Source organism: Vombatus ursinus, unplaced genomic scaffold (assembly GCF_900497805.2).
Source record: "Vombatus ursinus unplaced genomic scaffold, bare-nosed wombat genome assembly UNPS02014801.1, whole genome shotgun sequence".
Classification (NCBI taxonomy): Eukaryota; Metazoa; Chordata; class Mammalia; order Diprotodontia; family Vombatidae; genus Vombatus; species Vombatus ursinus.
The window spans coordinates 6,772,606-6,844,357 of NW_020954579.1; the positions used below are offsets into that span (position 1 = coordinate 6,772,606).

Consider the following 71,752-nt stretch of genomic DNA (forward strand, 5'->3'; position numbering starts at 1 on the left):
CTATGCAAGATGGGTCAGTTTTTTGTTGATTTTTTATTTTTGTTGTTTTCTAAAAGAAATTATAATAGAAGAAAAGAAATCTAAAAGAAGACAAAATTATATATGTATGTATATTATATATATCCATATATTAATATGAATATTTAATGTCTGAATAATAGCTTGGGAACTTATCGCATGAACTCAACATCCATTCCCTAGTATTTCTGATTCCTTAAGAACATATGCTTTTGTATTTGGACAGTCCACTCTCATCTAATTATATGAAGTCACAATTTACCTGAATTGATTGTTATTAAACTATAGCCAGTGGGCAGCTAGGTGGTGAAGTGGATATATGGACTGAAGATAGGAAGGATACCTTCCTGAATCAAATCTGGCCTCAAACACTTTCTCATTGTGTTTCCTCAACATGCACAGTGTCTGGCACAGAGTAGGTGCTTAATAAATTTTTACTGACATTATAAAAAATTTAACATTCTGGTGAAGAGAAAAAAGAAGTTGCATTTTATGGATTGTTGTTGTTGAGTCATTTTTTCAGTCATGTCTGACTCTTGGTGATTCCATTTGGGGTTTACTTGGCAAAGATACTGGAGTGGTTTGTCATTTCCTTCTCCAGCTCAATTTACAGATGAGGAAACTGAGGCAAGCAGAGTTAAGTGACTTACCCAGGGTCACTAGTGAGTATCTGAAGCCAGATTTGAACTCAGGAAGACGAGTCTTCCTGATTCCAAGTCCAGTGCTCTATCCAATGTACCACCTAGCTGCCCCCTCCTTGCTATTCCCTGAGCAAACTTCTCTAGCTCTAGACTCTGGGTATTTTCTTGGGCTGTGCCCAATGCCTGGAACTTTCTCCTCCTCATCTTTACCTCCTTGCTTCCCTGGCTTCCTTCAAGTCCCAGTTAAACTTCTACCTTCTACAATAAACCTTTCCCAGTCCTTAATGTTAGCGCCATCCTTCTGGGGTTATCAACATACACAGTACATCTAGTCTGCCTATTGCCCGTCCCAGTAGACTATGAGTCCCTTGGGAGTGGGAATTGTTCTTTGCCTTTCTTTGTATCCTTAGCCCTTAGCGAAGTTGTTAATGGCAAACCACTCCAGTATCTTTGCCAAGAAAACCCCAAACGAGGTCACCAAGAGTCAGAGGCGACCGAGATGACTGAACAGCACCAAGTGGCTGCCTTGGGGCGCCATAGGTATTCTCTGGTCCTTAAAGCTTGAGAAGACACCTCCTGGGCCTCAAGTGCTTGGCTCCAGCCTTGGAGACACAGTGGGATAGCCTTTCACCTCCAGAGATGGCAGCATCAAGGCCAGGCCTGGAATAGTGAGAGTGTCTAGAATCAGTCCTTAGAGAATGCCTGGAATTCAATACAGCAGAGAGGACATTATCTAATGGGTGACACGTGGTTTATGCTGTATGAAGCAGTTGTTTGTTTGTTTTGGTTTTTTTTTTTTTAAGAAAATTAACTCACCCTCTGGACTTAGCTGGGTAAAGTTGGGAAGGGGAAGTGAATAAGCATTTATTAAGACCCTACCATGTGTCAGGCTCTGTGCTAAGCACTTTATACATATTATTCCATTTGATCCACACAACAACCCTGAGAGGTAAGTGCATAACCAATTTTATAATTGAGGAAATTGAGACAAATAGAGGTTAGGTGACTTGTACAGAGTCACACAGCTAATAAGTGTCTGAGGCCAGATTTAACTTCAGATCTTCCTGACTAGACCCACAGCTCTATCCACTGCACTACTTAGCTGTCTCTGAAATAGGTAAATAAAACATTTACTCTTAAAGAACATATACAATAAAAATTTAAAGAACTTATGGAAATCAAATCAAAATTGCATGTAAAATGTATCACATTATTATAATTCACATTGCAGTAAAGACTGGCAAAATTCCACCCTGCAAATTGCAACTTTTTCCAAATAGAAAAACGAACTATCTAGGTGGCACACCACCAGGTCTGGAGTCAGGAAGACCTTAGTTCAAATCTGGCCTCAGACACTTACTAGCTGTGTGACTCTGGGCAAATCATTTCACCCCATTTGCCTCAGTTTCCTCATCTGCAATATAAGCTGGAGAAATGACAAACCACTTCAGTTTCTTTGCCACAAAAACCCCAAATAGGGTCATGATGAGTTGGAAATGACTGAAATGACTGAACAACAACAATCCATAAAATGCAATTTCTTTTTGCTTTTCACTAGAATGTTAAATTTTTTATAATTAGTCAATAAACATTTATTAAACACCTACTCTGTGCCAGGCACTATGCTAACAATACAAGACAAAAGATGGATGTTCAATAACTTTTTTAAAAGTTTGAAAGAAAAAAAAAGGAAATAGCTAGGAGGCCAGCACCACTGGATCATAGAATATATAGAGGGCAGTTGTTCATCCTTCATTTTTCAGAGAAGACTAATGCCATCACAGGATAATGTCTTGACTTATTCATGAATTGGATTTAAGTGAGGCAGAGTTGCACAAGGTCAACAGCCTTACTCTCTTTTCCTGAGTCATTGAAGTCCAGTGGCAGGACAGAAATCAAGATGATCAGTGATGGCCCAGGATGTAGTGGACAACCTTGGTATCTGTGGCGCCGAGCTCTGAGTCCTCCACAACACCCACTTCAGCCACCTTCATGGCCATTGGAGGAAACTGTCCTCATCCACCTATTCCACCTGAAGAAGTCTTCACTTGGTTGGGGTAGACACCCCTCTAATTCACTGACAGGTCTGAGGCTTATCATTTATCCTCAACCTGGGTTGGCCCATCTGCCGAGAGATGTGACTACTGAACACGTTACAGCTTCTTGGAACCACAGGTGAGAGTTGGGAGCAGGTGGACACCAAAGTTCAATGAGCAGCAATCCACAGATGGGTGTGCTAGTCCTCCTGAATGCTCCATACACCTCAAAGTATAAGAAGACTAGAAGGGTAGGAAGGAGCCAATTTATAAAGAGCTTTGAAAGCAAATGGAACTTTCTACTTGACCCTGGAGGCAACCAGGAGCCACTGGAGTTTATTGAATGGGGGAGGGAGAGCATGTGTTATGACTTGGTTGGGCTTTGGTTCAAACCTCAACTGCTAAGCCAATCAAAACATCTCTGCTGTCGAGGAGATGTTGCTAATCCCCCCCCAAGGTTGTCAGCGCGCATGTGCCACACTCTCAATAGAGAGGTACAATCAAATCCCCAAACAAAGACTCTAAAGGTCATTATGTTGATCAACCTTCTTTTGATCACACCCCCATTTCTTTTTTTTAGTGAAAATCCACACCCAATTGATAAATGGTCAAGGGATATAAACAGGCAGTTCTCAGATGAAGAAATTAAAGCCATCTATAGTCATATGAAAAAATGCTCTAAGTCACTATTGATTAGAAAAATGCAAATCAAAGTGACTCTGAGGTACCACATCACACCTATCAGACTGGCCAACATGACAAAACAGGAAAATGATAAATGTTGGAGAAGATGTGGGAAAATTGGAACACTAATGCATTGTCAGTGGAGTTGTGAAATGATCCAACCATTTTGGAGAGGAATTTGGAACTATGCCCAAAGGGCTACAAAAATGTGCATACCCTTTGACCCAGCAATAGCACTTCTAGGGCTATATCCCAAAGAGATCATACAAATGGGAAAAGGACCCACATGTACAAAAATATTTATAGCAGCTCTTTTTGTGGTGGCAAAAAAATGGAAATTGAGGAGATGCCCATCAATTGAGGAATGGCTGAACAAGTTGTGGTATATGAATGTAATGGAATACTATTGTGCTATAAGAAATGATGAACAATTGGAGCCAAGATGGCAGAGTGAAAGCAGTGACTTGCTTGGGCTCTCCCCCAAACCACTCCAAATACCTATAAAAATGGCTCTAAACACATTCTAAAGCAGCAGAACCCACAAAAAGACAGAGTGAAACAAATTTCCAGCGCAAGACAACCTGAATGGTTGATCAGAAAGGCATATCACACCGGGTGGGGAGAGGAGTGTAGTTTGGCTTGGGTGCGCAGGCTGCAGTGAAACTGGAACCAGTCTCAGAGGACTGAATCCCAGGCAGCTATGGCGCTTTCCTGACTTCTCAACCCAAGAGTGCTGGCAAGGAGGAACGCTGGCGTGGTGGAGTTTGTTGTGGCGGTGGAGAGGAAACACCTCGTCCCTTATCATAGCACCTTGGAAGAACTGACACTTTTCAGGTCCCTAGAAGTATCTCTGAAAACAGCTGCACAAACCCCTGAAGCTTGGGAGAGTACATTTTCTACATTGGAAACAGACTCTTACCTTAATAAAGAGTTTAAAACTCAAGTAATTGGCTGGGATCATGAGTAAGCAGCACAAAAAGAGTCAGACTATATTATCTTACTTTGGTGACAAAGAAGATCAAAACATACAACCAGAAGAAGACAACAATGTCAAAGCTCCTACATCCAAAGCCTCCAAGAAAAATATGAATCAGTCCCAGGCCTTGGAACAGCTCAAAAGGGATTTTGAGAAGCAAGTAAAAGAAGTAGAGGAAAAACTGGGAAGAGAAATGAGAATGATGCAAGAAAATCATGAAAAACAAGTCAACAGCTTGCTAAAGGAGACCCAAAAAAATACTAAAGAAAATAACACCTTAAAAAATAGCCTGACCCAAATGGCAAAAGAGGTCCAAAAAGTCAATGAGGAGAAGAATGCCCTAAAAAGCATAATTGGCCAAATGGAAAAGGAAGTCCAAAAGATTACTGAAGAAAATACTTCCTTAAAAATTAGACTAGAGCAATTGGAAGCTAGTGACTTTATGAGAAATCAAGACATTGTAAAACCAATCCAAAAGAATGAAAAATTAGAAAACAATGTGAAATATCTCATTGGAAAAACAACTGACCTGGAAAATAGATCCAGGAGAGAGAATTTAAAAATTATTGAACTATTTGAAAGCCATGATCAAAAAAAGAGCCTAGACATCATCTTTCAAGAAATTATCAAGGAAAACTGCCCTGATATTTTAGAACCAGAGGGTAAAATAGAAATTGAAAGAATCTGCCAATCTCCTCCTGAAAGAGATCCCCAAAGGAAAACTCCTAGGAATATTATAGCTAAATTCCAGAATTCCCAGGTCAAGGAAAAAATACTATAAGCAGCCAGAAAGAAACAATTCAAGTATTGTGGAAACACAATCAGGATAACAAGATTTAGCAGCTTCTACATTAAGGGACCGCAGGGCATGGAATATAATATTCCAGAGGGCAAAGGAGATGGGATTACAGCCAAGAATCACTTACTCAGCAAAACTGAGGATAATCCTTCAGGGGGAAAAATTGTCATTCAGTGAAATAGAGGATTTTCAAGCATTCTTGATGAAAAGACCAGAGCTGAATAGAGAATCTGACTTTCAAATACAAGACTCAAGTGGAACATGAAGAGGTAAACAGGAAAAAGAAATCATAAGGGACTTACTAAGGTTGAACTGTTTACATTCCTGCATGGAAAGACGATATTTATAACTCATGAGACCTTTGTCAGTATTAAGGTAGTTGGAGGGAAAAAATATATGTATGTATATATATATATAGAGAGAGAGAATTATACTTGAAGAAGGAGAAAGGAAGAGGTAGAATGGGGTAAATTACCTCACAAAAAAAAACAAAAAAGAAAAGGCTCTTACAGTGGAGGAGAAACAAAGGAAGGTGAGAGGGAATGAATGAATCTTATTCTCATAGGATTTGGCTTAAGGAGGGAATAACATACACACTCAATTGGGTATGGAAATCTGTCTTACCCTACAGGAAAATAAGAGAGCAGGGGAATGATTGATAGAGAGGAGGGCAGATTGGGAAAGGGGGTGATCAGAAGCAAACACTTCTGAGGAGGGACAGGGTGAAAAGAAAGAATAGAATAAATGGGGGGGCAGGATAGGATTAAGGGAAATAGAGTTAGTTTTTCACAACATGACTACTATGGAAGTGTTTAGCATAACTGCACATGTATAACCTATATTGAGTTGCTTGCCTTTTCAATGAGGGTGGGTGGGGAGGGAAGAAGGAAGAAAATTTGGAACTTAAAGTTTTAAAAACACATGTTTAAAAAAAATGTTTTTACATGCAACTGGGGAAATAAGAAATACAGGGAATGGGGTACAGAAATCTAACCTGCCCTACAGGAAAATAGAAGGGGAAGGGAATAAGAGAAGGGGGGGAGAGATAGAAGGGAGGGCAGACTAGGGGAAGGGATATTCAGAATGCATGCCATCTTGGGATGGGGGAGGGGTGAGATGGGGTGAAAATCTGGAACTCAAAATCCTGTGGAAGTAAATGTTGAAAACTAAAAATAAATAAATTAAAAAAAAAAAATACAGGAAGCAGCTCAGCCTGGTTCACAAAACATTTCCATCTAGGCAAGTAAGGACAGTCCAGTTAACAGTCGTATATGCCTGCTATTTTTTCAATAATGCCTAAGAATTAACAGCAAAAATACTGTGTCTTTCAATATCCACAGTCAGGATTACTTTAATAAGGAATATTAGTTGGGTGGAAATGGGATAAAACTGGCTGATTGTGCATGGCTCATACATACAAGAAAAGAAAGGCAGGAAAAGGGGGGAAAAAAAAGAAAGAAATGAAAATATCAAGGAGGGTTGCCCTGATATCCTAGAACCTGAGGGCGAAAGAACATTGAGAGAATCCACCGATCACTTCAGAGGGAGATCCCAGGATGAAAACTCCAGGACATGTTGTGGACAAATTCCGGAATTATCAGGTCGAGGAGGGAGTATTGCAGGCAGCCAGCGGGAGAGAATTTGGATAGCGTGGAACCATGGTCAGATTGCCCAGGACTAAGCAGCTTCTACATTAAAGAATCAGAGGGCTTCGAATATATTCCAGAAGACAGGGGAGCTTGGATTGCAGCCAAGGATCACCTACCAAACAAGATTGGGCGTGGTATTTCGGGGGAGGAGATGGACGTTCGGTGGGGTGGGGGACTTCCAGATTTTTCTGGTGAGGGGACCAGAGCTGAACGGGGGGGGGGGGGGGGGTGTTGGATCCTCAAGTACAGGACTTGTGATAGGCATAGGAGGGGAAACAGGAAAGAAAAAAAGTATGTTATGCAATGGGGTTAAATTGTTTGCATCCTTACATGGGGAGATGATATTTGTAACTTTGAGCACTGTATCTTTATTGTGGCATTTGAAAGGGATATACACGGAGAGAGGATGTGGGTATGGACTGACTTGGATGTGATGATAAAAAAATTAATTGAGGGGTGAAAAAAAGGATTGTACTGGAAGAAGAGGAAAGGAAGAGGCAGAGAAGGTCAGATTGCATCGCATGAAGAGGTGCAAAGAGGCAAGGAGGGGAGGGAGGCAAGCGCTGTTGCTCTCCTTGGATTTGGCTCGAGGAGGGAACAACCTACACACTTTGTTGAGTGTGGAGATCTGTCTTGCCCTGTAGGAAGTGGGAGACCAGGGGGGAGTGAGAAGGGAGGGGGCGGATACAGGGAAGAGCGGAATGTAGCACAGAGGTAGTGGGGGAAAGGGGAAGGAAGGGTGAGGGGGGTCGATGGGGGGTGCAGATTGAGGGAGGTGGTGGTCAGAAACAGAGCACTGATGGGGAGGGAGGGGGAGAGGGAGGAGACAACAGCATAGGTGGGGGGCGGAGAATAGGATGGAGAGAGGGACATGATTAGTGGTCATGGCTGTGGATGTGGGTGCGATGAACTCTCCCATGAAATGGAGGTGGATCTCAGAGTGGATTAAAAAAACCATAATCCTAAAAAAAAAAAAAAGAAAGAAATGATGAACAGGCTGACTTCAGAAAAACCTGGACAGACTTGTATGGTCTGATGCTGAGTGAAGTGAGCAGAACCAAGAGAACGTTGTACACAATAACAGTCAGGTTGTGCAGTGACTAATATTGATAGACTTAACCCTTCTCAGCAACACAAGGATCTAAGACATCTCCAAAGGTCTTATGATGGAAAATGCTATCCACATCCAAAGAAAAAATTATGGAGTTTGAATGCAGATCGAAGCACACTATTTGCTATTTTTTTCTTCTGTTATATTTTGTTTCCTCTTTCTGGTGGTTCCTCCTATTGGTTCTAATTCTCACTTACAACATCACTAACATGAAAATATGTTTAATAGGAACATATGTATATAGCCTATATCAGATTGCATGCTGTCTTGGGAAGGGATGTGGGAAAAGAGTGGAGAAAAATTTAAAACTCAAAAGCTTATGGAGGTTATTGTTGATAATTCAAAATAAATTAATTTTTAAAAAAGGAAAAAAAAGAAAAAAGGTGCACAAAAAAAAAAGAAAATGTAGGGTCTGCAGTAAATCATTTCATCTCTCTGCAAAAAAAAAGAAAAAGAAAATCCAAAAGTGCCAGCCCACTTAGGATGAATCCACAATCTCTTGTTATCTTGGTATGGGGTATATGAAAAGTCTTTTCAATCACTATCCTTACAAACTTAACACTGATTAGGGGATAGATGTTCAATCTGATGAGGCTGTGATTCAATCATTTTCAGTTGTGTCTGACTCTTTGTGACCCCATTTGGAATTTCCTTGTCAAAGATACTGGAGTAGTTTTGCCATTTTCTTATTATTTTACAGATGACGAAACTGAGGCAAACAGGATTAAGTGACTTCCAAGGTCACACAGCTAAGAAGTGTCTGAGGCTATCTTTGACCTCAGGTCTTCCATATTCCAAGGTCAGCACTCTATCCAATGAGACACCTAACTGCCCCTCAACTGGGGGGAGGGATGCATGGCAAAGTATTACTATTATGGAGGTAGAAAGTTTTAGGAGGGTTTTCCCAGAAGTTAGTATATTTCCAGATTGAAAACAGCTGAGTCCTTGTGGAACTGAAGCCTGGTACTCCTGATATTGGAGACCTTGTGGAAGGCTGCAGAAGGCCTCAGTCCATAACCCATAGTGTGACAGATTGGTCACGCTAAAACAGATGGGTTAGGTTCAGTTCATATAACCTTGTTCTAGTCCATGAGGCCACCTGACAGAAGAACTTTGGTTAGAATTCTGTATTTTACATTCTGTAACTTATTATTTCCAAAACTCTCAGTGACAATGTCCTAAAAGAATATTCAGGTGCCTTCAAGGAGTCCAAGCCAACTGGGTCCAAAAGAACTACATCCCAGCAAATGTTGAGTCATTGCTGATGATGTATGGAAATTTATGGAAAATGGGTACTACAGAGGAGCCACAGGACCGAAGAGGGGCAAATATTCTGATTTTCAAATAAAAAGGGAAGAGGGTAGTTTGAGTTGGCAAAATTCTAGAACATACTATTAAAAGGATGATTCATGAGGATATAGAAAAAGAAGTTGTTTATGCATTTTTCTGTCCTGTGTCAGACTCTTCCTGACACCATTTGGTGTTTTCTTAGCAAAGATTCTGGAGTAGTTTCCCATTTCCTTTTCCAACTCATTATAAAGATGAGGAAACTGAGGCAAATGAGGTTAAGTGACTTGCCCAGAGTCACACAGCTGCTAAGTGTCTGAGGCTGGATTTGAACTCAGGAAGATGAGTCTTCTGACTCCAGGTCTGGTGTTCTATCCACTGCACCACCACCTAGTGATCACTAAAGTTCAATGTGGCTTTATCAAGAATGGGTCAGACCAGATTAACTACATTTCCTATCTTTTATTTTTGCCAGGTTTACTAGACTTGTAGATCAAGAAAATGCCACCAATATACCTCTGTAAGGATAGCTAGAGTTGGATATATTTAGCTTAGCAAGAGAACTATCTACTCCCTCTCTCTGGAATCCCATTCTTGGGGGTGGGGAGACTCTTTCCCAAATCCTCCCTTCAAACACAACTCTCTTTCTCTAAAGCATACCCTGGACTCCATGGTAAAGGAGAGAGGGTTTTCTCAAAACTATTAAGGGAAATGGCACAATAAAGAGGAGAGAGGCACAGAAATGAACAGAAGACACTTCAGAAGAAAGAACAGATCCACAGGATAATTTTGAAGGTAAACATGTACAATTTATTATATACTCTCGTATTAAAAAAAAGTAAGTCATATGACATAGAGATACAGTTTCATATAGAATCTTCTTCTTATCTTCCGCTGTACGTATGAAAATGCTCCTTTTTTGGTGTTTAAGTTTGGTTAATTTGTTAGATAGGAAACACAATGGTGGAGGCTTGGGAGCTAAAGCTGTGAGTAGTAGGAGTGGATGCTCTCCACTAGGGTTATCCCTTAGACACTGACAGTGAGCTGCACCATGGCAACCCCTCTGGGAATCCCTGACCTGCCAACATGAGTGCAGGTTGGATGAATGAGTCACCCCAGAAAGAGAAGAGATGTTTAGCTCCATGACTCTTCCCATCCCTGTCCTCTAGCTTCTTGACCCTCTCTCCATAATGTGGGGGAGGGAGTCCCCCTTCTGTGCATATTGAGATAAGTGATAGATACAACAACAATCTTTTCCTAGTGTTTACAGTTAATGGGTAAGCAAGGAACTGGAGTAATCAGCCTGCAGGGCACCAGATGAAGGGAAATCTAGTGGTCTAAAGGGAAGCAGAGATGATTTAGATAAAGAAAGGAGTGAACTAATAGAGAGGGATCCTCTCTCTGAAGACCAGATCACTCAGGCAAGCAGGGAGGCCCCAAGGAGTGAGTCCTGGGACATCGGCTTATGCTGGGCCAAGACCCGGGGATAAGAAGGACCCCATTTCATCAGTGGCCAGAGAAGCTCAAGCTCTGCTGAGACTGGGATAGAAGCATGGTCACAGGAAGAAGAGAATCCAGACCTCCTGTTTGCAAATCAGTAACTGCCATCCTGCTTTTGGTCTATGCCCTCAAGCATCTGCCCATTGGTAGTTAAGTAGGTTTTATTGCCCAAAAGGAACCTGGCCCCAGAGTGCTGACTTATTGATCTGCTGCTGCTGAGGCGAAGAGATAAGATAATGAATCAGGCCTGAAACCACTCAAAAGAGGTAGGGGCCTTGAGTCACAGCAGCAATATGACAGGGGAGACAGAAAGATAGACATTTCCTCACAATCTCTCTCCTGATCTCCCTCCTCATCCTTCTCTTCCTCTCCCTTCCTGTCTCTGGTTCTTTACTCTCTCTCCCTGTCTGCACTTCTCTATTTTTCCATTTCTCTTCCTCTCTGCCCCTGTCTCTTCTCACTTTCCCCTTCATTTCCTTCCATCTCTTATCTCTCTCCTCCATGTATCTCTCCTCATCCTTCCCATCTCTCTCCTCCATGTATCTCTCTCCCTCATCTCTTATCTGTCTCCTCCATTTATCTCTCCCCATCTCTTCTCATCTCTCTCCTCCATTTTTCTTTCTCCCCATCTCTTCTTATCTCTCTCCTCCATCTCTTTTCCCCCATCTCTTCTTATTTCTCTCCTCCACCTCTCTTTCATCTCTTCTCATCTCTCCCCTCCATTTCTCTTTCTCCTCATCTCATATCTCTGTCTTCTCCATTTATCTCCTCCATCTCTTCTTATCTCTCTCCTTCATTTTTCTCTCTATCTCTTCTCATCTCTCTTTTCCAGCCCTAAATCCCTGATTCTAAGATCTCTCCTAATCACTGTCTCCTTGTCTTTTCTTTTCTCTCTCCCAATTTTGCTTCTCATCTCTCTCCCTTTCCTTCTTCTTCTTTTTCTCCTTTCCCTCTTCCATCTGGGACTCCTGAGTTGTTGAGAGTCAGCTGCCCCCTGAGAATATGCTCTGACCTTTCTTCTCCCACACCAGTGTTTTCCCCATCTATCTCCCTCCCTGCCCTCTACCTTTTTCATTACCCCTTTTCCCACTGAGGAAGGTGCTGGATAAAATATCCTGGGGCAGGATGTGAATATGTGTTGGGGGAGGGGGAGGAGGGGATTGAAACCACTTCATGTCATTTACTTTTTTCCTCTTTAGCATCTCCATTAGTTCTGAGTCCCATGGAAAAGTCATTAGTCCTGACTATATCAGATCAGAGCCATCCATCAACAACTGCAGAGCAGGAACGGGGGGAGGGGGGGGAGAAATAAGAGAATGATTGCCTCCCATCTGCATCATGGCTGGCTGCCCAGGACAAATGGTGGCAGGGACATCTGGGAAGGGAATGGAGGGGCCTCCAGGTTTGCCAGGTTGTAAATCATGACACCTGGAGCCCTCCCTAACGTCCCTTCATCCTCATTATGCTCACCTGTTTCCTGTGGGAGAAGAAAGGTCAGAGAATATTCTCAGGGGGCAGCTGACTCTCAACAACTCTGAGGCTTTGGCCCCCAGGTACTCAGAGTCTTTGGGGGAAAGATAATGGCCCTCATCCCTTCTCTCTTAGGCTTTCTGCGTATGCTTCTTGTCTGGGGCAGAAGCCAGGCAACCCCCATTTCCAGAAGCCTAGTCCCAGATCCCATCCCCCTGGAGCTTGGGGTCGGCCTCTCTGGTGGGTATAGCAGAGAGGGAAGTTGATGCCTCTTGGATCCAAGAGATTCTCTGCTGGATGTGCCCTAGGAGGACAGAAGATCAGATCCCAGTAATCCAAACAATAATTGGAGCATCCAGGCTTCAGGCACATACAGTCTTTTATACACACCATTTCCTGAGTAGTTTTAGATGATTAAGTAAACCCACACTAACACATAGGCACAATCGCACTCATACTCCCCCAAATACATATAACCACCTAAACTCATTCACACTCACACTCAGTTTCTCTTTCTCTCTCTCTCTGTATATATATATGCACATGTGTATTTGTGTATATATATATATATATACATATATAAAATCTCTGCATGTCCCTCTCTGTCTTTCTCTCCCCCCATCTCTCTCTGTATCTGTCTGTATGTCTCTCTGTTTCTGTCTGTGTTGTGTTTCTCTCTGTCTCTATGTGTCTCTTTGTCTTTCTGTCTCTGTCTATCTCTCATACACAGACACACATACACACAAAAAAGAGACTGACCTAAGTCCAGACTATAGACCCAAAAGTGACCATAATTCTCAATCCTCAAAGCCCTTGCCCTCATGTTCCAGGGAGTAGACACCGACTTTGGGGACTTCTTTGAAGTTATTTACCACTATTGGGAACCCATGGATCAAGGATATCCATCTCTGGCCAGGAAGGGGGATGGAGGGTGGCAGGAGAGGAAATAGGCACCTTCTATGCTAATCCCCTGGGGCCCCTGAGCTTCTTGAGGTGAGATGATTATGTTTGCCAAGGTAAGTGGCATCTGTGTACAGAGCTCAGCCAGAGATGGACCCATCCTGGCCTTATCTCCTTCAAACACCCGCTTACCTTCCGTCTTGCTGCTCCCCACACCTGGAATGGTTTTTTAGATGGCTCTCAAAGTGGTCATTAACCGCTTAGTCCGGAAAATCCCTATCTTATCCACCTCATCAAAGATAACAGACTAGCTGGCCAGGGTGGGTAGAATAGAGGAGCTGGGAGTGCCCTGGTGTACTGTGGGACCAGTATCACCACCACCCTCCTTATTTCAGCCAAATTCTCAGTACTTCAGTTTCTTAAGGAAAACTGGAACATGGGAGATTTGGACTAGCCAGTGTCTGAGTTGCTTTGCAGTTCTGGCAATCTGTGTTCTAGGATTCTCAAAAGTTGTACCCCACCAACCCCGCCCCCCACACACATTATACCCCACCAGCTCACCACCCCTTTCTCCAGCTCACTAATATGGAACTGAGTTCACAGAGTAGGGACAAGCATTAGGAAAATTTAAGACAGATGTGTCTAGTTATAACACTAGTTACTAATGCAGGTAGGTGATGGATACAGTGGGTAGAGTATCACACCTGGAGATCAGGAAGACTTGAATTCAAATCTGGCTTCACACACCAGCTAGCTGTGTGACTCTGTGCAAGTCACTTAACTTTTGTTTTACCCCTGTTTTTCCATCTGTAAAATGGGGATAATGATAACACCTATCTCCCAGGATTGTTGTGAGGAGCAAGTAAGATAATAATTATAAAGACACAGGCCTGGCACGTAGTAAGTGCCATATAAATGTTAATTATTATAGTTGGGGCAGCCAGGTGGCGCAGTGGATAGAGCACTGGCTCTGGAGTTAGGAGGACCTGAGTTCAAGTCTGGCCTCAGACATAACACTCACTAACTGTGTGATTCTGGGCAAGTCACTTAACCCCAATTGCCTCACCCTCCCAAAAAAATTATTATAGTTATTATTATTATTATTATTAAACAGGGACAGACATTAGGCAAGATTTAAGACAGATACGTACTTAATTGCAACACCAATACTGAAGCAATTAGGTGATGTTGAACTTGGAGTCAGGAAGACCTGAGTTCAAATCCTGTCTCAAATATTTACTAGCTGTGTGACCCTGGACAAGTCACTTAACCACTGTCTGTCTCAGTTTTCTCATGTGTAAAATAAAAATAGCAACTATCTCCCACACTATAATTGTTGTGAAGATAAAATGAGATTTAAACATTTAAAAATGTTTTTTAAAGTACTTTTCTAATCTTAAAGTGCTACATAAATACTAGGTATTATTACTGTTATTACTAACCAGAGTTGTAACCAAGACTATTTTCACCTGGTGCAAAAACAGGAGAGGTGGCATCTGACCCTAGTCTCACATAGGGTTGTCAGTGGTAGTGGCAATAGTCCTTTGTTCTTGAAGAAGACTGTTGAGATCAGATTCGAGAGAGCAGTTCTGGTGTGAAAGAATTCACTTAGACATTCTCTATAGCCATTGGGAGCTTTTTTTAATGTAAAAAGCAACACGGGTCTCATTAGCAAGAAAGCTAAATAAGACCCTGACATTTGGGGGAGTTATGCTTATTAGAGGTTTCAGAATGATGATGTAATTTTAGGGTTTAAGGAGATTAAAGATTAAGGACAGGACAAGAAAGGATTTTATGACATAGGATGAGGGAGACATAAGGAATTCTTTATGGTTTAAAGGTTTAAGGAAAGGGCAGGGGGACACAGGTTAAAGATTAAGGATAAGGACGGGGGACACAAGTTAAAGAGACAGGGGGAACACAGGATAAAGGAGACAAAAGCAATTATTTTGGTATAGGTTAAGGAGAAGTTTTATAATATTTCAAGATAAGGGGAAAAGGACTTTAGGACACCCTTAAGTTACAAGACGGGCTTCATAAAGTACTGGAAAAGCAACCCTTAATATTCTTTTTAACGCTTAGGGTACTTGTATCCACATGAAGACCATGACATCAGGAAGGTGAGACTGATGCGGTTTAGGGGTTCAGGGGTGCTGGGACCCCAAAATCACAACACATGGGTCCTGCCTGAAAGAATTCGACCCGAGCCTTCTTTCAGCCAAAGACAAGGTTTATTAGAACATCCATCATATTGGGCAGACTCTTAAGGAGTCTGAAAATGGGTAAGCAGTGGCTAGATTATAAAAATCTAAACTGTGGCTAGATTTTAAGAATCTCAGCATCTTAATGGAGACAAGATGGACCTTATATACAGAAAGACTGTGGCAGGGATCTAGGAGTGGCCAAGTAGTTTGGGGTGACTGGAGGAGGGGTCTAAGGAGATCTGGATGGGAGTGGCCAGTAAACTGGGGTGAACAGAACTCCTGGGACCTGGACAATGGAGCCTAGCTAGGATTAAGTGTGGGAAATGGCCAGGGGCCATAGGGAGGTAAAACAATGGAGGGGAGATTGGGTGTAGCCACAATGAAAGACCAGTTGATGGGATTACATCCTCAGGGGAACACCAGAGATTTGGCCATGTAGGAAAGTCCAGCATTTTTCCTTTCAGGGACCAGATTCCAACCCCATCAATAGATGGCTTGCAAGTGAATTGGATTTAAGTGAGGGAGAACGGTGCAAAGACACCAGTCTCACTTTCTCCTCTAGAGCCATCTGGGTCCATTGGCCAGATATAGATCAGAATAACTAGAGATGGTCCCCTATTTCAAGGTATTTGTCCATTGGCTTAGTCACTATGATGCGGTCTAGAGGTTAGGGGTCCTGGCACCCCAAAATCATGACACCCGAGTCCTGCCCAAAAGAATTTGACCCGAGCCTTTGCAGCCAAAAACAAGGTTTATTGAAGATTCGCCATATTAGCTAGACTCTTAAGGAATCTGAGCATCTATGGGCTATTGGCTCAATATATGGGCTATTAAGAGCATCTTAATGGAGACAGGATGGACCTTATATACAGAAAGACCTTGGGAGAGTGGCCAAGTAGTCCATGAGGTAATAGAATTCCCAAGGGTGGGAAATGGAGCCTAGGTGGGACCAAGGGTGGGAAATGGCCAGGGGCCATAAGGAGGCAAGACAATGGAGGGGAGATTGGATGTAGCCACAATGAAAGACCAGGTGATGGGCTATAGCCTCAGGGGAACACCAGAGATTTGGCCATGTGGGAAAGTACAGGGTTTTTCCTTTCTGGGGTCCAGATCCCAACCCCCATCAACTATGATTATTTTTGTATTAGTGGTCTCTTGCTGAAATCATGTGGGATTATAGGGTTTCAAAGAACCTCAGGATAAAGGGTGAGAAGGGCAGACACCTTGAGGAGAAACTGTGCCCTTGCAGGGAGGAATATGACCCATCATATCAGTCATGAATGAATGAATGAATGAATGAAAAAGCATTTATCAATCAGGCACTATGTGTCAAGCATTGTGCTAAACCCCGGGGATTCAAAGAGAAAATTAAATTAAAGACAGAGGATCTCATTCTCTAATGAGGAAGATCAAATATATTAGAAGTTTCAGCTGTAATTCATATGGAAAGGTCCCCTGGTTCTTAGAGTGTGGCAGCAAAGTAAGAGCATTAAGATATTTTAAAAGTTTGAGAGACATAGTTTCTAAGTGATTTAATCATGTTATTAATAAGGCTAGCATGTTTATTAATAAAAAAGATCAGTAGTATTCTTGGATGTCAAAGACTCCTCATGATGGGGGGCTCACAGTTTTTGTGCCCTTGGAAGAGTGAATGCTCCTGAAGGTGGCAATCCACTCTGATTGGTTAACAATGAGAGAATGAATATTACAAAGAGAGGTGGGTTATATTAAAATGAGGTCCTGAGGGCACAAGTCTTGGTCAAAGAGACTTATCAATATACATATCAAAGAGGAAATCCACTTCTACCCCAGACCTTTTGGAGTAAACACAATGAGCAGGAATCCTCTCATTAGCCTAAACTTAGAATTTCTTTAACTGTCTGATTAGATCTTAGCCTGGGTAAGTCTTTGACCAAGATTTCCCACACTGGTTGATTTCCAGATGAAGAAGTAGAAAAGGGGGAAAACCTTGGTCTTGATTCAGTAATTAGTTATGAATACAAGGAGAAATAATCATTTCTTTCCATAGTTGTTGATGTTAAACAATTTGACAGTGGCAAGAACTTTGTTTTTTAGCTCTTCAGCACCTGAAGAAACAGTTGCCAGGCTGTGATCTCCAAAGGGATTGCTTCCTTGGATAATCACTTTGGGGACTGGGCTACAAGAAATCAGAAGGAGAGGAAGAGTTACCACTGCCAAGGCTCTTGGGCTCAGGATTCTAGGCTATCTCCATCTAGGTCTGAGGGGAGGTGGGGATCAAGACGGTAGTGGTTTGAATCCCCTGGCACAGGTGGCTTCCCATCTCTCCCTTAGAGTGCTTCAGCCAGGCTGACTTGCATCCTCCATAGGTGGTAGGCACATGGTCAGCAATTGATGGGGATGGTTGGTCCCTTCCAGAAGCAGTTGTCTAGGTAACATTTCTATTCCAAAGGCTCTTGGCTCAGTGTGCTGGGCTATCTTCATCCAGGTATGAATGGAAGGAATAGTGGAGGTGGTAAGCAGTGGAGATTTGACTCACCTGGCAAACAAGTCCTCCTGTCTCTCCTTTAGGATGCTAAGTGCTTCAGCCAGGCTGCAAACTTGTCCCTTATGTGTGGGGTGTTTGTGACCCCCAAAATAATCAAATCAGAGACTTTTTCTTAAGAAAGGCAAAAAGGAGTTTTATTGCTTTCTCATGAGAAAGGACACACTCAGCATTCGCTCAAGATGGCTCCACCCAGGGTGTGCGCCTGAGTGTCTTGTAAATCAGAATATATAGACCCTATCCGCAATATCCCTGCCCTAACCCCCTTCCCCTCAACCCATTGGCTGGGTTTATTAGGGGCACAATCTATTCGCAGAATTCTAACTTCTACAGAAGTTCAAAACAAGTTAGAGGGGAGTGGTCTCTTTGCACAACCAGAACATCCGGTTTAGCCACATGTAACATCCTGTTTAGCCAGAATGTGCTGCAAGGCATCTGGGTGCAGTCTCACAACAGTCATAAGTATGAAAAGTAACTGAGGTCAAGGTTAGTTCATTCCCGTGAGGGGGCTTCACCCTATATTATCCCATTCACTCTCTTATCTTGCTTACGTATTTGTGTAAACCAATAAATCAAGAAATCAATTAATCAATAACCTAATCTCCCCCTGTCCTGTTTTCTTATCAATTCTGTGGGAACCAAACTGTTAGCATTCCTCACAATTAGTCATGGCTCTGCTATTGCCACCTGTGCTTAATGCTTTCCTCTGAACAGAGAAAGGAATATCATTATATACACAGTCATATTTTCCAAATCAAAATTTGGGACATGTGGCCCAACAGCTTGGTGGTACAGTAGCTAAAGCTCCAGAACTGGAGTCAAGAAGACCTGAGTTCAGATATTTATTAGATGTGTAACCCTGGGCAAGTCACTTCAACTATCTGAGCCTCAGTTTCCTCAACTGTAAAATGGATACAATAATAGTGAAGAGGTATAGAGGTTTTGGGGTGCTGGGACCCCCCAGATTGTGACACGGGCTTGCCTGAAAGAATTCAACCCAAATCTTCTTCCAGCCAGAGAAAAAGTTTATTAAAGATAAATCACACGTAGGCCAGGTGACACCGGGGAGGACCAGCGGGCATGAGAGGTTCTCAGCTTCTGAATGGGAGCTGGGGGCTAAAGTGATGTCTGTAAGGATGAGCAGGCATGAGAAAACCTCTGGGTCTCAAGCCTCTGGGCTTGAGAGATTCTCAGCATCAGAATGGGGGCTAAGGTGGATAGGCCATGCAGTGAGGACTAGTGGGCATGAGAGTCTCAGCCTCTAGGCGTGAGAACAGCTCAGCATCTGAATGGGGGCAAAGGTGGATCTTAAGTACAGAAAGACTGTGGGAGGGATCTAGGAGTGGCCAAGTAGTTTGGGGTGACAGGAGGAAGGGCCTAGGGAGATCTGGATGGGAGTGGCTAGTAAGCTGGGGTGAACAGAACTCCTGGGACCTGGACCTTGTGGAACCTAGCTAGGATTAAGGGTGGGAAATGGCCAAGGGCCATAGGAAGGTGAAACAATGGAAGGGAAGGCCAACTGAAGGGGGCAGGTGGTTGGAAAAAAAGGGTCCAGGTGAGAATTTCCCTTTGGAAGGTCTGAGAGATTTGAATAAACAATAACACAGATAATGAAGGGAACTGGAAGGTAGAAGTTTGCTTTCAAAGGGGGATAAAGAGAGCTTTCAAAAGGAAATAATGGCAGTTTCTAAGGACAAACAGGAGCCAGATTCTTTTCAGGGCCAGGGAGGAAGGCACATCTGAATAAGATCAAAAAGGCCAGGCTGAGGCTTTGGAAGGGAGGTAAGGGGAATCTAAAAATCTAAGGGTTTTCAAACTGAATGGTGGGCACATAACCTCATCAATAGCACCTACATCATATTAGGGCAGCTAGATGATACAATAGATAGAGCACTGGGCCTGTAGTCAAGAAGACTCATCTTCCTCGAGTTCAAATCCAGCCTTAGACACTTACTAGCTGTGTGACCCTGGGCAAGTTACTTAACCCCATTTGCCTCAGTTTCCTCATCTGTAAAATGAGCTGGAGAAGGAAATGGCAAACCACTCCAGTATCTTTGTCAAGAAAACCCCAAATGGGGTCACAGAGTCAGACACAACTGAACTAACTCTACAACAACAACAAAAATAAGAGGGTTGAACAAGACGATGCCTTAAGAGCCCTTTGGGCTCCCAGCCAGGTATGACTGCATTCCCCTCCAGATGTCTATCTGTGTCTTCCTGGGTTCTTCTATCTATATACCCATATGTCCATGACCATGAACATCTCCTAGTTATATTCAGACTTCCTTGGAACCAATTTCCCCAAGGAATGAGACAATCATTGCATCCTTTCTTCTCAACAGCTCCCTGGCTTAATTACTCATCATTGGTGCTATATAGAAAACTTCATTAGAAGCAGCCGTAGTCTGTGGAACTTACACAGCCAGTCCCCACTGTCCTAGTTCCCTTCTGTTGAGGCCACACCCTCCTGGCATTTCCCCATTTAGATATCCCAGTGTGGGCCCACAAGGAGGAAAAAGAATAAAGAATAAATGAAGAAGGCAGAACTCCCAGGGCCTCTTCATGGAAAGATGTGGCTTCTTTCCTTCTGGCTCTCCCTGCATCACTCACCCTACTCTGCCCCACCCTACCCCATTTCTGATATGAAGCTGCTTCACTTGGGGTGCTGCCTAGTGTATGACGCTTAAATTAACTTGGCCACAGGACACTCTGGAGCATTAAATCTGTTGACAAAACCTGTAAATGCTGGGCCTAGGGGAGGGAGATAATATGGAAGTGGAGAATGCTCTTGGGTTAAAGGTCCACTGAGAAAATTCTGCAGCAACATAAAGAAAATTAGGCCTATTATTTCATACTCAAAAACTGCCACACATTAAGTATTTTTTCTTTTTAAAGTTTTTAATTGATATTTTCTATTTCTTACACACCATAGTGTCCCATCTATCTTTTCCCCTTCCACTCACAGAGTCATCCCATGTGATAAATAGCATTTTTTAGAGAGGGAAAAAAATCAGCACAAATGACCAATTCATTGAAAAATTCCAAAACCATGTGTAGTGTGTAACTTCCCACCTCCATGAGGGGGTAGATTCAAGAAGTTTTCTGTCTTTTCATTCATGCCCTGCTTTGATCTTGATAATTTGTTACATTTACTCTATTTTTTTGGTGTGTCATTGATCTTTCCATCTACATAGCTGTGGTTACTGTGAATGTTGTTTTCTTGTCTCTGCTTACTTCAGCATGCATCAATTCATATAGCTCTTCACTGCTACTTTATACTATCTATGTCTCATCAAAGGGTGCTCGTAGAGTTCTTTCTCAATTTTTGAGAAAGAATTGTGAAGTGTGGGTACTCCATCTGGAGTAATTTCAGATGTTCCTTTAGTTGACTGGGAAATGAATTGTATGACTTCTTCACAGTATTTTTAATTCTTTTTATTTTTCATTTTTTAAAATCATCTAGTATATTTGTATTGAATTGTTTTCATTTTAGAAATGAAGAAAGATGACCTGAGACATGTAAAGTCTAAAATCACCCAGGAAGTAAGGACAGCTGGGATTGAAAGTCAAGTCCTCTGATTACCAGATCTATTCTTCTTTCCATAACATCATGCTGTCTCATTTGTTATTTTTTTTCCTCATGAATGAAGGTCTAAGTGGTAAAAGAAATATCTCTTTCTTCCCAGAAATGATTCATGTATAGGATAGGCTACCATCTGTACAACTTTGGTCTTGCTCATTAGGAGCATTAGGAGCTTTTGATGCCACCAGGAGGGTCACTGGTCCAAGGAGTGCCCCTCCAGGATGCCCCCTCAGAGGAAGCCCATCAACTCCAGCAGTGAGGACCACAAGGAGGCCCATGGCCCAAGGAATGCCCCTCCAGAGCCCCCCTCAGAGGAAGCCCCCAGGACTGCCTCATGGGGTACAGGCCCAAGTCGAGACCTCGTTCTTGAACTGAGAGTTCCCTGACCTTGGCATATGATGACATCTAGAGGTTTAGAGGTGCTGGGACCCCAAAATCACAACATTCAGGTCTTGCCTGAATTTGACCCAAGCCTTCTTTCAGCCAAAGACAAGGTTTATTAAAGATCTGCCACACTGGCCAGATTCTTAAGGAATCTGAACATTCGTGAGCTACTGGCTAGGTTCTTAAGGAATCTGAGCACCTTAATGGAGACAAAATGGACCTTATATACAGAAAGACTATGGGAGGGATCTAAGAGTGGCCAAGTAGTCTGAGGGGACTGTGAAATAAGGGATATGGACCACATGGCCAAGGGAAAATGGAGCCTAGATAGGATTAAGAGTGGGAAGTGGTAGGGAGGAGGCCATAGGGAGGTAAAACAATGGAGGGCTGGGCTAGGTTAAGGATAACAGAGAATTAGGAGATTGGGCATAGGCAATAATGAAAGGCCAGTTGATAGGATTGTAGCCTCAGGGGATGTCCAGAGACTTCCTTGATCAAGTGGGCAGTGTCTCAAATGCTTTCCCTTGTGGGGCCCCACTCTAGAGGGAGTGTGTCAGGGCCTTGAGTGGTATCATAAAGGAGCTTAGCAATAAGATCAAAATTAGGGATCCAGAGTCTATGAAATCCAACCATGCCTATAAAAGTTTGAAGTTGTTTCTTAGTGACTGGGACAGGGATAGATAGGACTGTCTTTTTCCTCTCTGAGGTTAAGGAGTGAAGGGGTGGATGTTAGTTCTGTGATCCAGATACTTTACAGTTTGACATGCTATCTGGACTTTGTTCAAAGGGACCCTATAGCCTCGCGTGCCCAATAAATTAAGTGCTCCTGTGGCATTAGCCAAAGAAGCCTTCCCGTGGGGCTACAGATACGGCAATGAGGCAATATTTTAGGGTCTTGGAGGTGAACAAGGGCTGGGGTGGCATGAGTAGCTCACTCAGGAATTCCCTGATCCCAAACAATTAGCTCAACTGTCTCCCACACTTCTGTGGGAACATGGCGAGATCTGGTGCAGAGGGAAAAGAGAGATGGGAGGCTTAGCTAGAAAAAATTGGCTTTCCAACTTCACCATCAGGTCCCTTCCCAACAAAGGGGCAGGACAAGAGGAGAGTATAAGGAAGGAGTATTCAAACAACACATCCTCAAATAGGCATGGGAGGGGGTATGTCTGGAGACATCCCTTAGTTTTCCCTTCACTGCCCATGACCCAACAGGTCAAGGGGTGGTTAGGGCCAGAGTAATGGTTAAAATAGAGAACATAGCCATGATAAAATGAATAACCTTACCTTCGGTCTCTATTTTTGCCCAGGGTTTGGCGAAAGAGATGGAGAAAATAGGAGCACTGCCAAGCCCCAGGCTCCCCTGTCATTCCCAGTCTTGAGAAGACTGGAGGACAGGGTACTGGGGAGCGACTCTACCACTTTTCCAACCTTGGGGACAATCTTTCCTCCAGTGTCCCTCCTGGTCACATCTTGGGCATGGTCCTAGAGGCATCAGTCCCAGGGGCTTCCTCTGAGTGGGTGCCTTGGAGGGGCAATCCTTAGACCAGTGGGCCTCCTTGTGGCCCCCACTGCCTGAGTGGATGGGCTTCCTCCCAGGAGACACCCTAGAGGGGCATTCCTTGGACCAGTGACCCTCCTGGTGGCATCGAAAGCAGGTTTCCCCACTGCCAGAGTTGCCAGAAGCACCCTTGGGTCTTTTCCGGGCCATGGCAGCAGCCAAGAATTGGGCATGTTCTCTATCTCTAGCCCTTTCCCTTCTTTTTCTTTTCTATGCTGCTACTAAGTCTCTGTTGTTAAAAACCAAAGGCCGTCTCCAGTAATGGGGCCTGAGGTGTTTGGGGTCCCACTGTCAATTTCTGCAGTTTCCTCCTAATCTGGGGCAGACTGATTAATGAAATACACGCTAAGGATTGTTGCCCCTTCTATAGAGTCGGGATCTAAATTCATATACTTTTTAATAACTCCTACTAGCCTGTCTTGGAAAAGGGCAGGGTTTTTCTTTTCTCCCTGAGTAATTTCCTTAATTTTTTGAAAATTTACTTGCTTTTGAAATTCAGTTCTTAGGACTTCTAACAGGCAAATTACCATATAGTCTCTCTTTCCCCTATCCTCACTCTTCTGATAATCCCATCCTGAGTCAGTAGCTGTTCCTGGGGGGTATTTTGTGGGGTCATTGCTAGCCAAATGGTCCCCAAATTTTTGGGCTTGTTCCAGATTCTCCTCTTTTCCTCAGTGGTACAACAGGTAGAGAAGAGGATATGCAAATCACCACAAGAAAGTTCAAATTGTAGGGACACATCCCTAAACTCTTCAGTAAACTTAGTGGGATCTTCTGAGTATTACCCCAATTTCTCTTTAACCTAAATGAGGTCTGAAATGGAGAATGGAACATGCACCCTAATTGTCCCATTAGGAGAAACAGGAACTTCCCTTAGGGGAAAAAGCTCTAAAGGTGCTGTAGGAATGGGGGTGGGATTTGGGGGAAGGGAGATAGAAAGTCCCACTTCTTGTGAGCAATGGACTGAGGAGTGCCAGATGAACTGGACTGGACTGCAAGCCCAGGAAATCTGACCAGCAAGGGGAAAGATTAGCTGACACCAAAGGAGGGGGAGGGAGAGAGGGAAGGAAGTGCTGAGGCAAGTCCCTTGTCTAAAGCCTGAGTAGGGGTCACCTCGGGGGTAGGGGCCTGGGGAGAAAATTCAGGGTGGGAGATATGGAAAGAGGCAGGAAATAAAGGGTGTGGACTGGAGGAAAAGGGAAGGAAAACCAAGGGAAGGAGGGAATGGGCAAGGAAGGAGGGGCATGGGAAACATGGGGTGGGGCAGGGGAAAATGGGAAGCTGCAGGAGGGGCCAAGAATAGGGAGGGGGTAGGAACTGGGGAGGTGGTGCTGATGGAGGCTGGAAAAAGGAGGTGCTATAGCCCTGGGGGGCAATGAAAATAGGGTCATCCAAAAAGTCTAGTTGATCCCCATTCCCCATTTGTAGGGCAGCTCTAGCTATAAGTATCCTACAATCTTTTCTGAGAATGGGGTCATGAGAAAGTTTGACAAAAGTCATTATGTAGGGAATCTCCACCCATTTTCCTTCTTGGCTTCAATATCATTCTAACTATGAGAAAGTGTTTTGCTGTAATGTCCCAAAAACAAGCTATGCCTCGTAATTTTCCAGGTGATACTGAGGCCAAACAGTGTTGCAAAAGAACACCAGCCTTTTCTTTTTAAGTTTTTTAGAGAAACTAAATTTTTCCCAATTTTGTAAAAGATAGCCCAAAGGCAATTCTTCGGGAGTTGAAGAGGATTGACCCTTTGTGAGTGTGGGGGCTGGAAGTCTCTCCCTCCTTAAAGGAGGATTTGGGAATAAACCTCGGGAAACAAACAAACAAAAAAAAAAACCAAAAGCCCAAAAAAAGTACCTGAAGTTTTTCCAATTCCCTAACACAAGAGAATTGAGAGAATTGGGCCTATGCTTCCAGATAGGGAGTCTGAAGGTGTGCCCAGGTTTATGGTCTTGGACAGAACCACTGGACCAAGAGCCTGAGAGCATCAGGCTGAGTTCGAGGCAACCTTATAGCTATCTGACCTAATGGGACCTGAGAGGTCAGGCCCGAAAAGCACTTCCAAGCCAAGCCTTCCTGGGTGCTTGGAAATCCACCAACTGCAGGGCAAGAAAGGAATTAGGGGGAGAGGGGAGGCTTACACACTTTCCAGTCTTAGCTGGAAAAGAGCTTGGGATTGGGCAGTTTTTCCTGGTCAGGGAACCATTTGATGAGGTCTAGAAATTTAGGGCTGCTGGGACCACAATATCACAACATGTGGGTCCTGCCTGAATGAATTCAACCCAAGTCTTCTTTCAGCCAAAGATAAAGGTTTATTAAAGATCTGCCATATTGGCCAAATTCTTAAGGAATCTGAACATTTGTGAGCTATTGGTTAGATTCTTAAGGAATCTGAGCCAGTATTTTTAATTCTTTATAAACACTTTGGAGCTTTGTTAAAAAAAAAAAAAGTTTTCTAGAATTATCCTGCAAATCAATCCATCAGGTCCAAGAATTTATTTCCCTACCAGTCCTTTTGTTTTTTCTTGATATTTTATTTTTTCACAATTGCATGCAAAAAACAATTTTTAACACCTTTTTTTTTTTAATTTTCAGTTCCAAATTCTCTCCATTTCTCCCCTCCTTCCCCCCTTCCTGAGAGGGGAAGCACATATTTTTGATAGGATCATAAGATCTAATGTCATCCTTTTGTGTAATTTGATGTATAATATTTTGTCTGGAAATGCTCTCATGGAATCTCTACTAACAATAATGCATCAAACAAAATTTGGGAAATATTATATAATAAAGAGTTGACTTACATAGTAGGAATATGCTAGGTTTAAATCTAGCATTGGTGTCAGAATGACTATGGACAAATAACTGAACAACAACAATGCTTTTATAATCTTCAAGTTCCAGACAGAACATTAATGGATACACAGCCACAAATGAATAGTGTCCACACTAACAGACAGCTAGGGGGCATAGGCTGTCTACCATGCCAGAAATCCATTTCCCTTGGCAAGTCAACCCTTTAGAATCCTTAGCTTATTCTAAGACCTTCTAAAGTCCAGCCTTTCTCATTTTCCCCAACATGAGTTATCAGTGTCCTTCCTTCAAATCGCCTCAGTTTACTTATGCGTATAGCCAGAATGCACCTTCCTCTAGGATATAGGCTCCCTGAGGGCAAAGACTGTCTTAAGGGTTGTTTTCTTTGTATCTCCAGCACCTACCTCAGTGTTTTGTACATCCTAGGCACCTAACATTTATTGATTTGAATTGGATGTAATTCATTTTGACTGAGAGGAAAGTTTCCTTTTCTAAACTTAATTCTTGATCTCTCTCTCTACCCAGGACCTAGGACCCAGGTCCTCTGAATCCCAATCCAACACTTTTTCCATTGTACCACATTGTCTCTCTCGCTACAGGGCTCAGTAAATTCAACCGATATTTAATGCACTCCTACTGTGCCTGTTTTGTGCATGTCTTGGCTTTTCTCTGGATTTACTAGAGAGTGTGTATGTATGTGCATGTATACACACAGGCACACAAATGTCCTCTTGGGTAGATGGACCACAGCCACCAAAACTATGCTCTGGGCAGCTAGGTGGCACAATAGATAGATCTCCAGCCTTGGCATCAGGAGGACCTGAGTTCAAATCTGGCCTCAGACACATAATACTCACTAGCTGTGTGACTCTGGGTAAGTCATTTAACCCAAGTTGCCTCATCAAAAAGCAAAAAAACAAAAACAAACAAAAAAAACCCCATATGTTCTTCTTCCTTAGAAAGAAGGAAACTCAGGCATCTATATTTTTCCCCTAATCCTCTACTGGTTTCTGGGCTTATTTGCCTTCAATCCCCATGCTCAGAATCTCTCTAATTCTATCACCTCTGGAGTTGGGTTGGGGAACAGATCTTGGTCCCAGATGGGAGAGAATGGAAGATACATGGGAATTGCGGGAAAAGAGTGACCCAGGCCGACTCCATCTTGTGACTCAGTTCTGGATTGAATTCAATTCCCTTTCTATTCAATTACAAGTCTAGTCCAATTTCTGTCTTTTGAGAAAACTTTATTCAATCATGGGAATTGTGAGAAAACTTTATTGCATTGTTTGAACCTAGCCCTTCATGCCTGGGAAGCTGGACCACTTTTACCTGTTGCTTAGAGACCCTTCACCTGGGTTATGCTGACCAGAAACTCAGCCAGATCCAAAGACTGATTGAAGGAGTTTTTTCACAATTATACATCTCAAGCAACCCATGTGTCTTATCTGAAAACTGGTCCCAGACTAGTCAGTCAGTTACTGTTTCCTTGTTTCTTTGATTGCATACAGACATTTGGGGGGGGGTAAGAGACCTTTTTTTCTCATTTCAGGGAATTTCACCTGTTCACTCTCCCCCTTCCCAACTTTTGAAATTCACTCATCCCCCCCCAATTGGAAAGCCCCCAATCTTTCCTCCAATTAGAAATCAGATTACCTAATCTTATATCCTGGTTTATATCCTGTTAATTGATTTCTTTTATTGCATTAAAAAAAAAACCTTGTATTTGGAGTCCAGCACCAAACTGAAGAGGCCTGGTCCTGATTTGTTATGCGATTAGCATGGATTGCTTAATAAATCAATATGCTCAGAAGCTCGAACCTTTGTTTCCTCAGTTATTTCAGATTTCACTCATCACAGCTAGTAGGCAATAAGATGGGAAATAAAGTGAGGAAGGCACAAATGCTTTGGAGAAAGTGAAGACCTGACTGGGATAGGGGATGGTAGGGGGGAATCCTAAGAATTGAGGGGGCCAGAGAATGAAGGACTAGGCTCCATAAGACAACCTTGGATCATTTTATCCCAGATTATCATTTTATCCATTATTTATAAGCTCAGAATTTGAAGGCATGTCTTGGGGACCAAATGCTGGAACAATATAAGAATAGAGTGACGAGAGAAATTTCACTCAACCAGGGCCTGGGGGTGGCAGCCTGTCTCGGGCAATGCTGGGCTAGCACTACCACCATGTGGCCACAGAGGGTAATAGCCCTTCAATCTGGACTATTCATTGCGACTAGCACCCATTGGTCCATTGGCAACAGAAAACCAATATCTCAATAAAAATTAAACATTTTCCTCAAAAAATGAGCTTCTTAAGAATAGGGACTGTTCGTTGTCTTTGTATCCCCAAAGCCTAGCATCATTCCTGGCCTTTAGTAAGGCTTGATAAATCCTTATTCATAAGAACTTCATACATACATTCTTCACCTCTTCTGTGGGATGGATACATATAACATCCCTCAAAATACAGATATAAATACAATACTTCAATACCAAACATACACAGAAAAACACCATTCCTCTCTACACACCTTCCTTTGATGGCCCTAGTCAGGAAGATTTGCATTCAAATGTCTGCTCAGACACTAGCTGTGTGGCCCTAGGCAAGTCATCTAAACCTCTCTCTGCCTCAGTTTCCTCACCTATAAAATAGGGATAAGGGCAGATAGGTGTCTCAGTGGATAGAGTGCCAGACATTTGCTAGCTGTGTGACCCTTCGCAAGTCATTTAACCCTGTTTGCCTCAGTTTTCTGAACTGTAAAATGAGCTGGAGAAGGAAATGGCAAACTGCTCCAGCATTCTGCCAAGAAAACCCCAAAAGGGGTCATGAAGAGTCAGACACGACTGAAAAATGACTAAACAACCACAAAAACAGAGGGTTCTTGTGAGGAATAAATGAGATAATATTTATAATATAAATTTATTTCTATTGTATATTTATATAATATAAAATTATAATATAAATTTATAATATTTATAAAGAAGATAGCACAGTGCCTGGCAAATGAAGCTCAGTGCTCATTTTTGAAATAACATCATTTAACTCTACAAGCATCTAGCAATCATCTTGTCTCCATCCTTAGACTACACACCAAATTCCTCCCATGTCCACTTCTTCCACCTCCTCTCCCTCCCACGGCTCTCTCTCCTTCCCCTCCTGCCATTTGGCTCTCATACCCACTCTTGGACTGGAGCTACACTGTGCTAAGGTCCTTGGAGAGCTTGTTCCCAGAGACAATGACTTTTTCCACTGTCCTCATGCTCCTTGACCTTTGCAGCATCTGGCCCTGGTAGCAACCTTCCTGATACTCTTTTCTCTTATTGTAGGATCATATATTGAGAGCAGGAACTTTAGAGGGCCATCTAGTTCAATGCCTTTACAGATAAGGAAACTGAGGCACAAAGAGATCAAGTGACTTGTCCAAGGTTACACAGGCAGGAAGTAGCAGAGTCAGGATTTGAACCCAGGTCTTCTGACTCACAATCTAACTTAGAACCAATCTAATCTTTCTATTGAACTGCATTGTCTCTCTCTTGCTGCAGGCTCGGTAAATTCAACCAATATTTAATGTACTCCTACTGTGCATGTCTGGCTTTCCTGGAGAGACAGACAGACAGATAGAGACAGAGAGAGAGACAGACAGACAGGGAGAGATGGAGAGAGAGACAGAGAGACAGACAGAGACAGAGGCAGAGAGACAGACAGAGATAGAGACAGGGAGAGACAGACAGAGAGAACCAGAGAGAGAGAGAAAGAGAGAGAGAGAAAGGTCAGTTCTCTTAGGTAAATGCACAAGAGCTATCAAGTCAAGCCAGTGTATCCACACCCACTCACCCTCTCCCCACTGTTCTCTGGCTCCTCCCTGCTGTCCCAACTCATTCTCCCTCCTTCCAGGATTGGTCAACAGCACCTTACTGTAACAACCCCCAGTCCTAATCTCTATATCAATGGCTGGTGGCTGGGGGGGAGAGGGATGTGAAGTTTAAGTGCCTCAATCCCACTAACTCTCAGGCTCTGAGGGGTAAGGACCCCTGCCCTGAGACCCTGTACACTTATGCCCCTAGACTCTGCTCTAAGGAAAACCAGGTTGTGGATTAAAAGAATTGAAAACCAGCTGCCCAACCGTGGGGAGCAATCTATCTTTCAGTGAGAGTCCTACTAAAGTTCACTGACCCTGCTCACATTTCCCTTGGCAACTAGAAACATTGTCTTTTTATTTATTTACCCCCCACACCCACAATTGAGTAAGAAGGACCCCCTTAGGCCAACCAGCTCTTCCCCACCCCCCACAGGAAAAAAAGAGTGAGGGGAAGCATGCATTAGGTCTGTGAGGTTAGAAAATTGCCCAGGTTTAATCATTGATTTGGGGACCATCCCTACCTCTTATTGGCTGCCCAAGGGCACAACCCTCTTGGCTGAGGTCCTGGCACTGTGCCTGGGGACACTAAGGGGTAGTTGGTCCATCCCACTGAGGGACATGAAAGGGATCAATACCAGGGGAACTTCAGGGTCATTTTTGGAGGATGGAGCTACAGAAGCAACATTTTCTCACTGGGGTTGGGGCATAGGAGAAAAAGGCCCCTACCAGAAGTCTTTCTTTGGCCCCTTAATGAGTATTTTCTCCCTTAGAGAATTCTTTGGCAGTCACTGGATACAGATTCAAAAGAAGGAATTAAATTAAACCCAAGAAAATAAGTTTATTATAGGATGAAAGAGCAAAGCATGCAGTGGAATTACCACTGATCTTGGAGCCAGATGATATAGGTTCAAGTGCCCACTTGGACACTTATTAGCTATGTGATGGTAAACAAGTCACTTGACCTAAGGATCATTTTCATCATCTGTATAATAATACTTACACTACCTACATTACGAAGCAGTTGTGAGGAAAGTGCCTAGCAAACATCAAAGCTCCTTGTAACTCCCAGTCTAACAGAGATGTAGCCTCTGCCCCCAAGAAGCTCTTATTCTGAAAGGGAAATAAGTTTCCAATCTGGTGGAGTTCCAATCTGATGGAGTTGCCATCTTAGAGACACTAGTCCAATAGAAAAGGTATAATCAGTCCCCTTAGCGAAGCTATTCCCTGCCTTCAGTAAACTCTGGGCTGAGAGGGAGAGGATAGCTCCTGGTCCCAAAGAGCTTGTATTCTGGTGGGGGAAAATAATGACCCCTTCCTTCATTTTGACAGTAGGGAAACAATTCCTGACCTCAGAGAACCTGTAATCTGATATGATGAAAGCACAATTCCTGACCTCGGGGTGTGTGATGAGGAAAACACAGTCTCTATCCTAGGGGTGCTCCTTGTCTGAAAGGTGAGACTGGATTCCCACTCAGGACAGACATGGACACAAAGACAAGGATGGACCCTCTAGATCCTTAAGTGAGGGTTGGTCCCTTCCCTTTGACTTTCAGACATGCCCAAGTTTCTCCCATACTTCACAAAAAGAACCATGACTGTACCCTATCATTCCCTTAAGTTATCTCTCCTCCCTTTCTCAGCCAAACTCTAGCAGAAGATGAAAAAATTGGTGGCTTCCATTCTGTCTCCTCCTTCACTCACTTCCCAACCCCTCAACACTCACCTGAAGCTGATCACTCCAAAGTTATCATTGCTGACTTAATTTCCAAACCTGGTGATCTTTCCTCAGTGGTCATCCTTCTTGCCTTTTCTGCTGCATTCTTGATACTACTGATCACTCTTTTCTAAATACTCTCTCTTCTTTGGGTTTTTGTGACACTACTCTCTTCTGGTTCTCTCCCTACCTCTCCAATTAATTCTCTTCAATCTCTTTTGCTGGATATTTATGCTTTAAGATCATTATGCTTTAAAGTTTGCCAAGCACTCCACATTTATGACCAATCATTTGCTCCTTATCCCAGCCCCTAACTATGAATATCCCCCAAGTCTCTACCTGGAGCCCTCTTCCCTCTCTACACTCAGTGACCTCATAAGGGTTTATCATCAGAATGCAAATGACTGTTCATATCCTCTGACCATTTATCAATTGGGGAATGACTCATATTCTTATAGATTTGACAAGGTTCTTGATGTATTTTAGATATGAGACCCTTATCTGAATAAAAATTTTAACCTCAATTTTCTGCTTTCCTTCTGATCTTGGCTATATTCTTTTAGTTACACACAAACTTTTTTTATTTAATGTAATTGGAATTATCCATTTTATACCTCATACTGCCCTCTATATCTTGTTTATTCATAAATTGTTCACCTATCCAGAAGTCTGACAGGTAATATGTTCCATGTTCTTCAAATTTTCTTGTAATATCTCTATATCTAGGAGGTCATGTACCCATTTTGACCTTATCTTGGTAAATGATATATTGGTCTATGCCAAATTTCTGCCATACTGCTTTCTAGTTTTCCCAACAATTTTTTACCAAATAATGAATTCTTATCCCAAAAACTTGTTTTTATACTTGTCAAACACAAAGTTAGTATAGTCATATACTGCTGTAAATTGTATGTTTATTATGTTCCACTGATCTGCTTTTCTATTTCTTAGCCAGTACCATATAGTTTTGATAATTACTGCCTTATAATATAGTTTAAGATCTGATACTGCTAAACCCTTTTCCTTTACATTTTTTCCATTAGTTCCTTTGATATTCTTGACCTTTTGTTCTTCCAAATGAATTTTGTTATTATTTTTTAGCTCAGTAAAATAATTTTTGGTAATTTAATTGTGATGGCATTGGATATATAAATTAGTTTAGGTAAAATTGTCATTTTTATTATATTGGCCCTGCCTACCCATGAACAATTAATATTTCTCCAATTACTTAAATCTGATTTTTTTTGTATAAAAATGTTTGTAATAATTAATTTTGTTCATATAATTCCTGGACTTGTTTTGGCAGGTATTTTGTGACACTACTTCCAGGTATTTTATACTGTTTAGAGCAAATGATGAACAACTCTGTATAACCGGTCCCATATACTCCCCAGAGCTTTAGTTTGGAATCACTAACTGCTTAGGGGACATTTCAAACTGTATATCCCAAAGACATCTCAAATGCAACATGTCCAAAATAGAATTTATTGCTTTCTCACTTCCAAACTTTCCTATTTCTGTTGAAGGAACCATCTTTCTTACAATCTTGCAGGTCCCTAATCTTAGTAGTATCAAACTCAAATAGAAACAGAGCCACCAATCCATCCATAAGGATCCCTGTCAGCCACATGTTGACTTAATTTTAAAATGTAATGTTATCTATTTTTGTCATATTTATACTTATTGTGTTAAATATTTCCCAATTACATTTTAATCTGGTTCCACAGTACTTGGGAATATTAGACTTCTCGTACTGGGCCTCGAGTCAGGAATTTCAAATCTGGCCTCAGACACTTATCAGCTGTGTGATCCTGAGCAAGTCACTTAACTTCTGTCTGCTTCCATTGGCTCAAATGTAAAATGGGGTTAACAGCCCCTGCCTCCCAGGGTTGTTGCGAAGATCAAATGAGATATTTGTAGAGCACTCAGCACAGTGCCTGGCACATTAGACACTTAATAAATGCTTGTTTTCCTTCCTTCCTTTCTCTTTCTGCAACAGCTCTCGCATCTAACCCCTTTTCTTTACTCACACAGTTACTAATTTAGCTCAAGCCCTTATCAACCTCTCACTTAAACTATCATAGTATTGTCCTCCTAATCAGTCTTCCTGCTTTCATTCCTCTAATTCTTCCTCTACCCAGCTGCAAAAGTGATTTTCTTTATGCACAGATTTGTATGTGTCACTCCCCTACTCAATAAACCCCAGTGGCTCCCCATTACCTCCAAGATCAACTATAAACTCTTTTGTTTACCTTCTGAAGTCTTTCACAACCTGGCCCCAAACTATTTTTCCAACCTCATTATACATTGCTTTCCTTGGTCTTCTCTCTGTTCCTCAAACATATTACTCCATCTCTCATCTGTAAGCCTTTGTATTTATCATCCCCCATAAACGTGGAATGTACTCCCTTCCTCACATCCCCCAGTGGAATTCCTCACTTCCTTTAAGAGGAAGCTCAACAGGCAGATTTCAGAAAAACCTGGAAAGATTTACATGAAATGATAAAAAAGTGAAGTAAACAGAACCAGGAGATGGTTGTATTCAGTAACAGCAACATTGTGTAATAATCAACTATGATTGACTTAGCTCTTCTCAGCAATATAATGATCCAAGACAATTCCAAAAGACTCATGATGAAAATGCTACCCACATCCAGAGAAAGAACTGATGGAGTCTGAATGCAGATCAAAGCATACATTTTCACTTTATTTTTTTCCTTTTGCAAACTGTTTCTTCTTTCACATGCCAATTCTCTGTGTAAAGTAATTTGGAAATGCATTCAACAAAATTGAAGTCACCTGATTGGTGATCTCTAATGATTGGCTTTTACACCAGGACAAATTTAAATTTGAGATGTAAGGGGCAGCTAGGTGGCACAATGGATAGAGCTCCAGCCTTGAAGTTAAGAGGACCTGAGTTCAAATCCACTCTCAGACACACAACACCTACTAGCTGTGTGACCTTGGGCAAGTCACTTAACCCCAATTGCCTAGCAAAAAGCCAAAAAAAAAAATTTGACATGTAAATCCTGAAAATTTTTCCCTAAGCTGTGATTAGTGAAACTTGCTATTTCAGGTAAAAGCTCATGGGCTATAATTGATTTTATTTTGAGTAGTCTGATGGATCATAATAATACATCCATAATCAATAATCCACCATCTGAGAGAAATGCCACAAGCTACTCAGAGAGAATGTGATACAGGTGGGAGGTCTGCCTCTGGGGGGAAAAACTGAGAGGACGGTTTTAGCCTCAGTCTAAGATGGGATCGTCCCGGCTCAGTTTCCCCATTACGTTCCTTTGAAAAGGAATGTTACCTACCTGGCTATTCCTGAGACTGGCTATGAGGTGGATTTGATACTGCATAGTTGGAAAACTGTGAATTATCTGAATTCAAACAGAGCTAAGGATGTTTTATCCTGTCATATTTGGGCCCTAAATCTTGTCCCTGCTTTATCCTTTTATAGCAAATTTCTATAGTGAGAGCAAATAGACAATAAAAGATACGTAAGATCTTGCTGTTTTGACCTGAATGCATAGTCATTCAATACTCCAAATAACTAAAATTAAATCAGAAACTTCTTCAGTTCGGTTTGGGGAAGAGAATTTCAGTGCAGTCAATTTTCTTAGAGGGAGATAACCTATTTGGCCTAATCATTACTTAAGTATTCTCCCAAGTCTTTTGTTATAATTGAAATAAAAGTCAGTCTCTGGCAAATTCATTTTCGTAACTATTGAAGAGTGGGAAGCAATGGAGGGGGATGGGGGCGGGGTGGAAAACTTCTACCAGCAAAAGTGTTGCTTAAACTTTTGAGAAAGTAAGGAGATCAGATAATCCTGCAGGTCAAATGTGAATGATTTTAATGGGGCTTTTGTACTTTCATTTCTCCCTATATTTGGACCCTGTACACTTGCTTGTCAGATTTGTGTCTTTCATTCTACAGGCCATTCACCTACAGTTGGTAGCAAACCATGGGTACCGGACAATGTTCCCCTATCATCCCCTGGATGCAGCCAGGCTCGGTTCCAGTCAACCTCCTCTTTGAGACCCCTCCAGGCAGGGACAGTTCTATACCCCTTGCCAGCAGGAAGCAGTTTCAGAATCAGAGATCTTCACTCTTACCCCAAAAGAATTTGGGTTCCATTTGTTTGAGGGGGGAATATGGGGCACTGACAATGGACCGCTAAAAGGCCCTAGACTTTTCCAGGTGACCCAGGTCCCCGGTTCCCAGATCCCTGGCGTTCACCTGGGGTACCCAGCCCTTCTGGGTGCTTCTCTGTTCACTCCTTGATCACTGTATACAAGTGTCCATCTTGCCCCCATCAAATGCTCAGATTCCTTAAGAGTCTGGCCTGTTGTCAATACAAGTGTCACAAATGAGCAGATTCTTAAAATCTTGCCCACCTCAATAATAAACCTTGTCTCTGACTGAAAGAAAGTTGGATTCATTTGAGGCAGGACTCACTTATTCTGCCCTTGAATTTTGGGGTTCCCAGCATCCCTAGACCTCAACAAATGACTTGCCCTGGGTCACACAGCTAGTAGGCATCTAAGGCCAAATTTGAACTCAGGAAGATGAGTCTTCCTGACTTCAGGCCCAGCACTCTATCCACTGTGCCACCTAGCTGCCCATAGATATAGACATATAAACATAAATACTAGTGTATCCTTGTCAGATTATAAGCTACTCAAGAGTAGAAATTGTTTCAGCCTTTGTATTTATATTCCCAAGGCTCAGCACAAGGCCTGGCACATAGTAGGCATTTAATAAGCACTTGCTGATTGATTGACATCAATGAGTCAATAAATATTTATTAAGCATCTCTACTTGCAGGCGCTATGCTAAATCCTAGGGATACAAATAAAGGCAAAAGACAGTCCTGCCCTCAAAAGAGCCCATTATCTAATGGGGTAGACAACAAAAAGGGAACAACTATTACATATAAACAAGTCATATATAGGATAAATAGAAAATAAACAGAGGGAAGATACTAGAAGGAAGGATTGGGAAAGGCTCTGTGTAGAGGGAAGGATTTTAGTTGGGACGTGAAGGAAGCCAGGGCACCCAGGAGGTGGAGATGAGGAGGGAGAGCTGTGAATGCACATCAAGGGTAGAAGGATGAGGAGAGGATGAAGGGTTAGGGATTCAAGACCAAGCTTCTTGAAGGTGATTGTTTCAGGGAAAGTCAAGACTGGGGAAAAGGGGGTAGAAGGGGATCCTGACCCAGGGGAATGCCTGATGCCAAAACTCAAAGACAGAGTAAGGCAAGGTATAGGTTTTCAGATTGTCTGGATGATGTCAGGTAAGATACTGGTACAAACCAGGTCTGCCTCAAAGATAAGGAGGAAATAGCCACTGAGGGTGGGCAGGGCTAAGGAAGGGGGGAAATTATCAATATTGCTGATCTCTGTGTCAGGAGCAAGCTGATTCTAAGCAGATCTGGACCCAGATGGGGTAGTGGAGAGAGAAGGGGAAAAGGAGGGTTAGGAGGGAAGATGAGTGAAATAGGGGGCAGACCACTAATAGGGAGGGAGATCCTTGATGACTTTGGTTCATTGACTTGCTCCCCTCCCTGAATCCCCAAGCAGGAAACAGGAAAAATCAATCCAGTTAGTTAGAAGTACCACATTGCTTTTCCCCCTCTCCCTCCCCTTCTCTAAACTCCAGCTGAGGACAGCAAGTGATAGAAAAACAAACTAGAGCCTATGTTTACATGGGGGAAGGCAGGGGAATGGAGGAGATGACCTGTGTCATTATCCCATGGGATACTTGACCTTTGAGTGTAGGAACTGAGAGTGGTCATTCCATAACTGGGCAATCCTGAGTTCCAGGGGAGAGTGGATGGAAGCCCACAGAACTTTGGAGGAGAGAGATTGACCTTCGAAACCCTCCCCCCCAATCTCCTCTAGTCCACTCCTCCTCAAACCATGCGTCCTCATCCCTGTCCCCTCTCCCGCTTCCTATCCTTCACTCCTGTCCCAATCCTTGTTCCAGCCCTCTGCCCTCTCTACTCTGATCCCCTCACTCTGGTCCAAAGGAGACCAGTGGAGAGGGTCTGGGAGCCCTTAATTCCCAGTCTTCCCTTAATTTTTTCTCTAATTCTGCAACTCTCCCTCAGCCCCTGGACCCCCAGCTCCTCTCCCACCCACCATCAATATGCTCTCCCTTGGCCCCACCCCTGCTACCACGCTCTTCTGGCCAAGTCTCCCTTCCTGTTCTGTTCCTGGAACCGACCCTGGCTGCAGATCAAAGGCTGCCTAGCTCCCACCGCCTTATCTCAGGGACCGCATGACTTAGGACTTACTTGGTTGTCTTTCCCGGGCGGGGGGAGGGATGGAACACCTGGGTGGCCCTTCTCTGGGCCCCGCCTCCTGACCTCGCCCCAAATAGGTCACGAAGCCGAGTTCTCCCCTCCTTCACCCCAACACCGCGGGGATCCCGCCCCCCAGCTACCTCGGGCCTGGACCCCGCCCCCCTGAGAGTTAAGAGTGTCCCCGGAGCCGGGTGCAAGGTCCATACTGTCGCAGGCTGAGGGGCCGGAGGGGTTACCATGGCGACAGCTCCGGTGATTCGCACCCTGGCCGGAGTGGCAGCCGCTGCAGGGACAGGAGCAAGTTCGCGGCTCCCAGCCCTGGAGAGTGCCCGCAGATTCAGCAGTAGTTCCAGGAGACGGGGATCTGGGGGTGCCAGCCCCGGTCGCCTCCTCAGTACTGCCCAAGTCCGGACCCAGCTGCCGAGACAGAAGGCCGAGCGGGATTCCGAAGAGACGGCCGGTGACAAGGGACCTCCTCCGGGAGTGGGACCGCCTGCCACCACCACGTTCCCGGGTCCAGCCGCCGCGCCGCCCCCGCCCCCGCCCGCCGTGGCCCCCGCGCCGCACTCCAGCCGCTCGCTGGTCCAGCGGGACATCCAGGCGTTCCTGACCGAGTGTGGGGCCAGCCCCGGGGAGGCGAGGCACTGGCTCACCCAGTTCCAGACCACTTATGAGTCGGCGGATAAACCTTTTGCCATCATCGAGGTGAGGCACGTCCTGGAAAGAAACCGACATTGGCATATCTCGATATGGGGCTTGGCAAATCGCGACAGGAAGCCTGCCATATCACTGGTTGGGGCCGATGGGCAAACCAAAATGGGGCTCCGTATATTAGAGGAGCTGGGAAGGAGGTTGTGGATGGCCCCTAGCAGGTTACATGGCGACAGAAATGGGGCATTAGTGCAATCAACTGAGCACAGGGCACCTTTGGCCCTGCAGATAGGCAGAGTGAGTGAGATTGGAAAGGAACTCTCCCAGCTTCGGACAAGCCCATCTTGGGAGGTCTTTCCTTTGGCCGGACTACTGACTATTAGGGTAATGGTGGGGGATGTTTCCCAGATTTGAGTAGGGGTGGGAGAAGTAGGGTAGGCAAGCGGAAACTGGGCAGCAAGTAGGATACCATGTGAGAAATACAGAAACCAGTAGAGTTGGGAAGGAGCTGGAAAGAGACATTGGATTCAGAGGCACTAGCAGTTAAGGAAGGAAAAACAGGGCAATAGCCTGCCCGTCCTTGGCCCACCCCCAACAACCAGTGCCCCACCTACCTTGCCCTATGTAAGCCCTGGGGTCCAAGGCCACCTCTAAAGAGGGGGAGGGGAATATTGAAGGAACAGGATGAGATTGAGGGGTGGGGAGAACAAAGGGTGGGGCACCAGTCCAGGAGTGAAGTGCAGCACTAATCAGGGCTCTGAGGACTGGGCATATGGTCTGGAAGGAAGAAAAGGGAAGGATCCTGGAAGATGCTGCTAAACCTCCAGAGGCTTAGGGCCATACTGAAGGCCTCCCATGGCTATACTACCGGGGGTGGGGGGGGGCCTGAGGGGGGGAGAAGCTAGAACCCTGAGGAGAGACACCAAGGACTGGGGCAAGGACAAAGGGGCATGGTCAGCAATGGACCCTGGACACCTTAGCAGATGGCAGCAGACGAGAATATGGGATCATTATGTAGGTACGAGGGCACTGGTGTAGACATCTGGGGCGGGGGGCTGACAGAGGACATTGGCATTACACAGTGAAAGGCTCAGATATCAAGGATACCAAAAGCAATAGCAACATTGAGTCACATAAGGGTGAGAACATTAAATGCACACAGGATGGTTGGGCTATTTCCAATGCTCTCATCACCTCCTCCTCTGAAGGTGGATGAAGCTGTGTTCAAGAACAAAGAGGCAGTCCTAAGTTTGGCCTTTGCTCTGGCCTTCTTGCAACGAATGGATATGAAGCCACTTGTGGTTCTTGGACTTCCAGAACCCACCGCACCCTCTGGCTGCCTTTCATTCTGGGAGGCCAAGGCCCAGATGGCTCAGAGCTGCAAGGTCCTTGTGGACTCTCTACGACACAATGCAGCCACTGCTGTGCCCTTTTTTGGGGGAGGGTCTGTGCTGAGCGCTGCTGAACCTGCCCCCCATGCCACGTAAGTGCCTTTCATTTCCCCATCTACTGTTCCCTAGGCACATTCAAGCTTCCTTGCTACTACCCATTACTAATCACTCTATGCCAAGTACGTAGCACCCACCCTCTGAGTTCCATGGCTAACTCGGTCTATCCCCTGACCCTAGCAGTACAATTCCCTAGCTCTTCTTTGCAAACCCATACCAGGTTAACAGTAACCTCCTTTCCTAAGCCCATATACTTCCAAACCTGCCACTTCCCCACACATCAGAGTAAGCTGGTACTTTGCCTATCTGTGCCTCCTGCTCCCTGAGTTATGGAACCCCAGACAGCTGAGCCCCTACTGCAACTCTTACCTGCAGCTATGGTGGCATTGTCTCTGTGGAGACAGACCTGCTAAAATGGTGCCTGGAGTCGGGTAGCATCCCCATCCTGTGTCCTATTGGCGAGACAGGTGTACGGCGCTCTGTGCTGCTCAATTCCTTGGAGGTCACTGCTGCTCTGGCAAAGGCTCTGCTGCCCACCAAGATCATCTTCCTCAACACTACCGGGGGCCTACGGGATGCCAATCAGAAGGTAGAGCACATCCACCTTGCCAATCCTCCATTTTCCTATCTCTTCATCCCACCTCGACCCCAGGAACTTGGGTCTTGATCCCTGTCTCAGTCTCACCCAAGTAAACAGCAAAATTTGATTGTCCCTTGCCTAGCCCCCTTTGTTTACCTCTGGTGTCTCACCTTGCATTTGTCCCTTCTGGGTTCAGGGATGCCCAGGACCCCACACTGAAAGGGTCAAGTTGATATGCAGGCAACCTGTTAAGATCAGACCAGCCTCTGAAATTTTTTTTTTTAAGTTTAATTATTGCTTTTTGCTTTTATGCTTGTCATTTCCTTTAACATCCCTTACTCTACCCCCACCAAACTCAGGGCAACCACGTCTGACAATGAAGGGAAATGATGTGCCCATGACTACAAAGTCCTCAACTCTCTCCTAAGAGGGAGGGCGCTTCCTTTATCAGTTCTCCAATATCCTTACATTAGTCCGTGCATGGTTCTTGTGATTCTGTTGTCTTCATTATGTCACTTCACGTGACCAGCCCTTGAATCTGGGGGGTACACTATGGAAAAGGGAATCAATAGGACGGCTGGGAAATCATTAGAAAGAAGGATCATGACAGGAAGCTCTTGATCAAGGTCTGGGCTCAGAGAAAGGGGCTAGTGATAGGTTCATTGTCATGCTCTCTCCCTGTCCCTAGGTTCTGAGTAATGTGAACCTGCCAGCTGACCTGGACCTAGTGACAAATGCCCAGTGGGTAAGCAGCAAGGAGAGGCAGCAAATGCGGCTCATTGTGGATGTACTAGGCAGACTATCCCATGACTCCTCAGCTGTCATAACATCTGCCAATACCTTGCTTACCGAACTCTTCAGCAACAAGGGTAAGCCTAGCCGGTGGGGAGATATCTACCAAATGAATGCTACCTGCAGGATGCTGGTGGACATGTTAAGACTGGCAACCAAAGATTTATAGCAATACACGAGGCAGGCTCGTTGCAATATCCCTTTGGTTACTTTTCCCCCCCTAGTTAGTTCCTATGGGTTCCAAGGGGAAGGTGGTGACACCAGCATGGGGAGATTTCCCAGTCGGGAGACTGGCTATACCAAAATGGAGATGGAGTTATTGGGAGATACTTTTTCAGACCAGGTCAGCACCACATTTTATTTGTTTCCTGGGGGAGTTTGGAAAAAAAGGGGTAGCCCACTGAGGAGCAGATAACCCTAGGCAGCCTGGGGAGTACCGGATGGGGGGGGGGGGTAATAATGCAATCCCTGTTAACTTTCCATGGCAAGGTAGAGGTGGTGAGGGGGAGTAGGCCATTTAGTTGCCCTGTTATCTCCCCGTTCTAGGGTCAGGGACACTCTTTAAGAACGTTGAGCGGATGCTTCGAGTAGACAGCCTAGAGAAGCTGGATCAGAAGCGGCTGGTAGAACTCATAAATGCGAGTTTTGGCAAGAAACTTCGGGATGACTATCTGGCCTCTCTTCGACCACGGCTGCAGTCCATTTACTATTCTGAAGGGTGAGCCAAGGCAGTGCTGACCCAGGAGTGGTGCCTATGCCATGGGTAGCATCTATGGCTCCTGAAGGTGTCAGAGAGGGGCTGAGGCAAGAGAGAACGAGGTGGGAGACAGAGGACAAATATACCCAACTATTGTAAGAATCTTACTAAAGGAACCCCTGGGAAATGTTGACAAGCCTCACAGGTCTCTGAGCCAGTGGAAGGAGAGGCCCAGAAAGCTGCCGGTGAGGTTAGGGGAAACCCTGACCCTGTCCCACTCGCCCTGGTTCCAGGTACAATGCTGCAGCCATCCTGACCACTGAACCTGTGCTGGGAGGCACCCCTTACCTAGACAAGTTTGTGGTGAACTCAAGCAGAAAGGGACAGGGCTCAGGCCAGATGCTATGGGAGTGCATGCGACAGGACTTGCATCGACTTTTCTGGAGATCCCGTGTCACCAATCCCATCAACCCCTGGTAGGCATAGGCATTGTCTATATTTTAACTTTTTTTTGGCGGGGCTAGACCATGGGGTTAAGTGACTTGCCCAGGGTCACACAGCTATTAAGTGTCAAGTGTCTGAAGCCAGATTTAAACTCGGGTCCTCCTTACTCCTGAGACCGTGCACCACCTAACTGCCCTCTATATTTTAACTCCTAAATGAAAGACACTAGATAGATCTAGATCATTTAGTCCAGATCCATTATTTGACCAATGAGAACCCCCCAAAACCTGAAGCCCATGGTCACAAAGCAAGTTAGTGACTGACCAGAATCAGGGTTTTCTGCCTCTGGACCCAATGCATTTACAATTATACCATAGCACAGATGTATGAGTGACACCCTGGGCTACTGTGCCCATAATATTCCCTCCAAGTCCAGGGTTCAAGCAGCAGATGCTATAGCTATCATAGAACTACCAAATCTGTCACCTGGACCCTGTGGCCTGGATTTTCTTCATCGCCTCCAGATACCCTGTCATTTCTGTGTGCCATGAGGCCCCCTCGCTGCAGATCCTCCAGGACTCAGGGGTTCTCCAGAGATCACAGCCATCTACCCATTCCCTTTCTTTTGTTATATCCCTGCTGGTGAGGAACAACACATTCACAGACCCATATAAGTGTAAGATTTCTGAAGGGACAGGCTCTATATTGATTGGAGCTCACCAGAAAGTAACAAAATTCAGTTTCATCTAGCAAAAGGGAAAATATGTGCAGTGATCCCTTAAGCCTAGGAAGGTACGTTCAGTCATTTCGGTTCAGTCTATACCCAGCTTGATCTCCACTCAGGTCCATGAAGTGGATTCTGCTCCTGGCCTCTCCCTGCTTCAGATCAAGTTAAACACTCTCTTCACCCTCTCAGAAAGCAGTTGAGTGCCTCTGATTCCCCAGGACCTAGTCCTACCTTAGGGCTAGCTGCTACACCCACTCTGCCCCTACTCACTAAGCAACAGTTCTATTCAAGCCTGTTGCCTCTAGGAAGTGTATTATATACAGGTAGTATATATAAGCACAGCTGATTAGCAGCTGAACAAACTTGCAGCACCTGGGAGGCGGCTTTTCTTTATATTAATTCAATGATTTCTTCCACCAAATAGACTCCTCTCCACCCCTCTGGACCAGGGGTCTGTGCATTCTTTAAAACAAAAACAGATGGTAACTGCATTTCAACGTAATAGGTTTCCTTTGTAATCCAACATACTATATTTTATGCATTTACAAACACGATTCTGAGAAGGGGTCCACAGGCTTTCCCAGACTGCTGCCGACGGAGTCCATGGCACCAAAAATGGTTAAGAATCCCTAGGCTAGACAAAGGCAATGGTTCTCCTGCATCCACTTAGCCATCCCCTGCCCCTCCCTCCCAGCTGTGCTCCAGTGGATTCTCTTCTCACAGGCAATAAGCGTTCAAGCTAAGCCAAGAAGATATTGAGGGAATACTAGCCAGCATTTCAAAATAAGAATCTGCCCCCCAGTTGGACAAAGCATGGCACTAGCCAGAAAGAGGGTAGCATAGACTTCTCAGAGTCCAAGTCCAGGAATCCTTCCCACAAGCTGGGGCAATTGGGTGTGCTGGGACTGGAGGAGGGCAGTGGTCCCATGCACTGACATGCCCATCCACTGCTCCCTTCCCACCCCAGGTACTTTAAGAACTGTGATGGGAGCTTCTCCAACAAACAGTGGATCTTCTTCTGGTTTGGCCTGTCTGACATCCGGGACTCCTATGAGCTTGTTAACCATGCCAAGGGACTGCCTGACTCCTTCTGCAAACCAGCCTCTGACCCAGGCAGCTGACAGGAACCATCAACCCTTCGGGCCCCAGCCCAACTGAATGCACAGCCAAGAGCCATGCAGAGGCAGTGGTCCCAGAGAAGTTAGGAGGCAGGCCTGGGTTTACTGGCTGAGAAACTTGCATAGAAGGGGAGATGGGAAGGCCTTGAGGCCCTCAGACTCTGGGAAGGGGAGGGAGCCAGTAAAGCAGCAGAAACAGGGAGGCTAGCCTACCTGAATGGAGTATGGGTATCTGGAACCTGCTGTCCAGAACTCTGACAGCTGTTCCAAAGCAACTAGTATCTATTTCTTCATCATGCTCTGGGAACTCCGATCCCATCAAGGCTCCTACCCAGGGCCAACTGATGTATGGGTGAAATACACGGCCACCTCCATGTGTGATTTGAGGTTTACTATCCCCAGATATTACCCTTGCCTCTTACTACTCCTAAAATTCACCATTTAAGATTAGTTTCTTCAGGTCCTAGGTTTTTCCTGAGTCTCCTATTTAAATGTTAGCTCCTTTCAGCTCTCAGATTGGGGGGGGGGGGGGGGGCCAGGAGTTAACAGAGAGAGAGCCGTCCTGAGAAAATAGGATGCAGAAGAGGTTCCTGGGGTTGGGGAGAAAAATAGCAAGGTGGGAGCATTTTCAAAGTCAGACTCTACTGACCAGGACTTTGCCCCTCACTGAAAGACTCTATTCCTACCCTCTGTAAGAGTGTAGGGAAGAAAAAGAAGTCCTGTTGGAAAAAGGACGAGCAGAAATGATCCCCTGTACAGTTCCCAGTGACCTTCAGGTCCAGGAATAGTCATTGTCCATCCAAATCAGGCCAGCAGCAGCCTCGGTCCCTGTCCCAAGTCCTACTCTCTCTATAGCCCAAGATCTCAATGCTACCCTCACCCCTCAAAAAAAATCTCATCATCCTGATCCAAAGTGAGAAGATGGGCAAAACAGGCCTGCTGTAAAGCCAGTAAGTACAGAAAGCAACATTTATCCTGTGAGAACTGCTAAGGCAAACATCAACTGCCAATATTAGCTGAAAGACAGACTCATCGACATTTTGATTTTAAAAGCTCAGATGACATGCTGGATTTGGAGTTTGGGGGAATGGGACTATTTGCCAATGTCTAGAAGTCAGGCCAAAGCAGAAGCGGGTACTCGCACTCCAGTGAGTAGATACTGGGGAGCCAGGGGCCATGAGTCCATTCCAGCCACTGTCATCTTTGCTTTCCTGCACATTTGGACGGAAATAAGTCCCTAACTCTTTGGTTACACAAGAAATCAGGTATCCACATACTTCTTCATTTAAAAAACAAAAAAGGCTGGGGAGTGTGGGATGGAGAATCAATCTGAGTTGTAGCAGGAAAAAATAAATTGACCCATCAGGAAGAACTCCCAACCTGGAGAACAAAAACAGAACAGAACCAAAAGTTGCAAGTGGGTATTTTAGCATGGAATCTCCAAAACAGAGGGCAAAGTGAGAGGCAAGTGCTAGAAGAGATGATCTAGGGTAAGAAACCAGCTCATATCAAAGGCGCCTGCAGAGAAACTAGAAAAGCAAACCCAAAAGTATGTATAGAGTGTTTATTTCTGGAAGATGGTGGAGTACGGTGACTGGGGAACACGGAAAAGGAGGAGAGGGGTGCTCTTGCCCCCAGGATATCCACCTCACAACTTGGAGCAAAGACATGGCGGATCCTGGAGAAGGTTTCAATCAGAGTGGGGACAATGGGTTGGAGGAGAGCCATGTTCTCAATCACCTTACCCTGGGTCCCAGTCAAGGAGGAATGTTAAGCAGATTGGTGAAGGGGGCTGATAGGAACAGACTAGCTTTGCCCCTGTCCTTCAGAAACCCAGAGAATACAAATGAAACTTAAACTGGGCTGGGTCAGTCCCCTTGTCTAGTCTTGAGTCTGGTCCATGCTGCTACGTACAACACACACACACACACACACACACACACACACACACACACACACACCCCCATTATCAAAATGCTAGACACCGTAAGAAAAAGAAATATACACATCTGGTCCTTGTCTTTCTCTGTGTCTTTGCTTCTCTTCTAGTCTGCTTCTGTCTATCCAACTTCTCCCTTCCTCTACTGGCCCTACCACCCCATAAGCCTCCCCAGATCTTCCCAGAGGTTCCTCTCCTGAAATAAATCCTCCCTTCCTGGGTCAGAAAAGCCCTGGGGGAGGTCATCACCCCCACTCCATCCCAGTTGCTAGGGCTTCTTCCTTTCTCTTAAAGTGCATTTCCTAGGGAAACAGGATAAAGATCTTTTTCATGTCAATCATTACAAAAGAAAGTTTTTTGGTTTTGTTTTGTTTTTTAAGCATAAATAAACAGCCTATGGAAGAAAATCCCCTGTACCACCACCCCCCAAAAAAATCTGCCCCTCTCACCCCATTCCTAAGGGGTGCCATTCAGCCATCCGTGGCCAGGATCACCGAAGCCCCAAAGATGCCCACATTCTCGCCAATGAGCTTCATCTGATTCCAGAACTCAACTCGTCGAGTGTTGTGCCAATAGACGATGTTTCCATCAATGAGGAGGATGATGAGGGGTAGCAGGACAGCCAGGATCTGAGCAGCCAGGGCCACATAGTAGCCAGAGAGGAAGGCCAGAGCCAGGACACCATAAAGGATGAAGAGCAGCTGGAGTGTAAGTTCCCCTCCTGGGATGTGGTTCAGATATGCCAGCCGGTCTTCTTTGCTGTGCTGGAGAGAGTAAGCCTGGGGCGAGGGCAGGGGGAGGTCAGTGGTCCCTGGGACACAGTATTACCCCTAACTGGAATACTTTCCCCTCTATATAAATTCAATTCAACCACTGATCACCCCCCTTTGAAGATTCATTGATTCACCCCCTTGATTTGTAGTTGTCTTAAAAGTATTCTTAAATCATGCTGACTCCTCCAGCTACCATCTCACACCCCTCATCTCTATCCTTGCTTCAACTGACAAACCTCTAGCAAGAGTAATTTAGACCCAATGCCTCCAATTCCTCAGCTGCTACTTCACTCTGCAATCCCTTGCATACTAGCCTTCCTAATTCCAAAGCCTGTTAATCCTATCCCCACCCAACTCTGATGGACCCAGCTGACCTTTCTGCATGCTCAATCCTTCTCTCCACTCACTCCCTTCCCTTCTGGGGAAGGTCTTCTCTCTCCTAACAGATTTCACCCTGATACTCCCTCCAACTGCTAGCCCATATCTCTCCTCCTTTTCACCAACAAACCTCCAAAGACTGGTTTATACTTATTTAAAGCTTTCAATTCCCCATAACCCACTCAACTTCTTGCATTTGGGGTTCCTTCTTCCCTACTCTTCCCAAAACTGTTCTTAGGGTCACTAATAATCTCCTAATTGACAAATTAAATGGCTCCTGAGTCTTCCTCCTCCTTAATGTCTCTAAAACATGACCCTATTGACAAGCACCCCTGATAGGTACTCTGTAACTATACACAAAATTGAGTCACTGTTGACACCTTCTCTCCCATAATGTTTATATCAATCAATAACCATTTAGTAAGCACCAAGTATATAACAGCTACTGGGCTACTGACACAGTCACTTAATAGATATCCTTACCTCCATATCTATCTCCTTCAATCTATCTTACTATGCCAGCCATAGTAATCAACCTAATGTACAAAATTGACATTACTTGCTACCCAAAAAACTTTAGTAGTTTCCCACTGGCAAATGAATCAAGTCCAACCTTCTGAGTCTGGCATTTGAGACCCCTTCTTTTTCCAATGTTGTCTTACACTACTCTCCTTCACATATTTCAATTCAATTCAACAAACATGTACTAAGTGTTTAGTATGTCCTAGACACTGAGCTAGGCACTGAAGATACAAAGACAAAAACTAAATAGTTCCTGCCCAAAAGTAGCTTACGTCCCTTCTGGGGGATACCAACATGTACCCAGATATGGCGATACAAAGTATAAAAAAGCAATGCACGGTATTTTTAAGAGAGAGAAAGTGCTAAACAAGAAAAGGTGTCCTGAAGAAGGTGGGCCCTGAGCTGTTCCCTCAAGGAAGACAGGGAATCAAAGTGGGCCAGCTGAGTAGGGTGTCCATTCCAGGAATCACGGCAAAGGCATGGAAGCAGGATGAGATCAAACACACACATACACAAACTTTGTCTTTTAAACCAGACCTGTGGCTCCATCAGTGGAGGAGTCTCCCAGAAAGGGGCTTCCCCAATCAATGCCAATCAGTGCTTTCTCTGAAACTCAGTCTTAAAGAGACATCTCAAAGAAACAGTAAATCTTGGAAAAAAGGACTCATGATGAAAAATGCTGTCCACATCCAGAGAAAGAACTGATGGAGTCTGAATGCAGATCAAAGCATACTATTTTCCACTTTATGTGTGTGGTTTTTTTTCCTTTTGGTCTGTTTCTTCTTTTACAACATGACTAATATGGAAATGTTTTACATGACTGCACATGCATATACATATATATATATATATATATATATATATATATATATCTCAAAGTGCTTACCATCTTAGGGAAGAGGGAGTTGAAGGAGGGAGAAAATTTGGAACTCAAAATTTAAAAAAAAAGAATGTTAAAATTATTTTTACATATAATTGGGAAAAAATAAAATACTATTTAAAAAAGAAAATCTTGGAAAATCACAGAACTATCCCAGAAAGGAGGCCTTCAAAGGCATGGGGATGGATGGCCATGGACCAGCCTAGCTGAGTATGAAGAAATTCATCCTGTGAAGGATAAAAGGATAAATCTTTCTGCCAGAGACTCAAAAGCACCTTCTGCCAGGCCACAGAAGAGCGAGTGCAGCCCAGAGGAGGCAATAATCTGATCACTGGTGAAATCAAGCATGGTTAGTTGTGCTGTTTGTGCCATATCACCAAACCAAACCATACATTCTACAAAAACAGGAACGACATCTTACACAAAATTTTATTCCAGCCAAGAAAAACAGCAGAGCAAAGTGGAGAGAGAACCAGGGAGACTTGGTTTCAAGTCTTGCTTTTGATACCTATGAGCTATCCCTGTCTCCCAGAAGTTCACTAAGGCTATAGATTACAGGTAAACTGGTGATCTGCATAGGTAGAAAGAGTCTCCACACCAAGAATTCCTGACGCTGATGAAATCACAGGTCTGGATTCCTCCAAAAATATTTCAGCCCACCTGGATGGCTCCAATACATGCCATGCCTTTCCATCTCCACCCCTCTGCCTCCATTCTCACTGTGCCCAATACACACAAGCAATCCCCACCCTCATCCCAGTCAAGCCTAGAAGGCCCTCTCCCATCTGTACTCTTGATAACTCACTCTTTGCTCAAGGCTCAGCTCAAGGGCTCCTGCCCCTCAATGAAGCTTTTCTTGACCCACCCACTCAAAAGCTTTTTTATGAGCCTTATTTTGTTATCTGTGTACATGTTTTGTTTCCCTCCTAGGCCATAAGTTCCAGGACATTAGGACCTAGGTCTTATTTCTTTTTTTGTCTTGTTCAGTGTCTATTGCAGGGCACTCCATCGATCAGATCCTTAATAAATGTTTATTGAATTGCCGAATTGAATAGTCCAGCTTTACTGAGTATAAGGCAGAGACCCATTTTTTTTTTTGGGTGAGGCAATTGGGGTTAAGTGACCTGCCCAGGGTCACACGGCTAGTAAGTGTCAAGTGTTTGAGGCCAGATTTGAACTCAGGTCCTCCTGAATCCAGGGCCAGTGCTCTATCTACTGCGCCACCTAGCTGCCACTGACCCATTTTCCATTAGCAACGATTGCCCCAGAAGATAGTCAGTCTAGAATTACTCCTCTCACCACCCCAGCTTAGTCTGTCTTATGTGGCCCCTGAACTGAATCAATATTCTCTATAGTACAACTGGAGCTCAGGTTGGGACGAGGATAAGAAGCAATCTTTTAACCCAGGCTTCTCAGGTAGGACTAGGATTTGTAGGGTCAATGCCAACCCTTTCCCTGGGATCAGTGCTGACATAAGAGAAACTCCTAGATAGAGTCAGCCCAATCCCAGGAACAAAGGGAACCCAGCAAGTAAGAACACCTTTCCCCGAATCACCCAGAAACATGCCCTTTAGTAAGGCCAAGTTGCTATGCAGAGGGGATTCATGGCTTTAGGATGTTCCTTCCTCTCCTGGAAAAGGACAACATGCCAGCTACTCTCCAGATCGCCAGCAAACCTCCACTGGAATGTGGGGAAGTCCCATCCCTGTTCAGCTAACTGGAACTCTCTCTCCAAAGAATGGATATCGATGGGAAGACCCACCCCAACCCTTCAAACCCTCCCAACCTACCACACAGATGAGGTAGATGCCCAAGAACACTTGGCCTGTAGATTGAAGAGATCGGCTTCGTGGTTTCTGGCGATAGAGTTCACCTGCCCCACTAGCCAACACCAGAAAACCACCAATAATAGCAATGGTTCTGGAATACATTCGGACCTGGAAATGGGATAGGAGACCCTATCAGAAATAGCGCATCCAAAGAAGCCTCCCCAGAGCAAAGCTCCACTTTTGTCCTTCCCAAGACAGTCAATTTCTCCTGTTTTACAACATAAATGTTCCTCCTCAGGAAGTCTTTCTTGATGCCCTCATCTTCTCCCCTCCCCTATTCCTCTCCCCAGTTCTCCCAGCATGATTCCTAAAGCCATCTTCCCTCCCACTGACACCAATGATGGTACTAACTACAGATACCAAATGTGTCCCTGCTTAATTCTCAGGGGCCCCAGCATCACACAACCCCACTCCCAACAGGGACTAACTGGGCACCATACCCACTCACCTAGATACCATGAATGGAAAATAACTCACTGGCTACCACACATGGTTTTGGCACAAAAACTCTAGTCTTCTGCCCACTCCCTTCCCCTCCCAGCTCAGGCTGCTACAACCGAAGCCCAGGAGGACATCACTCACCTTAAGCCAGTCTCCATAGTGGACATAGCCCCCTATATAGGCTGCATAGGTACTGACAGCCAGCTGGAGGGCAGCTCCCAGTGCAAACCAACGGCGCTTCACCCCGAATGACATGAAGCTGGCACAGAGCACAGCAGCCCCCATGTCAAAGTACAGGTAGGGCACTGGGATGTCTGGCTTCCTGAAGAGTAAGCAAAGCAGCAATGTGGGGTCCTGTAGGATGCCCAGCAGACACATTGTCTATGCCAAGCTCCTACTGGGCATCACAGCACACTGTATTTGGAGTCAGAAGACCTGAGATTGAATCGTGGCTCAGCCACTACTTGTGTGACCTTGAGCAAGTCACTACCACGCTGCTATGCTCCACCCCCACCTCCCAGTTTGTCAAAGTGTAAGATGAGGTTGGGCTAGATGACCCCTAAAGTAAACCGCCTTTCAAGTCAACTCAAGAAGCATTATTTTATTAAACGGCTAGTGTGTAGGCACTGTGCAAAGGAAGGGGCGGAGGGGAATACAAAGAAAAGCTCTGCTTTAAATCTAAGATCCCAAGAACTGCTTGCTCCCATCCAAAAAGCCTTGCACTACCACCCCCCAACCCAGGGCACCCAATGGTGACCCAATCCTGAGAGGCAAGAATGCCTCTTCCAGCGTTCAGGAAGTGCTACCCTCCCTATCACACCTGCAGCGGCGGTCCCACATACTATCCCCATAACATAGCCCTAGTAAGTGTCTCTCTCCCCTCGCCCCGCCTCGGCAGTAACAGGTAAGTCGCCCGCCTCCTCCGTGCCCGCTCCACTCCGCCCCATCTCGCCCCCCCCCCCGCCCCCCCGCCCCGCCCCCCCTCCCTCCCAGCCCCCCGCCCGCCCGCCTACGGTGGCCGAGCAGGCTAGCTCACCGGCGCGCGTCGGCCCGCTCGGCGTACAGCATGAGCTGGCTGAAGCAGCCCCAGAACGGACACCGTGTGAGCAGCACCGAACCGAACTGCATGAGTAGCTGCAACAGCCGCCGCCGCCGGCCCGGCCCCGCCGCCATCTTGGGGAAGGACAGTCGGCACCCGGCCTCGACCTCGGTCTCGCTCCGGAGCGAGCAGCGGGGGCGGGCGCGAAAAGGTGACGGGAGAACGCGAACAGAGGCTTCCGGGGCCGCCGGCTTCTCTCTTCCGACCGGAAACTGAGCCCAGCCCCGACCCACACCGGGCAATACGTGGTTCCGGCTGGCGCGGGGAAGCGCGTCTGGGACGTCAGTCTGCGGAGACAAAGCGCAGCTCGGCGTTTCGTCCTTCCCACGCTGCCAGTTTTCGCGTGTTTGTTTTGAGCGGCTGGCTGCAGCTTTTTTCGGTCATTTTAAATCCAGATTCAGGAGTGCAAATAGATTGAGCATTGTACATTGAAAGGAGGGATGTCCCGCACTTCTGTTTCCCCATCTGTAAAATTAGGGTTTTCGGGGAAGCGGACCGCTTATGGTCCTTTCAGCTCTAAATGCCATACTATAGTCAAACTTCCCTCTCTTTCAGCAGTCTTTTGAAAATTTGGTAAGCCTGCAGGACAGTGGGCAAGTTAATTCCCCTCTCTGGTCCTCAGTTCCCTAATGAGGGGGTGGGATTAGGCCTCCAAAGCCCCTTCCAGGGGCACCTACTCCTACGAGGCAAAGCAGAGTCCCGGGAGCAGGCTTACACTAGCACAGTGCTAAAAAGAAGCGTTTTCATTCGTTTGTTCGCTTAGTTCATCTTACCCAGCCTAATCCTGTCTTCACGCCCCCCACAAAGGTTGGTCCCCTGTTTTGGGGGGTCCACACCCAAGGTTGGAGGTGGGATGGAACCTGCCCTGCCAAGGGAATGCTTCGTGGAAGAGATGGTATTATGTTGGGTTTCAAAGGATATAACTGAAACAGGCAAAGTTGGAGGAGGGATTTTATAGACCATTCCATTTTCCACTATAAAATGCAGCTGCTTCCACTCACCCTTTCTGACTCAGAGGAAGAAGTGTCCTGATTCCTTGTATCCATGGAGGCTAACTCCACTTGACCATTCAATCTCATTCTTCCCACCTCCTCCAGATCCTTTCTTTAATCAATTATGGTTCTTAGTTGTGGAAAGACAGACTTTTTTGTTAGTGGATCTGTGAATCAGCCCAACCATTCAGGAAAGTACTTTGGAATATGCTAAGGATGACCAAATTGTCTTTACATACCACTACTAGGTACATAACCCAGAGATCAAAGATAGGTTTGAATATACACCAAAACTTTTTGGGCAAGTAATAAAGAATTAGAAATAAGCTAGGTGCCCATCAATTGAGGAATAGGTACACAAACTGTGATACATGAATGTAATGGGATATTACTGCTCTGTAAAAAAGGATGACTGAAGATTAGAGAAGCATGATGCAGTCAAATAAGCAGAAGTAGGTAAGCAACATGCACAATGACTATAACTATGAACAATATATACAGTATAAAAATGAAAGAAAAAAATCAAATAATTACAAGGACCCAAACTTGGTTCTGAAGAAGGGATATGACCAACATACTCCTTTCTTTTTAGAGGTGGGGTACTGTGAATGTGAAAATTGCATATACTATTGTACTCAGCTGAATAGGTTGAATAGATTTTTATCCTTTCTCTGGAAGGGGGAGATATTGGAAAATAAAAGTGATATAAACACTTATGGCCTCCCTATCAACTTCTCAGAGCTCTGCTAGCCCCTTCCCCTCTAACATTTTCATCGTCCCCTATTTACATAGCAAAGCAAAAACACCTTAATGATACCCTGGAAGGGAGAAGGGAAGAAAATAAGCATTTATACCACACCTAGTATCTGCCAGGAACTGTGCTGTGTTTCACAGATAGTATGGTCCTAACCTAGAAAAGTAGGTGCTATTATTATTCCCATTTACTGAGGCAGAGTTTGTGACTTCTCCAAGGTCACAAAGCTAGAAAGTGTCTGAGGCAGGATTTTGAAATCGTCTTCCAGATTCCAGACCCAGTGTTCTAATCACTTCACCACCACCTGAATCTCTAGGATCCTAATTTTATAAATTTCTATAGTAGTCTATTACTTCTACTTCTTTGTAGAGGGATGTGGGAAGGAGACAGTGCACCAGTGTGGAACATTGTATGTCATATTTTTTCTATGTGCTGATTGGTTTCTATTTCTTCTCTTAAAAAAAAAACTTTTCTAAGGGATGGCTCTCTAGGAAGGGGAAGAGAGATGTAGGGGAAAATAATAGTCATGGTAAAAAAAAAAGATCAGTACAAATCTATTTTTTAAAAGAGTAATAACATTAACTGCTTCAACTTTCTCACCACCCTCTCCTTAATTCAGTTTATACTCACAATTTTGTCAACATTGCTACTGTCATCCCTTGAGTTCAGGGCATCTCACCTGGACTATTCTAATAACATTTCCTCCTAGTCTCCCTGCCTCCAGTTCATTCCTGCCAGTTGCAAAACAGATCTGAGGCACAGTGCAGTGGAAATGGGCTATATTTGGAATCCCCAGACATGAGCTCTAAACCATTTACTGCCTCTATGACCTCGGGCATAGACCTCTCGTAGACCTCAACCTCTCTGGGCTTCAGTAGTTTCCTTATCCATAAAATTACGAGGTTGAACTACATAACCTCTAAGATCCCTTCTAGCATGATCTTATGGATCTTCTTAAGCAAAAGTTCTATCAAGTTCTATCCTGCTTAAAAATCTTCAATGGTCATTGTTAGCCTAGCACTCATCTTTTCCTTTGTATTCCTTAAAGTTTCTAGTCCAATATCTTGCATAGTATAGACCATCAAATGGACAATAAGCTGTTATTTTTATCTAAAATACCAGGTTATAGTTTGGACATTTGGGGCACTGGGTGGAGGGCGTAATGGGATATGACTATATAAGACAACTGGTGATGTAGGGGGGTAAAGGAAGGGGGGTGGTTAGTTGGTGGTGATGACAAATAACAAGCACTTCCCAAACTCAGGATCCCCTCTCCCCCCCAAACTAAAAAAGGCACAACAAAAAGAAACCATTCTCCAACAAGTTTATTTCTCCTGAACCCCATACCCAATTCAGATTTGGAAGACAAAATTCCCCAGTGGGGAACACTTAGTCATTAACTTGCAAGTTGAGATAGAATTTAAAGCACTTGTTCTTCGGACATCATCTACAAGTTCAGACTGACCCCCAAATCATAGGGCCCTTAATGAAGGCCAGGGAACTTTGACCAACGAAACCCTAAGATATGCAGAGCTGCAGTGGGGAGTGTTAATAAAAGCTTTCTCGGTACTCCATCCCAAATTTGCTGCATGCCACATCCCCAGCTCTCGTCTGCCCCCTCCCCACATCCCCAGGAGGAAACCCAGTCTTGGAACAGATTTTGGCATCTTATACCAGTCATAACACTGGGTCAGAAAAGGAGAGTGATTAAGGGAGGAACTGAGGGAGTCATTTCTTAGCTCAGTGCTCTTGGAACACAAAAAAGAAACCTAGAATTCTTTCCCTCTACTACTCTTAGCTTTTCCTGCTTTCCCTTGATGCTAGTCCTTTCTCTCCATTAACTATCTTGAATTTATCCTGTCTTTATTTCTACGTAGTTGTTTTCATATTGTCTCTCATTAGACTGAGCTCCAGAGCAGGAACTGTCTTGCTTTTCTTTGTATGCCAAGGACTTAGCACAGCGCCTGCCACGTAGAAGATACTTATTAAGTACTTACAGACTAACAATCACTGAACTGGAGGAGGGGAAAAAAAGGGTCATGCCTCTGACACACCTTTCTACTTACCTGACTTCTGGGCACTCCCAGCGTCCCTGCGTCTGGACTTTGACCAGCCTAACACTGCAGGGATCCTTATACGATTAAAGTGTTCAGCACAATACGCCCATCAGTGCTGATCCAGTCAGAAGTTCAGGCCCTGAGTAAGTTAGTTACCTAAAATTTGCTATCTACGATTGTAGACAGGCATCTCAAACCCTTATACAAAGTCAAATTTGTATAATCAGGGATTGTTTGCAAACAGAAGCCAGATTCCTGTGGTAAATGTCCACCTCTTTCTTGAAATAAGAGTATTCCAACTAGTTCAGGGAAAGAAGTAAAACCACCTATTGCAAGGTCAAGGCCTCAGCCCATCCCCCTAAAAGTGCCCTGCTCTAGTACAACCACCTGGTTATAGCTCAAGTCAAGAAATTCCAGGGTCTCCAAATACTAAATGTTCAGAGTTCAGGGCTTTGAGGCGATTGTATTCAAGGCCCAGCTCTTTCAAAGGAGCCCAGAACATCAGAAAAGTCAGGTGGGAATAGGTGAGCCAGTTGTAGCTGAGGAGCTGATCCAAGAAACCTAAGCCAGAGGCCTCTAGGGCTGGGTGCTACAAAGCCCTTTGGGGTAGCAGCACTCAAAGTCCCTCAAAGGAGCTCCAGGTCAGGTTGTTGAAAGTTGTTGTGGCTCAGCTTCAAGAGGCAGGGCCCATCAGAGTGACTCCAGGGGAAGGGTTAAGGAAGCCATGTCCCTGGCAACTTTCCAACACAGTCCTAGGAGCTTGGCAAGAGCAGAGAACAGGACTGGTTGCTGCTATAGCCTTGAGTAAGACAGCCACCCCCAACGTGGGGCTTGGTGCCACACCAAGAGAAGAAAGTTCAGCAGTATGGCAACACCAGTCTCCAAGCCCACTGGGAAGGGGAAAGAAATAGGATCGGGACCCACTGGCCAGATGGTTCAATATTGCCTAGGACTTGAAGCAACCTGAACATCTCACCTATGCACCCTCAAAATGTTTGCTGATACTAGGAAACAAAAAAAGGGATTATCATCAGTAATAAACCAGGGTCCCTATCCCAAACCACTCTTTCTAACAACCCCATTACCCATTTATAATAATAATAGTAATTATTATAATAGTGATGATGATGATGATAGCTACCATTTACATAGCACCTATTATGTGCCAGGCTCTGTGAGCTAAGCACTTTACAAATATTGCCTCATTTGATCCTCACAAGAACACTGGGAGGTAGGTGCTATAATTATCCTCATTTTAGAAATGAGGGAATTGAGGCAAACAGGGGTTAAGTGATTTGCCCTGGGTCACGCTAGTTAGTACCTAAGGCCATATTTGAATTCAGGTCTTCTGACTCCAGCCCCAGTGCTCTATCTACTGCACCACCTACCTACCCAATTTGGCCTAGATTAGCAAAAATTTGCCATGATAGAGGAGAAACTGAGGCAGCAAGGACAATAATGAGACCCAGGCACTGACTCCTAGGCAGCCTGGTTCAGGATTGTTTCCATCCTCTGAAGATTCTGCTAGTTTGCTGGTGCCTACCGGGGGCTGACTGAGAAGGGAAAGAGAAATCAAGGAACCTTTCCTACGTCTGCTCCTCCCCATATGGTCCCAATATGGAAGCAAACTTCCAGGGGGAAATTGCAAACATTTTCTCCTTGACTCCACTTGGTTCAAAGAGACAAGCAGAAAGATTCCTCCCCCTTTATTAATGCTGAGGTTCTCTCTAAGTCATAGCTGGTGCCACAACCTTTCCCTATTTTCAGCAGCATGTTTCAGGCTCAAGCAGCAGCATCTTCTCCATCTCTTTACTGACAGCTCACAAACCCCCACCCACTCCAAGGAGAAAAGTAGATTAGTAGCTCTTATTACCACCAGCCTATTTGGACTTTAGCAAGATCTCCACCTCCTGGCAGGAATAAGAGTAAAATACACTGAGGAGAAAGGGGAGAGATAGATTTGGATAGGCCAACATGCTAAAAATATCTTCTACTTTCCATCACAGGAACAAAGATTGAGAACTGGAATCTGAGATTATCTAGTCCTCCCCCTCATTTTAACGAGGGAAACTGAGGCACGGGGGATAATAAGTTGCCCAAATTCACAAAGGTAATTAGCTTAATCTAGTGCTCTTTCCATTATTCCATATTCTATGAAAGGATGTTGTAGTATAATAAAAAGAACACTGAACTTGGGAATTGAAAGGCCTGGACTCAAATCCTAGCTCCAACACATAACTAGTTGTGTGATCCTAAGCACATCACTAAATGTCTCTGAACAAAATTTCTCATGTAAAATGAGTAAGCAACTTACCACACAGGATTATGTTAAGGAAAACATTTTGTAAATTGATAGAAGAGAAGGATGCTACCTATCGTCATTAAAATTCTCATCAATCCTCTTTACCCCACTCTTTTTCTGAAAGCCTACGCCTCACCTGACTTTCAAATCAAAAGACAGTGAATCACAGGAGAGATGGGTAAGTGCTGGCTGGGAAGGCCAACTGCCCTGTTTTCTAGAGCCCAGACTCATTCCTTGGAAGGATCAAGGTATCTCTGATTGGGAACATCCATTTAAGATACCAAAAAAATCCATCACCATCTATAATTCACCAGGCCAATTTACTGCCCTAGATCTTGGTGAAGGTACCAGGAAGAAGTAGAGTTAGGAAGGAATTGTTCTGTCCCCTTGTTTTTTCCAGACCAAAGAAAGTGATTCAGCTATACCATCAATGGGAGCAAAGTATTTTGTTAAATCAGGAGGCCTGAATGTTTAAGCTATGGCCAGGCAGCTTCTCTGCCTTGCTCTGGGAGATAAATCCATGTTTCCCTTATATCTCCTTTTCTAAGTTTCTTGATCTTCCTATCCTATGGTGTCTTAGGTTAGAAAGTTCTCAAAATAGCTAAAAAATCCCTCACACCCCCAACACACTAAGTATCCTCAAAGAACACCCCCATCCCCCACCAACTAGGGAAAAAGCAAAGCAGAGAGTTTATTGTGACATTAACACTGTCCTCTATGGAAGACCTGGACTTGAGCATAAAGAATTTCTAAGGGAAGGAAAAGAGGAACAGCTATCACTAGCCAATCCCCAAAGACATTTTACTGAGTAGTGAGGAGTTGTAAAGATCTCTGATTGTTTAATGGATTTGGAGTCAAAAGATCTGGGTTCCAATTCTGACTCTTCTTACTATGTGACCTACCTTCTGAATCTGTTTCCTCTGAGTTTCAACAGTGAAATAAGAGTATTAAACTAGATGATCTCCAAAGTATCTTCTAGTTTCAAATATTAGGATGCTATGAGTTTGAGGGAGCCTGAAGCTGGAAAAAAGACAGTAAAAGTGCACCTTACCCCTTTCAATTAGTATAGATCCTGAAGACCAAGATAAATAGATGGCAGGATATTAGAAGAACTTGCAGATATGATGGCAAAACCAACATCTTTGAAACACCATGCAGGACTGGAAGGTGCCAGAAGATTAGGAGTAAATGTCCTTTTCAAAAAATGCATATCCTGGAAATCTAAAAAATAGAGTTTAACAATCCTTGGCAAATTTATAGACTATTCTGTATGTTGGATTAAGGTCAACTAAGGTTGGACCACATATTGAGAAACACTAAGATCCAGCATGAATTTACTAGGAAGAAGTCATGTCAAACTCATCTTATTTCCTTTTCTGAGAGGGTTACTATCAGACTGGTGAAACAGGGGAGTACCATAGATATAATGCATCAATTTCAACAAAGCAATTTGACAACTCTTATTCCTTGGAACTGCATGACAGGAATCAAGTGGAGTCATAACTTGATAAACTGTACCCAGAAGTGTTCTTTAACAAATCGATCACAACTGGAGATTGTTCTCTAATAGTATAATATATGTCTTTGTTCTGTACAAAATTTTGATCAATAAGGTGGATTAAAATGGCATACTCATCAAATTTACAAATGACAAAATTAGAATGCAAACAAATCAATGACTCCATGAAACAAAAAGAAATACTAAAACAAAGTCAAAAGATTAAAAAAAATAGGAAAAAAGGTGAGTTACCTGATATAAAAATAAAATAACTGACCTGGAAACTACATCAAGGAGATAAATTAAGAATCGTTGGACTCTCTGAAAACTGATTTTTTAAAAAGTTTAGATACATTTCAAGAAATCATAAATGAAAACTGCCCAGATTTATTAGAACCAGAGGACAAAGTGAAGACAGAAGGAATTCACTTATCACCGCTGAAAGGAAATAACAAAAGGCAATGTCCCAGGAAAATTGTAGCCAAAATCCAAAACTCCCATGTCAAATAAAAAATCAAGGGCCAAATAACCAGTCATCACAAAATACCTGGCAGCTTCTACTAAAAACCACACATCTTAGAATATAATACTTGAAAAGGCAAACAATACAGGTCTAAAACCCCAGAATAATTTACCCAGCACAGCTGAATGAATATAATCCTACACAAGGGGAAAATGGGTCTTTAATAGATCAGAAGATTTCTGATGAAAAGACCAGAGCTGAGAAGTACTTTGAAATACAAACACAAGAGTGAGAGAGAAACCTAGAAAGGCAAATTTAGTTGAGCAATTGGAACGAGCTATGTGATAATATAGTGTTAACATTCTAATGGGGGAAAAGAAACAAGTATCCCTTCACAATCTTAATGTCTTCAAATGGCAGTGAGGTAGTTAAAGAAGAAAAACAAAGGACTTGAGGATGGATTGATTCTGCTCTTAGGGTTTTAAAAAAGGAAATAAGGATGTGGAGAAAGGAAGAAAAAGGGCTGGAACTTGCTATTTCTCATAAATGGAAAGGGTGAGAAGAATAAACAAATATGGAGAAAGGGATGAGGGAAGGTGACATGAGATGAACCTCGTTCTTACCTGAAATGGACAAAGTATAGTTGAACCCATGCATACAAGTGTGGTACAGAAATAGGTCAAATTCAGCAGGGAGACAAATTGATGAAAAAGTATTGGGGGTGAGGGGGAAGTTAAGAGGATAATACCAGAGAGGGAATAGCTGAAAGGAAAACAAACTTCATGATCTGAGATTAAAATGCCAAAAGAAAAGCAAAAAAAGATTAAGAACTATTAATTAACTTGTATTAATTAAATAATTAAAGTTTATTATTAAGCTGTAAGCAGTGATAAAAGAGGTGACCTCAGAGAATCCTGGGAAGAAAGAACTCATGCAAAACAGAAACAGAACAATTTGTACAAGCAAAGCAACATTGTAAAGAAAAACAACATTCAAAGACTTAGGGATTCTGATCAAGCAACACCCAACCAAGTTTATAGAGGACCTACAATGAAGTGGGTTATTCACCTCCTAATAGGTGAGAAATTCAAGGTGCAGAAAGTGACATACACTTTTGAACATGGCAACTACATGGATTTATTTTGCTCAATGCTGCTTATTTGTTACAAGGCCTTTTTTTCCCCTCTGTGTCCAGTTCGGGGGATGAAATGGGGTAGTAAAAATGATGCCAAAAACAAGGCCATTGAAACATTTTTTGAAACATATAGAAGCAAAGAAAGTTCAGAAGGAAGCAGAGACAAGCAAGACAATTTTGAAAGTTAGCAAGTAGGATTTATTACATGCCTTAAAAAAAAAAAAGCAGGTAGATTTGATATGATGGTTTACTTAGAAAATCTTATGGAATCAGCAAAGAAATTGAGAAAAATCAAGTGGTACAAAATGGAGATTCACTTTCATATACAATCCTTTTTTTATGCTGTTCTACATATGAAAATGCTTACTTTTTTTGGGTATTTGTTTAGAATTTTAAAATTTTTTTTGAAAACTTAGGAGCCTTAGTTGATAAGCTCCATTTCTTAATGATTAAAGTTAGTCAATAAATCTAGGTCCTGATCCTTTCCAGGGATTGTGTGGCCTCTGCCACTCAATGAATTTGCCCAGGGCTTTCAGGTGAAAAAGTCAAGGTTATAATTTTATCTTCATTTCAGTTATACACTTGACTGTGATCATGCAGATTAGTGACGTCCATTTGAATCCCTTGTGTAGACTTTAGGGTAAGTCACTTTCTCTCAAAGGGAATCTGTTGTCAAATAAGGGAATAAGACTAGATAATCTCCATGGTCCTTTATAGGTCTAACTCTTTTAAGGGAAAATCAGATGGTGACTGTTCAGGCACATGAAAAACTGGGAGAACTTGAGATCTTTATCCTCAAGATGGCTTAGAAAAATATATATATTTTGTAGGATTTTGTGACAACAAAGAACTAGAAACAAAGTGGGTGCCCATCAATTGGGGCATGGCTAAAAAATATTATGATGTATGAATGTAGTTGGATTGTATTGAGCCATAAGATATGATAAACATGAAGAATTTGAAGAAACTTGAAAAGATGTATATGAACAGATGTTGAATGGAATTAGCAGAACCATGAAAAAATTTACGAGTTAACCAGAAAAGTATAAATATAACTCTGAAAGAGTTCGAAACTCTGATCAATGCAGTGACCAATGATCTATGTAGTGACCAATGATCAGTTATGATTTCAGAAGACTGAAGATGAATTATCTCCCACTACTTGGCAGAGATGGACTAGAAGTGCAGAGCAAGACATGTTTAGCACAACTATATTTGGTATTAAAGTTCATAGGGGAATATAATCAGTGCAGTTTTTCTTACTCTATGTTAAATGTAACATATACATTTGAAAAACCAAACTTCATAACAAGTTCATAGTTCCTTTTTTTTTTTTTTGTTATTTGTATAATGGAATATCTGTGTTTGTTTGTAAGGGGAAAGGGACTGAACCTGTGATTTCATAGGAATGCCCAGAAGAAGAAACTCTAATTACCAATACAGGTCAGCACCTTTTCTGCAACTGTATACTCTTAGAGTTGCCTAGAGTACTGGGATGTTAAGCAACTTACCCAGCATCACACAGCTACTTTGTGTCAAAAGGCAGAACTTGAACCCAGGTCTTCCTGGCTCCAAGGCCAGCTCTATATCCTCTACCCAAGTCATAAAAGAGATAAACAATTTTAACCTAAGACACAACTGTCTACAAATATCTGGAGGATTCTCATGTGGAAAAGTAAATGAGATAAACTTGGAGATCATAACTTGGTGAGCAGTCAAAACCAGAACCCGAGACTCCAACCTAAATTTCTCTACTATAATGCCTCCCAAACTGGAAGTCAGTATATCAGAAAAAGCATTCAATTTGGGTGCTGAGTTCACCAGCTCTCTACCTATGAGACCTCAGGCCAGTCCTTTTAGCTCTCTGAAGCTTTTTCCTCAAATAGAGAATGAGGGGGATATACTATAGAAGCTCTAAGGTCTTTCACAACTAAAAATCCATCCACAACTCTGCCTCTCTCCTGTTTCTGGCAAGAAGCTACATTTGGGCTGTCAGGAAACCTGGAGTCCATTCATGACGCTGCCACTAACCAGTTGCCTCACGGTGAGTAAACTAAAATAATAGTGCCTTTTTCCTTTGAGCTGCTGTCAAACCAGGCCTCCTCCCAATCTTCAACATTTCCTCCCAAACCTTTTATAACCAGAACTAAGACATTCCTCTTAAAAGTTCATCTTATTGGATCTAGATCCTATCACTCTGGGCCTTTTCAGATCCTTCTGGGCCCTGGTACTGTCATCCACTACTTTGAGTGACATATTGAAGAGCCCTCTCTACCTGTGTCATATTGTTATCCACGTCATTGATTATAAATAAAGTTGAACAAAATAAGGTCGAAAATAGACACGTTCCCTATGCCCAAAGGTCTATAAAACTGCACACCCTTTAACCCAACAATACCACTTCTAGGTCTGTATCCCAAAGAAATCATACAAATGGGAAAAGGACCCACATGTACAAAAATATTTATAGCAGCTCTTTTTGTGGTGGTAAAGAATTGGAAATTGGTATATGAATGTAATGTAATAACTATTGTGCTATAAGAAATGATGAGCAGGTGGACTTCAGAAAAACCTGAAAAGACTTACATGAACTGATGCTGAGTGAAGTGAGCAGAACCAGGAGAACATCGTACATAGTACCAGCAACATTGTGTGATGACTTTGATAAACTTAGCTCTTCCCAGCAATGCAAAGATCAAAGACAACTCCAAAAGACATATTATAGAAAATGTTATCCATGTCCAGAGAAAGAAGTATAGAGTCAGAATGCAGATGGGAGCATACTATGTGATCTCTTTTTTGCTGTTGTTTTGTTTCTTCTTTCTCATGGTTCTGTCCATTAGTTCTAATTCTTCTTTAGATCATGACTATTGTGAAAATATGTTTAATATTAATGTATATGTATAGCCTGTATCAGATTACACGCTGTCTTGGGGAAGAGGGAGAGGAAAGAGGGGGTAAAATTTTAAACTCAAAATCTTATGGAAGTGAATGTTGAAAACTAAAAATAAATGAATTTTAAAAAAAGACACATTCTTCCAGATGGACATCGAGCCATCAATCATTCTTCAGGTTTGGTGACAGTGCACATTTCTGGGTCTTGTCCACAAAGACATTTTAAAAAGTATGTCCAATGTCTTGCTAAAATACTAGGTCTGTATGATAAGGGAATCAATGTGGTTCAGTGTGGCCCTGGAGCAAGTCACCTCTCCTCTCTGGGTCTATTTCTTCATCTGCAAAATTAAGAGATTAATCCAGTTGACCTTTAAGTTCCTTCTAAATCTAAATCTACTATTTTATGAACAGCCAGTCAATCCATTCTGTAACAAAAAGAAATGCCATGTGACTTGTTCTTAAGGAACTCATGCCTGATGTCAGTTCTTACTATTCTTTCTGACTTGTCATAAACCGTCTTTAAAAATTTGGTCTACTTCAAAATTCTGCACAGACTAAGCATCAAACTCAGTTTCTAGAATCCCTTATCAAAATAAACTATATCCAGCAACACTCCCAGTCTCCATGATGTCTCAAACATACTGAAGACAGTTTTAAAATCACAAATGTAAGTTCTTTCAGTATCCTGGGATAGAATCCATAAGAATCACAGATGCCATGATTCAAATACATTTAAAGCAGCTAGGTGTCTTCTTGTTAGCTCCTCACTTACCTGGGGTTTCAAGGCCCAACTCACTGAGTTTGTTTTTACCTTCTCTACCTTGAAGGTGATTTACTTGACAAAAACACATTATATCTCCATTGTCTGTTAACACTGCATCTTCTGCCTTATCCCTCTCTCAATCTTCTTGACCACAATATACCCTTAAAGTCTTTTTGTTGTCCTTAGACATTTTTCATAAGCCTCAAATCATCCTGGCCTTACTAAACCTTAGTTATGTCCTCCTTTTGTCTTTTTATCTTATTAAAATCCCAAGAGCTCCCTGTGCAGCCACTTCAGTTTCTTTAAATATTTGCTCCTTTTCTTCTTTATCAGGACCATTCATGCCTACAATCAGCAGAACTTTGTTTTCAGGTAGCTCACACCTATCTCCAGCCTTCTTCCTTCTTCAAGTCTCCAGTCACAAGTTCACATTCTCTGAACATCTAAAATCTGCTTCTTGCAGGAGACACATTAACAGCATCCAACATTTTGTTCCTTTACTGCTATGACCTCTAAGATGACAATCACATTGTCCCAAGAGTCCCATAAATTGTTTCACCAACAAATTCTTCCCTATTGATTAGGATTAAACACACCAAAGTAGCCCAGCCCAGCCCAGCCCACCCCGTCCCCCCACTGCTTTTTCTACCTTCTAAAAGGTGGTTTCAGAGATAATGCTTCAGCATCACCTATCATGTGGACGAAGTGAAATACCCACGTTTTTCTAATATACCAACTTCAGTGGAAGTCTTGGATTTACCCTTGTCCAGCACTGGAAGTGTCAGATTATCAGCAAGGGACAGAAGTTGGGGTAGAGAATGGATTGGGAAAACTCAAGTTTTAGTTTAAGCTCAAAAAACAAATAAGAGCATCTCTAATTCAATATATCTGATTCTGGGGGTAGTGGGGAGGGTATTCTCAGATAGGATACTATATATCATTCCTGCTATACTTCCCAGCCTCAGATATTTCAATCTTCTCCTTCCAAATCCTCACTATGGACATTCCCCAAGATGCCATCTTTAACTCTTGGCTTTTCCACTCTTTATTTCCATACAATTTATTTTCATTAGTTTTATCTTGGAACCCAAATTCTAATCCCACTGCTTCTAAGTGCCAACTGACATTAAATGCTAAAGGGTCTCACCATGACCTCAAATTTTAGATGTACAAAATGTATGTTCCCATTCAAATTTTCCCTTATGATTTTGTCTATGGTGAAGCATATTTTCAGTCACTGAGGCATAAAAGCTGCCATATATTTTACCTGCCTTTCGCTCATCCTCAAAATCCAAAGAAAGAATAACCACGTCTGTTCCACCGTTCCTTTTTAATGTCTATCAAATCTGTTTTTCCTCAATCAACATGACCTGATTTTTTTTCACTAATCTCAAGTTTCGTATCTTGCCTCAATTTTGCATAAACTTCCTTCCTTCTCTTGCATACTGCATATCCTTCATCCTCAAAAATATTGCTTACTGAACCAAGAAAATAACTAAGGACAATAATGTAAATGAAAACCACACTAAAAAAAAAATCACAATACAGATTAAATGCAAGGACTAACCTCAGTTACACAAAATGAATGATGAAAATAACTCCCCTTCCCTTCCCCAATCCCAGTAAAAAGGTGGGGACTATAGTTGCAGAATGTTACAAAAACTGTCAAATGTAGTCAATGTAACTTTTTTCCTTAACAATTTCTTTGTTGCAAGAGAAAGATTCTGTGGTGGAGGAAATGTGGGGGAAGGACAGTGAGATGTGACAGTGATACAGAAAACAAAAAAGCAACAATATAACATTTTAAAGAGTTGCTCCTTTCACTCCCCTACACAAAAGCTTCCAAGCACTCCCCATTGATCTACTGGATGAAGTACAAACTCAGTGTGATACTTAAACACTTAGACAATCTAGAACCCAGACGTACCTTACCTTCAACTATGACCCAAAATGAATCCCCTTTTCCCTCCCAATCCCCAATTCCCAAGACTCATCTCCTGATCCCTCAATTCAGTACTTGAATATCCATGATTTCTGTGTATATTCCCTTCCCCAAAGCAAATCACAACCTCTCTATGAGGCAGCAAACAACTTTCAAGGTGGTTATGGCCAAAGAATTCATTAGTCTGTGGACAGCCCAATGACAACCCTCTGAGATTATCAGCTCAACTGGTCCTTGAAACATGTAGTTTAACAGGACCCAAACTCTAAGCCTCTAGAGCCCAGCAGGCCTGCCAGAGCTTCGGATCCAAGAGTATAGCTGCACTTCAGGGCCCCAGGGGTACCACCATGCCATGAAGAGGTATTACAGGAAGACTGCTGTGAAGCATTTATCAAAACATCAAACTTTTTCTTTTTTTAGGCAATTGGGGTTAAGTGACTTGCCCAGGGTCACACAACTAGTAAGTGTCAAGTGTTTGGTCTGAGGCCAAATTTGAACTCAGATCCTCCTGAGGTCAGGGCCAGTGCTCTATCGACTGCACGACCTAGCTGCCCCTAACATCAAACTTTTTTCAATCTACACCTGTTCAGCAAGCAGAATTTGCATCAAATCTTCTCTCCTCCACTCCAACCAGACAAAGCTTACCCAGATTACAAGGCCAGCACACGTCCCAACTGCTTGATAATCAACTTCTCCTTCCTCTTCCTCATCAAGTACAGATGGTACTATGTGCTCCATTATTTCAACTCATAATATATTGTACTAAAATCTGTCTATATATCTTGTCTCCCTGATGTAATCTAAGATGGTTTTTTTTTTTGTTAGTTGGGGGGGGAAACAATTTCCCTGGTTTCTTCCAGAAAGTACCACAATGACAGAACACATAACATCCCATAATACTTGTTGTGTTCTTTGGTGAGAAAGAAGGATTAAGACAGGGTAGGTAAAAGCATCAAATTCCTTCCTTTCTTTCTGACTTTTTAAAGGATGCATCATGGTTGAAGAATGGTATCAGTATCAAATTATTCCCCTGAGATACTCGGGCCCTATTTTACAGATCTGTCTCACCCTTCCTGACTACAACTTTATCATTCCAAACAGAAAAGTTGTAAATGATTACTTACCTCAGGCTAGACCTCTCTGGAAGCCTAATCCCTGTCTTTAGAAAAATATGCACTGAACCATCACAGGAGGATCTACAATCCTTAGGAAGAAAGATCCCACAATCTATCTTGGCCACCCACACTAATGTCAAATATAACCCTAGCAGAGGTATTTCCCAAGTTCAAACCTAAATCTTTCTTGAACAATTTTTACACATCCTCAATGAAAATGAAGAAAAACTAGTTGGTCCTTCCTCTCCTAAAAAAGGCTTAGGAAAAAAAGCTTCCTGCAATACCTCTAATTTTGGTCCTCTGAACTAAATTTTCTTCTTCCCCTTTTACTCTCTTTTACTGGATTTTCTGGCCCTCCCATCAACCTTTTTATATTTCTATTGTGGAATTCAAAATGGAGGCTCCAAGCTCTTAAATACCTCACAGCAATTACACTTGGAACACTATTTCTTGGTTCTCATGAGACATATAAATATAACCCTTTGTTAAACAACTTAAACAAAATATAGCTATGTATGTATATACACAGCAAACTTGTGAAATGCCCTCAAATCACTTTCTCCTTGTAATCAGACATTATACACTGAATATCCAGAAAGATTCTGGTTACTCTATCTTGTTAAATCACATTCCCTTCACTCCAATCCCCTCCCTAACCCATGGCACATGCAAACCCACTGAGACATAGCTGATGGTTAAAAAATTTGGGTTTTATTGTTTTTGCTAAACAATACTAAAAAAAATTATTTTTGAAGGCAGGGCTTGAATTATTTAGTTTTGATCCATTTATTTAAAAAAAAGGGGGGAGGAGGGGAAGAGATCATGGCCAATTTTTTTAAAACTAGTTTCACCCCCAGACTCTAGCCAGTTTGATGGATGCTATACAAAACCCATTCAGTGCCTGATGGAAGAATGACAGCACACTCTACCCAAAATCATTGCCCTGAAGCATACGAGGAAGGGAATGATAGTTAATTCTCAGCAAGTTAACCATTACCGGCCAAACTGGTGGGCTAAAATGGAGAAACACCTGGGTTTTTAGACTATTTGCTGAGCACAAACTGTCATCAGCTAGTAAAAAGAAGGAAAGAGGGAGTTTGGAGATTACGCTAAGATTTGCCTGGACCAGAAAATTTGAGTCCAAAGTCAGAAAAAGAGAAATCAAAGGGGTAGGGATAATTTAGGGTGGAATGAGATAGGAACAAGAGGCTTATTATCCCAGGTCACTTGGAAGAGAGAGCTTGTCATTCAAGCAGGAGAGATGAAATATGCCATGCAAGATAATCCTTGCAGAGGACAAGAGAATCAACAGTCGTATCTCCAGTCTACCAGGGAATGCTGAGATTTATTTCTAGTACCATGAAGTGGGGGTAAAGGGAAAGAACCCTAGAGTTTCAGGACACATGAGAAATTCCAGCTCAAGGAAGCAGCTAGAATATACACGCTTAAAAAGGTAAGATACTATGAGTCCTCCTTCCCTTGAACCCTGCATTCCATCTACACACACCTGACTCTCCAAAGGCTGGCAAGAGATTCTGGGACTAGGCCAAGTTGGTTGTTTTGCTAAGGGGCTTATTTTTTTTGGGGGGGGGGGGGGGGGGAGTAGAGGTGGGTTGGGCCATGATCTAATATAGAGACCTGCAAGAAGCAGAAAATATTTAGAGAACATTTTAATATATATTTTCATATATATATTTAAAGATAAGAAAAATAAAACTAATTCAAGCCATGCCCTGTGCAAAAAAAAATTAAAGTGAGGCACCTATTTGCTGTTCTGGCCTCAACACAAATATCACAGTCAGCTTGTTATTTTTATTTCAGAACGGAAGATGTCAAAGTTTCTCCCATTTGCTCAGAAGGCAAGTATAACCACTTATAAAAACTGAATGGCAGGGAACAGAGTAGGAGAAGTCAAGAGTGAAAGGACAAAGGGGGAAGGGTACAAAGTATTTTCAAAAATAAAATTAACAAGATGACTGTTCCAGGAGAGAAAAAAAGAAAAAAAAAACATGGTAGACAAAACAAGTCTGTTAGTCAAGTAATGATTCAACTTTTAAATTATTCTCTCGTTCTTTTGTTGTTTTTTGTTCAAGTCTAAGGTTTGGAATTGTTAGCCCTTCATGAAAAAGAGCTAACGGGAAATAAAGGAATTCCCTCCCCTCCCCCGGCCTGCCTCCGATGAAGACGCCAATGTCGCCTCCCTCCTCTGTTGGATGTTGAAAGAGTCCCCCAAGTGTGCGGGGTGTGGGGACTCAGGATGACAGAGCGGCCTCCTTCTGTGTCTGCTGTGCTTGTGAACGCTGCATTACCTTTTGGCTTTCCACATCTCTAAAATGTTTCTCAACCTGCAAGAAACCAGCAATAAGGAAGGGGATGGAAAGAGGCAACACCTCCCACAGATTCAGCTTAAATACCATTGCTGCCCATACTGGACTGGTCAGCAACTGCTTAATCAGATGGATTAATTCCTGCTCCCTTTAACCCAAAGGTGAGCAGGAAAGAAGGAAAAGCATTCAGTGTAATTCCAGTATGCAATTTCATGGAGAAGAACTTGAATCTATAAGCTACTGAAATTTGGGGAGATCATCCCCCAAATGGGAGATACATGCTGTAATTGCCACTATTACTACTACAGATAACTCAAGAATTAGCAGTGTCTTCTATTTCTATCATGCTTTTTATATCCAACATTTCACCTGAATTCCTTCTAAGGAGGGGCAGTTCTTTACAAACAGCATAGCTACGGTCACAGAAGTTGGATAGACTTGTCCTAGGTCACATGACAAGCCACCAGCACAGCAGCGACTAAAACTTCATACTGCCAACCCAGGTCTTCTCAATATTCTGTACCCGCCCCCACACCAAAGCAACAGTGTCAATTCAGAAAGCAAAAGAACATGACTTAGAACAACACTGACTGTTCAGTTCAACCTAACAGACATTTATTATGCAGGTGACTCTGTGCAAGGCTCTGTGTTAGGCACTGACAGATACAGGCTTATTTCCAGTAGATTCTAAATAGCACAGAAGATGACAGGTAGACAAACCATCAGAATACAGACTAGATGAGGTAATGTGTAAATACGGAGGAGAGGTACAAAGTGCTGTGAGAGAACTAAGGAAGAAAAGATTATTTCCAAAGGACCATGGGACAGAAGTAGTATTTGGAAGGGGATAAGGAGGACATATCCAGGGAAGAGTAACCCAATTTGAATCAAGTAAAAAGCATTTTAAAGACTACTAATAAGAGATGGAGCTAGAAAGTCTTGAATAGCAGGCTAAGCAGTCTGGAATTCATTCAACTGGCAATGGAAAGCCACTAAAATTTCTGAGAAAGTGAGTGACTACATTAGGAAAATTACTCTGGCAACAGAATTCAGTTTGGATTAGAAGGTAGGGGGAAGGGGAGACCAGTTAGAACACTAATGCCATAATACACGGCAGAGTTAATCTAATGTCAAGGAGTAACAACTAATACTGACCATTCCACATATAGA

The 71,752-nt window shown here is 43.4% G+C and overlaps 3 protein-coding genes across 4 annotated transcripts in view; 1 reads left to right on the top strand and 2 right to left on the bottom strand.

The window, feature by feature from the left end:
• The first annotated feature begins 38,240 nt into the window (after nt 1-38,240).
• NAGS (N-acetylglutamate synthase) lies at nt 38,241-44,859 on the top strand. Its single transcript, XM_027872681.1, has 7 exons — nt 38,241-38,726; nt 39,881-40,155; nt 40,496-40,709; nt 41,389-41,569; nt 42,039-42,210; nt 42,483-42,665; nt 44,328-44,859. The coding sequence occupies exons 1-7, from the start codon at nt 38,259-38,261 to the stop codon at nt 44,479-44,481; spliced, it is 1,647 nt and encodes a 548-aa protein (XP_027728482.1). The 5' UTR covers nt 38,241-38,258; the 3' UTR covers nt 44,482-44,859.
• A 197-nt stretch (nt 44,860-45,056) lies between these two features.
• On the bottom strand, nt 45,057-52,517 carry TMEM101 (transmembrane protein 101). 2 transcript variants are annotated; one of them, XM_027873239.1, is made up of 5 exons: nt 52,277-52,517; nt 51,382-51,562; nt 50,761-50,907; nt 46,867-47,196; nt 45,057-45,858 (listed from the first exon to the last, which is right to left on the bottom strand). In XM_027873239.1, exons 1-4 carry the CDS (start codon nt 52,411-52,413, stop codon nt 46,888-46,890), a joined length of 774 nt encoding a protein of 257 aa, XP_027729040.1. In that variant the 5' UTR covers nt 52,414-52,517; the 3' UTR covers nt 45,057-45,858; nt 46,867-46,887. The 2 variants fall into 2 exon arrangements, with proteins under 2 accessions (XP_027729040.1, XP_027729039.1); XM_027873238.1 differs by lacking the exon at nt 45,057-45,858 and having other exon boundaries at nt 46,028-47,196.
• Nucleotides 52,518-68,944: 16,427 nt separating this feature from the next.
• LSM12 (LSM12 homolog) overlaps nt 68,945-71,752 on the bottom strand; it is a 30,173-nt gene continuing 27,365 nt past the window's right edge. The window contains 1 exon segment of the mRNA XM_027872608.1: nt 68,945-70,600. Within this exon segment, the coding sequence (XP_027728409.1) occupies nt 70,508-70,600 (93 nt within the window). The 3' untranslated portion in view covers nt 68,945-70,507.

Coding starts and splice junctions, on each gene's coding strand:
- TMEM101 (XM_027873239.1), bottom strand. CDS start 52,413: ATGGCGGCGGGGCCGGGCCGGCGGCGGCGGCTGTTGCAGCTACTCATG. Junction 51,563..52,276: donor GAGCGGGCCGACGCGCGCCG/GTGAGCTAGCCT, acceptor CTTACTCTTCAG/GAAGCCAGACATCCCAGTGC. Junction 50,908..51,381: donor ACTATGGAGACTGGCTTAAG/GTGAGTGATGTC, acceptor TCCCATTTCCAG/GTCCGAATGTATTCCAGAAC.
- NAGS (XM_027872681.1), top strand. CDS start 38,259: ATGGCGACAGCTCCGGTGATTCGCACCCTGGCCGGAGTGGCAGCCGCT. Junction 40,156..40,495: donor GAACCTGCCCCCCATGCCAC/GTAAGTGCCTTT, acceptor TCTTACCTGCAG/CTATGGTGGCATTGTCTCTG. Junction 40,710..41,388: donor TACGGGATGCCAATCAGAAG/GTAGAGCACATC, acceptor CCCTGTCCCTAG/GTTCTGAGTAATGTGAACCT.